Source organism: Populus alba, chromosome 8, assembly GCF_005239225.2.
Source record: "Populus alba chromosome 8, ASM523922v2, whole genome shotgun sequence".
NCBI classification, from domain to species: domain Eukaryota; kingdom Viridiplantae; phylum Streptophyta; class Magnoliopsida; order Malpighiales; family Salicaceae; genus Populus; species Populus alba.
The window spans coordinates 15037679-15109767 of record NC_133291.1 but is presented as its reverse complement, the minus strand read 5'-3'; the positions used below and the strand labels follow the sequence as shown (position 1 = coordinate 15109767).

The 72089-nt window shown below is 31.4% G+C and overlaps 3 protein-coding genes across 3 annotated transcripts; all 3 read right to left on the bottom strand.

The window, feature by feature from the left end:
• Positions 1-26044: 26044 nt before the first annotated feature.
• Positions 26045-31134, bottom strand: LOC118061118 (probable aquaporin NIP7-1). Its single transcript, XM_035074518.1, has 6 exons — positions 30916-31134; positions 27812-28051; positions 27118-27342; positions 26827-27021; positions 26373-26434; positions 26045-26267 (listed from the first exon to the last, which is right to left on the bottom strand). Exons 1-6 carry the CDS (start codon positions 31132-31134, stop codon positions 26045-26047), a joined length of 1164 nt encoding a protein of 387 aa, XP_034930409.1.
• Positions 31135-41155: 10021 nt separating this feature from the next.
• Positions 41156-42703, bottom strand: LOC118061050 (probable aspartic proteinase GIP2). The gene is given in 2 exon segments (XM_073410886.1): positions 41156-41502; positions 41504-42703. Coding segments are annotated over 2 exon segments (1320 nt in total). The 5' UTR covers positions 42602-42703; the 3' UTR covers positions 41156-41280.
• A 25210-nt stretch (positions 42704-67913) lies between these two features.
• LOC118061051 (probable aspartic proteinase GIP2) lies at positions 67914-69823 on the bottom strand. The gene has a single exon (XM_035074413.2). It carries the CDS (start codon positions 69351-69353, stop codon positions 68037-68039), a length of 1317 nt encoding a protein of 438 aa, XP_034930304.1. The 5' UTR covers positions 69354-69823; the 3' UTR covers positions 67914-68036.
• Between the last annotated feature and the right edge of the window lie 2266 nt (positions 69824-72089).

Sequence of the window (72089 nt, the reverse complement as noted above, 5' to 3'; positions counted from 1 at the left end):
GGTATTACCTACACCTGGGCTATGAAAGGAACTTGATTTGTTGTTAACATCAGTTAACATCATGAATTCCTGACAATATTTAAAAGTTTGGTGTTATGTAAATAAGATAATTAATATGATCATGTTAATAATTTATAATGAGATATTAATGAGAAATCATCCGATTGGAACCTCCTCCGTGTGTGGTTTCCAAATTAAGTAATAAGAGTTTATACTATACTTATTTGAAATACCATTGGTGGATCCTCTAACCTTGACATTTTTTTTTATCATTGTTTAATCCTTACATTAATCTTCCATCTCAAAGTTCTCATTAATTTCTTCCTCCTCTTCTTTTTACTACTACTACTACTACTACTACTACTACTACTACTACTACTACTACTACTACTAGTATTATTATTATTTACATTCTGTTTATATTATATAATATATCTCTTTGATCTTTTCATAAACTCAGTATATAGGTTAGAAACCTGTGACCCGATCTTTTAGATCATTCTCAGGTATAACAACACCACGTACTGAGTATTATTATTATTATTTATTATTATTATTGTTATTATTGTTTTTGTTGTTGTTCTATTGTTATTTATAATTTATACAATTAACCTCTCTGTGGTTCGACCCTGTTCTTGCCGGGTTATTTATTACTTCGACACTTCTACACTTGGGAGAAGACATCAATCTTTTGGTCGTGTTAAGTTTTTGGCGCCGTTGCTGGGGAGGTAAATTCTTGTACAAATTATAGTATTTATTTTGTTTTTGCTTTTCACTTTTCTTGTATCTAACTTTGTTTCTTTTGTTTTGTTTCCTTTTGTTTTGTTTTTTTCTTCCTTTTATTCTCTTTCTACACGTGCATGAGTGTTTGGTCACGTACATTAAGTGATAGAGTTTGTAGGGTATCCTCATTATTTTCAGAAAATATGGCCGAAGAAGATAACCAGTCACTTCATAATGAGAATAATGAGAATAATAAGAATAACCGTTTTAGGACACTTAGAGACCACATGAATCCCATAAGAACAAGTGCACCCTCATGCATAGTTTTCCCTCCTGATCATCTCATTTTAATTTTAAGCCAGACATTATTCAACTTTTACCATCTTTTCATGGCTTAGACTTAGAAAATCCATACTTGCATTTAAGGGAATTTGAGGAGGTCTGTAATACCTATAATGACTCAAATTGTAGCATGAGCACCATTAGATTAAAGCTTTTTCCTTTTTCATTAAAAGATAAAGCTAAAACATGACTATAAAATTTGAGACCAGGATCTATTCGTGTTTGGGATGAAATGCAATAACAATTTTTAAAGAAGTTTTTCTCGTCTCACAGATCAAACTCTTTCAAAAGACAAATCATCACTTTCACTCAAAAGCCAGGAGAAACATTTTACCAATGTTGGGATAGGTATCGAGACTTGCTTAATACTTGCCCACATCATGATTTTGAAACATGGAGATTGGTTTCATATTTTTATGAAGGGTTAACACCTAGAGATAGGCAAATGGTTGAATTGATGTGCAATGAAACTTTTGAAGATAATAACCCTAATGAAGCAATGGAGTACCTAGACTTGCTAGCTAAAAATGTATAAAATTGGGACACTACAGGCACTTATGAGGCACCAATTAAAACCCAACCTCATACATCTAGTGGAGGTATATATAACCTTAGGGAAGATCATGACCTCCGAGCCAAGTTTGCATCTTTAGCTAGAAAAGTCGAGGCACTAGAATTGAAAAAGAGTGGTCAATTAAAATCTGTTCAAGACATTGTGTGTCAAATCTGTGAAACAAATGAACATGCAACCAATGATTGTCCAACTTTGCCTTCTTTCAAGGAATGCCTCCATGAACAAGCCCATGCTTTAAACAGTTTCCAAAGGCCCAATCATAACCCATACTCGCAAACATACAATCCTGGTTGGAGAAATCACCTAAATTTTAGTTGGAATAGTGATAACAATAATGCACAAACTTCACAGCCACCGTTTTAAGCACACCATAATTTCCAAAATTCTTATGGATATGCACCTCCTTATGCTCCACCTCCTAGAAGAAATCTTGAGGAAACATTGTATGCATTCATTGAAAAGCAAGAGGCAATCAATACTCAACTGGCTCAAGGCATGACCGATTTTAAAGATACTCTTGCAAAGTTAACATCTGCTCTTAGTTTTCAAGAGAAAGGTAAGTTTCCATCTCAACCACAACAAAATCCAAAGGGGCAATACAATGCAAATACAAGTAGTTCCGGAAGCCAACACATAAATCAAGTCAAATCAGTCATCACTCTTCGCAGTGGTAAGGTTATTGAAAAACCCACTCTTGAACCTTATGAAAAAGATGATGAGTCAATCTCTGAGGGTAAGGAAGGGGTTAAATTTGAACATTGTGAAGAAAAGACTGATTCTCCGCCAGCACTTTCATTTTCTCATGCCATGACCAAACAAAAGAAAGTCAATCACAATTCTGAAATCCTTGAAATTTTGAAACAAGTAAGGATCAATATACCTTTGTTGGATGCTATTAAACATGTACCTTCCTATGCTAAATTTTTGAAAGATCTATGCACTGTGAAGAGAAAACTGAATGTGAAAAAGAAAGCCTTTTTAGCCGAACAAGTAAGTGTTATTCTTCAGAACAATAATGCTTTGAAATATAAAGACCTTGGTTGTCCTACCATTTCTTGCTTTATTGGAGAACATAAAATTAAAAGAGCCTTACTTGATCTTGGAGCTAGTGTGAATTTACTTACATATTCAGTTTTTCAGAGTCTCAATCTAGGTGATTTAAAACCAACTTCTGTAACTCTTTTACTTGCTGATAGATCTGTAAAAGTGCCTAGAGGAATAATTGAAGATGTGTTAGTACAAGTTGATAAATTTATTTATCTTGTGGATTTTATTGTCTTGGACACGCAACCTGTTGAAGCATGTAATTCATTTCCTGTTATTTTAGGACGTCCGTTTCTTGCAACTTCTAATGCATTGATTAAGTGTAGGAATGGATTCATGAAGTTATCTTTTGGAAATATGACATTGGAGATGAATATTTTCAACATTTGCAAGCAGCTTGGAGATGATAATGATTTACAAGAAGTAGATCATATTGAAGAATTAGTTCATGATTAACTTGAATCTACTTTGAGTAAAATTGAGTTGGATGAATCTGAAGATTTGCAAATGATTTATTCTCAGGAAGAAATCATGGATGAAAAAGGCACCAAAAATATTGATGTCGATCTTTTGTCAAGAGTGACAACAAATTTGACATCTGACATCCCACTAATCGATGATTACTCTCCAGATGAATCCTTACTTTCTCTTAGTTCAATGCCTTGGTTTGCTAAAAATATCAACTTTCTTACTTTAGGAGACTTGCCAGCTCACTAGAGTAATGAAGACAAAGGAAAGTTTTTGAAGGAAGTGAAGAATTTTTATTGGGATGACCCTAACTTATTCAAATATTGTCCTTATCAAAAATTTCAAAGATGCATTCCTGACAATGAGGTAAGTAGTGTCATTAAACTTTGTCATTTTGAAGCATGTGAGAGTCAATTCTCATTAAGAAAGACGACTGAAAAAATCTTACAAAATGGATTTTATTGGCCCACTATGTTCAGGGACACGCATGCATTCTGCAAAACTTGTGAATATTGTCAAAAAGTTGATTCTGATCAAAAAGTTTTGCTTTATAATTCTCGACTCCATTTATTTCCTGAAAAAATAAGATCAAGATGGAGCGATCCATTTATTTTGAAACATGTGTATCCTTATAGGACCCTTGATATTGAGAATCCAAAGAATGACAATGTTTTGAAGGTAAATGGACATCGTTTGAAAGCTTACTTTGATGAGTTTCCTGGTGAAAATGAATCCATTGGTTTGAATGATCTTTTAGATAAAGGTTGATTATTTTGTTTTTCTCACATTTTTTTTTGTGTTCCTTTTTGGTGTGACTTTTGTTTTACTAGTTTCTCTCACCCCGGTCAAATGGCGGGTAACAGTACTCCGTGACTCTTAAGTCGGTTCTTTCAGTTTCCCATGATAACTGATATCTGTGTGTATAATTGTGCTATTTTCTGCTCTTTCTTCTTTCTTTGAATCTCTAATCCAACTCTCATTTGAAAATGAACACCACTCTTGAAAAATTGAAAAAGTATTTTCTCGTTTTACCTCAGAATGCGATAACAAAAATTTACTGTGCTAGATGTGCAAGATTGAGGTTGTTAATGAACCATGGAATTCTTAAAGATATTCGTTGGCTGATTGAAGCAAAGGTCCGGTTATCAGGTGAGTCCTCCAATTCTTTTATTTCACACATGCTGGAACAGGTAAAAGCACTTTTGCAAAGAAACATCGTGCAAAACGACTGAAAGTCTATCACAGATGTGCTAGATGGACTTGTAATGCGACATGTCGTTCTTTAGGAATGGTATCTGTAAACCGTGAAGATAAAATACAATTCATTAATGATGGCTTGAGTAAGGGGTCTTTAGCTAATCTTCTATTGAATCTTGAGACGCACCCTAGTGGAGATGTGCATCGTGCAATTTATGATTTATGGCCACAATTCTATAAAGAACATGCTCGACTTAGTCTTGAGAATCTGACTAAAAAAGACCATGTTTGCCAGTTTTTAAGAAAACTGGATGGGAAGCCTATCCCCGACCCATAGAAGGTGTTTAAGCTGTTCTTGGACATAAAACAAAGGAAAGATGTGAGCCATATCACAACTACCTGTACATACACTTGCTTTTTCAAAATAAATAAATAAATAAAAAAAGAGAGAGAGAGTGTGAGACTACAGCTGGCCTACATATAGGTGGTATGATTGCATTTTCAATTTCTCATCTATAAATTCTTTTCTTCCTTCCCTTCATTTCTACTCAACCCATACATTCATCAAATACAGACGTGTGTAGAAATGGCAGGTTCTTCAAGTAATCACATAAACAATATATGTGTTTTCGGTGGATCCAGTCCTGGGAAAGAAAGAGTTTTTAGAATCAGCAAATCATCTTGGTCAGGTACTAGCTGAGCGAAAGATTCATTTAGTGTATGGAGGAGGCAGCCTTGGGTTAATGGGGGGAGTGTCAATAGTTGCATCTTTAGAAGGTAGTCAAGTTTTGGGAGTTGTCCCCAAAGCTTTAGCACAAGGGGACATCATTGGAAAAATAATTGGGGAGGAATTACAGGTGCCCACAATATCTGATCGATTGAATGCAATGTTTAACCATGCTGATGCCTTCATTGCCTTACCAGGTGGTCTGGGCACATTGGAAGAGATATTTCATATTTTCTCTTGGGCCCAACTGCACATTCACCATAAACCTATAGGTTTGTTAAATGTTAATGGTTTTTATGATAAGTTGTTGTCTTTTCTTGATCATGTTGTGGAACAAGAATTTCTAACATCTTCAGCACGACAAATTATAATCTTTGCTGCTACTGCTGAACAATTGATTGACCAATTACAATCTTTCATCCCTGTAATTAATCCCTCCATGAGTCGCATAAATTGGTCAACTAAGAAAAGCCGTAAAAAGCTTAGATTGGATTTGAGCCTTCGTTTGTAAAAACTTTGTGTTTTTTGGTTTTATTATTATATTTTGTTGTTTTTTATATTTGTTTAAGTGTGTTTTAGGTTTGTCAGTGTTCATTATTTCAGGTGATGTCTTCTATACTCTATCTTTCTACCTTAAGACATTGAGGACAATGTCTCATTTTCTTGAGGGGAAAGGGTAGTAGTTGATATTTTTTTTTAAAAAAACCTGTGTTTTCTATTTCATAAACTATTTGCAAAATTGTTGTTACTAGGATGGCAGAGTAAAAGGAGTTCTTTTATTAAAATGACTCTTGAGACGCATCTTAGTAAATATTCTTAACAGGGTCTATCAGAATACTTCTTGAAATATTCAGGTTTACAAACTCTCATATTGGTAGCACTTGATTCTGCTCATATGCTCATTGAACAAGTATTTTTAAATCTTCATTTTCACACACACTTTAACATATGATTGTGGGTTGCACATTGGATTATTACATTATTTATATTCTTTTGTTAAAGGTAACAACTAAGGGAAAGAGATAATACATAATTTGTAAAAAAAAAAAAACAATGATAATAAAAAGGTAGACAAGTTTGGTTTCGTAGCCTCCTTAACCTAAGCAATTAAGCCCGAAGGGGTGTTTTAACACTTAATACCCTAAAGTCAACTGACTTGGGAGCTATTGACCCAACGCTTGTTACATGGGTTGAGGAGAAAAACTTAAGGGAATCAAACATTGCACTATCTACGTATCAGTAACTGCAATCCGAGTTGCTAAGCTCGTAGGGGTGTCTCAACACCTAATGCCCTAAGACCAACTGGTTTGGGAGTCATTAGCCTAAAACTCATTACATGGGTTAAAGATACATTGTATTTCAAGTTGTATGTGTATATAAATAAATAAATAAATAAAGAAAAAGAAAAAAAATAATAATCCCAACCTAAGGAAGTTAGCCTTAAACATTAGAACAAAAATTTATTTTTCTTCAAAGTAAAGCCCCATAACTATATGTTGATATTTTGAACATAAAAAAAGGTTTAGTAATATCTTGTTTAAGAGGTATTGAGTAGATATATGAATTTAATGAGAGTTTGTTTATCTAGATAGATTAAAGTAAGTTGAATAATGAATGCCTTGTTTTGTTGAACTTGCAAATTGTTTTTCTATTTTAACGCTTTGATTACTAGGGACTAGTAATAAGCTGGTTGGGGGGGTGTGATTAGTAGTTTAAAGTGCATATTTATCAAGGTTTTATATCATCATTTTACACTTAAAGTATCAATAACTCCTTAATTAAAGCATGTTTTATAATACCAAGTCTAATACTATAAAATGACTTAATATATGGTAAATGTTCATCTTAAATGCAGGCCTATCATATAAATCAAAGGATTGATTGATGAGTTGAAGTATGGAAATTGAAAGGACAAAGAGAGGGTGAAGCTTAGAAAAGAGATGTTGGTGCAGTCCAAATTGGAACATTGTTCGGTAATTGGGTCATATCTCGAGTTCTAGATGTCAAAATGATCTCAAATTCTTACAAAACTTCAGTAAGACATAGACCTACAACTTTCATGTTTTCATCAAGATCTACTAAGGTTGTTTACAAGTCCAAATTATAGCAACAACGGAGAAGTCCGAATCTGTCCTGCAGCTCGAACACTGTTAAGTGTTTGGCCCATATCTGGAGTTCTAGAAGTCCAAATGACCTCTATTTTTTTTCCTGGAAAGCTGAGTCAATTTCCTATAATTTTCATGTTTTCCAGAGGACCCAGTTCGGATGGTAGCATTTTTGTTTTATTCAGACAAGAAGATAAGGATTTTCACCAAGTCAAAAGTTGGCCACCCACTCAACAATTAGTCATCAAATCAATAATTCTGAATTTTGGCCTATAAAAGGAGGCATTTGCCATGTATTTGAGGGCTTTTTTGTTCAGATAAAGTTCATGCTCTTTATTTCTCTCTTTATATTTTTTTTGTAATTCTTAAGTTTTTCTTTCATTAATATCTTGTTTATGCTTTTCATTTCCTTTCCTTTTCTTAGTTAACTTGTATTTTATTTATGTTCTTGTTTTGTTTATTTATGTTTCTCTTCTTCATTATGTTTAGCTAAGTTTATTATGTCAAGGTGAAAAGGTAACACTAATGGTGTAAGAATAAGTATGATGTAAACTCAACATGGACCTTAATGTTTAATATTAACATGTCTTATCTTTTTATCTTACTAATTCTCAATACCTTGCTTGTTAAATGGTTAATCTAGATTTGTGTTGTATAACACTTGGTACAACAAATGCTTGGCACTCTCATAGCCCAACCGTATGGTATTACCTACACCTGGGCTATGAAAGGAACTTGATTTGTTGTTAACATCAGTTAACATCATGAATTCCTGACAATATTTAAAAGTTTGGTGTTATGTAAATAAGATAATTAATATGATCATGTTAATAATTTATAATGAGCTATTAATGAGAAATCATCCGATTGGAACCTCCTTTGTGTGTGGTTTCCAATTGAATAATAAGAGTTTATATTATACTTGTTTGAAATACTATTAGTAGATCCTCTAACCTTGACATTTGTTTCTATCATTGTTTAATCCTTACATTAATCTTTCATCTCAAAGTTCTTAAAGAGGTTTTCAAAAGAGTTTTGAAATTTTTGAAGTAATCAAAGAATTCAATGATGGGTTTAAAATCCTATATTGGTAAGACTGTGAATAATATGCTGGCGGGGTTAATGACCTATGGACTCACCGGTAAGAAATTCTGTCAGTGATGTTAAAACCTATAAATATCAAGACAATCCCTAGCTTTTTCCCATTTCCCTTTCAATCTCATCTTCATTGAAAAGAATACATGGTAAGTGTTCATTTGGCTTATGGGTGATGATTTGGTTCATTGTAACTAGATGTTTATATTTTTTTTTTCTAATTTTGACGAGCGTATCGTATATGAAAGAAGCTATTGAAATATGTTTTAAATGGATAGATGCATTAAGAAAAAATAATCATAAATTGTAGATTGAGTATTTAATTTAATATTATTAATTACTAGTTGTATTGTTTAGATTTTGAAGAAAAGCTTAGGGTCAAAACAGAGCAGTTATGCATCTTCAAGCAGTAGTGTTCATGAGCCTGCAATGAATTTATGTGTTATTCATGAAGAGGCACTTAATGCACATTCTAACAATGTAAACTCACCAACTATGGGTTGCAAATCTAGCATCCCGTCTACCAAAGATTCTTATTCTGGCAAGTTAATAACAAAATGGAAACAAGATTTAATCATGCAAGAAAATTTGTTATATTTAAATATAATATTAAATCAATGTTTACATGTTTATGTAGTCAACCATTAATTAATAGTTTTCCAATCTCACAAATATGAAAATTGTACTAATTATAACATTAGCGATGAAATCATTGATGGAAGTACCCTTGCTTTAATGGAGCCAACTTAAAGAGCATCTTGAATGGATGCTCGTGGTTGAGGCTTGGTGAGGGGAATTTAAGGTTAATACATATATGATCAATACGTATAAACTAATAAAAGATGTCCTTTTGATTTTAAAACTAATTTAGTTTTACAAAAATGATTTCAAGGAAAAAAAAAATGGTTTGATGAGGCATACTTTAGGGTGGCAAGAAAAATATGGAAAAATTAGTGTGAATTATATATTTTTTGTTAAATTGCAACATTTGTTTTCATTATGTTATTTTTCTTAACAAATTTTTGAACTAGGTTTTGTGATTTATGGTATGACGCACATACTTATACTAGGAGATATACTGAGTGAATTGACTTTAAGAAGTGAAAGAATTGTAGACCTCTTTACATCATTGGAAGCATATGGGAAAGAGATCTAGAGTTCTTCACATCGGAGGGTTTTAGAAGGTGTTCACGGAGTCGGTCCTCAAAAAACAAAAAACAAGAAGACTCATGGTTTCATTAGCAAGCTGATTAGTACTTAAAAGTGCATTTTTATCAAGGTTTTATATCATTATTTTGCACTTAAAGTATTAATAACTTCTTAACTAAAGCATGTTTTATAATAATATATCTAATAATATAAGATACCTGTAATTTATGTAAATGTTCATCTTAAATGCGGGCCTATCACATAAATGAAAGGATTGATTGATGAGTTTAAATACTGGAATTGAAAGGATAAAGAGAGGGCCAAACTTAGAAAACAAATGTTGGTGTAGTCCAAACTTGAACACTGTTCGATAATTGAATCATAACTGGAGCTGTAGATCTCGGATTTAGGTCTGCATTATATGGATGGAAAGGTAAGACATAGGTCTATAACTTTCATGGGATTCCAAGATTTAAAAAGGCCGTTTTCAAGTTCAAATTATAGCAACAACAGAGAAATCCAAATCTGTCCTACAGCCTAGACACTGTTCAGTGTTCAACCAATATCTCAAGTTTTAGAAGTCCAAATGACCTCATTTTTTTTTTTTATGAAAAGATAAGACAATTTTCTAGAACTTTCATGAGTATAAATGGTTCCAATTCTGATTTTAGCAATGACATTTTGTTCAGACAAGAAGATAAGGATTTTCACCAAGTTAAGAGTTGGCCATCCACTCAACAATTAATCATCAAATCAATAGTTCTAAATTTTGGCCTATAAAAGGAGGCATTTGCCATGCATTTAGGCATCTCAGTTGTTTAGATCAAGATCATTCTCTTTATTTCTTTCTTTATATTTTTGTAATGTTATGTTTTATTTCATGTTATATTTTCCTTAATCTCTTGTTTATGTTTTTCATTTCCTTTACTATACTTATGTTCTTATGTTGTTTATTTATGTTTATTTTCTTCATTATGTTTAGCTAAGTTTATTATGTCAAGGTGAAAAGGTTTCACTAATGGTGTTAAAATATGTATTATATAAACTCAACATGGACTTCAATGTTTATATTCAAGAAAGTTTGTTAGTAACATGTCTTATATTTTTATCTTATTAATTGTTAATAGCTTGCTTGTTAAATGGTTAATCTAGATTTGTGGTTTATAACACTTGGTACAACAAATGCTTGGCACTTTCATAGCCAACCGTATAGTATTATAACCTACACCTGTACTATGAAATGAACTTGATTTGTTGTTAACATAAGTTAGCATCGTGAATTCCTGATAATATTTAAAAGTTTGGTGTTTCTTAAATAAGATAATTAATATGATCATGTTAAAAATTTATAATGAACTATTAAGGATAAATCATCCGATTGGAATCTCCTTTGTGTGTGGTTTCCAGTTGATTAACAAAAAAAAGTTTATACTATATTTATTTCTAATACTATTAGTGGATCCTCTAACCTTGACAATTATTTTATCCTTGTTTAATCTTCACATTAATCTTACATCTCAAACTCCTTTTTACCTCATCATCATCATCATCATCATCATCATCATCATTATTTATAATTTGTATAGTTAACCTCCCTGTGGTTAGACCCCGATTTTGCCAGGTTATGTATTACTTCGACACTTCTGCACTTGGGATAAGACATCAATCTTTTGGTTGTGTCACAAGCATACCGACAAGTCACTTTCTTTTACTAACTATGCAAAACGCCCAATAAGAGAGCTTGTTTTATTTTTAAGTATATTTTTTTAAATGGTAATGATTATTTATGATAACATTTAACTAATTATTTATTTTACAAGCTATATAGCTTGAGAATAAGACGACTTTGATGGAGTTATACATGGAAAAACATATATTAAAAGAGAATACGCAGAAAGGGGTGCAACACTTCATGGACAACTGAGCTGAGACATTTATTATAAGTAAACTTTTAAACCTTTTCTACATTATTTGGACTAATGTTTTTGTATCCAAATCTTTGACTTGTTTATTTTGTTGAGTAGTGACAATATAACATTGCCATACATGCCAAACACTAGAAGGACCCTTCAACCTTTTTGGAATACAATGTAGAGTTATGGTTGGAGGCTGGAGCAACCAATGGACATGATAGGAATCAAGTTTATGATATCTGTATGATTACGGCCCAAGATGTGAGGTCTAATTGTAATGTCTTGAGCATAGGAACCCCACAATTTGGTGCGAATAAGCGATTACCAGTCATTAAAGAGTTGGTTAAGCAACAAATTGATGCCCTGATGGATGAAATGGAAGCAAAATATGAAGAGAAAAAAAAAAAAAAAACAGCAATGGAAGGAGATGATTGCATACATGTTCTATCATTATCCTCCCTCTTACGGACCTCTAAGAGATTTTCCTCCCCACCACCTACCTCTATTTGCACCCTCTTTTTAATATTTATAAACACCTGTAATTGATTTTTATAGTTGAATTAATAACATTAAATATGTTCTTCAATTTAAATATTTTTTGTTTAATGGTGTTTAATGTCATGTTATTTTGATGGCATTAAAAAACAATTATTATACCACTAACAGAATCAATGAAGGATAGAAAAATTCTGTTGTATATTTCGTTGGTACAAAATACCAATTTTCCTTAAAGATATAAAAAGAGTTACTAACTGTTTTGATATATATTAGTGGAATCACCAACATAGCATGGTTATTGGTGATTTTGTTAGGTATCCATTAGAAAAACACGATATATTATCGACGATTTATCTATCAATGATATGCCAATAATATTTACAGACCAATAGACCAATATAAATCGATCATCGCATATTTTTATCTCCGATAATAATATTTTATTGGCCTATCCATTGAAATTATTGAATTAGCAACATATATAAAATCACCAACGAAACATTAACCAACTATATGGTTCCTTTGGTAAATCCATCAATGATATTTTTACCGATGGAAACATAACTTTGACACTGACGAAATATTTTGTCAGTGTAATTCAATTTCTAGTGGGTGTACCAATATAAAGAAAACCCAAACTAGAAATCATAGCAAATTAGGGACACTATAATCAATCTAACATAAACAAATGTTTTAAAAATAAAATAAGATAAATGTTCATTGGTTATCGTTTGGTTACTTTCTGGGACAAAAGGGACGAAGATAGTGGATACAAAAATTTATTTGATTAAAGAGACAGACATAAAAATAAATTTGTCTTTAGAATAATTTTGGAGTTAGTTTTTGTACTTTCAAAATAGAAGGTACTTAGGGGATATGTTTACATAGACAATATTTATTATTTTTTATTTCTAAAATGTCATTGTACAAATTCTTAATTCCAAAATTATTTAGCTAAGATATGTAAGGATAAAAATAATTATTATCATAGTTTTAAAACTAACTCAGGAGTTGACCCGAGTCAAAGCTTAGGTCATTGGTCGAGGTCCAGGTCACGGATCAAGTTGACCCGAGTCACTATAAGAATAAAAGTAGTTATTATCATTATTTTAAAACCCAATTCAAGAGTTAACCCGAGGCAAGGCCTAGATTAGGAATAGTTGCAGAGGATCAAAATATACAAGGTTCAAAAAATTCACAGTCCAATATTGACTGGTGAAGGCCTATTGAATTGGTAAATCAAATTTGGAAGAAAATTCAAAATTAGATGTTAATGAACTCAATTGGATATTTTTAAGGTTTAAATTGAATTTATTAAGGGCTTAATTTTAAAAAATTAATTTGGGTTAAATCAAATTAGAGTTTAATTTGGGTTTTAGTTGGAAGAAATTAAAGTCTAGGGTTAAATCACAATTTTTAAAAGTTGATTTGGTCAAATCAGGGGCTTAATTTTATAAATATTGAAGTTTGATGTGAAATTAGAGATTTGATTGAAGAAATTCAAAACCATGACCGATTTATAAAAGGCACGTGGCTTTAAGGACTAAAATCAGAAAAATCATTAGCCAAATTGAAGAAAAATAAAAGATAAATGGTCAATCAAGAGTCAAAATACACAAATCAGGAACCAATTACTAAAATAAAAAAGGCACTAAATTTTGGGACTGGTAATTGAATTTGGCAAGGATAAAATTTTGTAAATTTTGAAGTTAGAGGGTAATTAAGGATATAATTGAGAACATTTGAGAGTTTAGGGACTAAATTAAAATTTTACCAAATCCTAAATTAAAAACCATAATCTCTTAGTGGTTAACCTAGACGACACGTTATTTGGTTCATGTTCAAAACATATCGTTTGCAATATAAGGCATACGAGATGTCATTTGCCTACTATTCATCTTCTTTTTCTGGATAGTTATGGGCTGATCAAGTTGGCATCTTCGAAGAGCTTCAAAATGAGCAAGGTTAAATCCAAGCAAAAAGTGTGCACCTCCTCGAACAATTTCAGGTAATCTATGGTGATGTTTACATCAAAGTTGCTCTAGTGATGCTTTAGAAGTGTTAGTCAGCCTTGTTTGTGACATCTATTTTACAAAACTATTGATTTTTTTCATGTGTTCACACTTCAAACCTTCTTAGTGGGTTCTTATCAAAGGCTGAACATGTTCCTCTCAAGATCAAAAGGCCAGAAATAACTTCTTGGTCTTTAAGTTTAGTAGAACCATCAAAATCTCTAAAACTAAGTTTGTTACAAAACCGTAATTGCAAAACCAACAAGTACATAGTTTCCAATAGTTAATATCACTCTAAAACCTTCCCATTTAGATCAAAAGGTCAAGAATTTATCAATCATGATCAATCTTTATTCGAATCCATTAAAAAAAACCTAGTAAAAGCTTATAAATACCCACTGAAATCAAGGGGGACAAAGAGAGAGGAGGAAGAAGGGGCAGAAAAATCTTGATAAAAAAGCTAAGTGTGATGGTTCAAAAGCCGAACACAAAGATTTCTTAAGCTTTGACTATGGTAAAGCTAAACTTTGCAAAAGAAAAGCATAAAAGGGCATTGGTTGTTGGTGAAACTTTGAAGGTATAAACTTCCTCTAACCTAGGAGTTAATGTCCATGAGACATACCCCTAACTCTCCCTTACGTGTTTTAATGATGTTTTGAATTTGTTTTTGTTTTATATTGTGTTGAGCTTAGATTTTGATTAATGCATAAAAATATCATTTTTCTTTGCTTAGTCCTACTTTGAGTTGATTTTTAATGTTTATTGGATATTTAAAAAATGTTTGGATAATTGTTTTTGATGAAATGAAATTGTTTTAGAATCTTCCAAAAATGGTAGTAACCTTTGGTGTTTGTTTTGATGCATGTTCTTAATTTCTAGGTTTGTGTGAGTCCTATTGAATATTAAAATGTTAGTTTTGAACCTTAAATTGTTGAATATTCTTGTTGTTTTTAGTTTGATAGTGTAAACCCCAAAATAAATAAATAAATAAATAAACGTGAAGAAATTCATGCATATGGTTAAATAAAAAAATAGGAATTCAGAAATTTTTGAATATGAATTTCCGGGTGAAATAATTCGAGATATTATAATGAACTCAGTACTGTTGAGGGTTGGATTTAATTGATGAGAAAAAAAATAATGATACACTTAAGGGGAAAAGGGGGCCTAAATGCAAATAAAGAAAAATATAGAGTATAAACACTCTCCTCACCAAAACAAAAATGGTAGGAACCATAAGGAGAGAGAATAGGGAGTTTTATACCCATTGATTACTACTTAAAAGTGCATATTTATCACGGTTTTATATCATCATTTTGCACTTAAAGTATCAATAACTCCTTAACTAAAGCATGTTTTATAATAACAAGTCTAATACTATAAAATGCCTTAATATGTGGTAAATATTCATCTTAAATGGAGGCCTATCATATAAATCAAAGGATTGATTGATGAGTTCAAGTATGGAAATTGAAAGGACAAAAAGAGGATGAAGCTTAGAAAAAAGATATTGGTGCAGTCCAAACTGGAACACTGTTCGGTAATTGGGTCATATCTCGAGTTCTAGATGTCCAAATGACTTCAAAGTTTTACACAGACTTGTTAAGACATAGGCCTACAACTTGCATGTTTTCATCAAGATCTAAGAAGGTCGTTTGCAAGTCCAAATTATAGCAACAACGGAGAAGTCCGAATCTGTCCTGCAACCCAAATACTGTTTAGTGTTTGGCCCATATCTAGAGTTCTAAAAGTCCAAATCACCTCCATTTTTTTTTATGGAAAGCTGAGTCAATTTCCTACAACTTTCATGTTTTCAAGTGGACCCAGTTTTGATGCTAGCATTTTCGTTTTAATATCTTGTTTATACTTTTTATTTCCTTTCCTTTTCTTAGTTAACTTGTATTTTATTTATGTTCTTGTTTTGTTTGTCTTTGTTTCTCTTCTTCATTATGTTTAGCTAACTTTATTATGTGAAGGTGAAAAGGTTACACTAATGGTGTAAGAATAAGTATGGTGTAAACTCAACATGGACCTTAATGTTTAATATTAACATGTCTTATCTTTTTATCTTACTAATTCTCAATACCTTGCTTGTTAAATGGTTAATCTAGATTTGTGTTGTATAACACTTGGTACAACAAATGCTTAGCACTCTCATAGCCCAACTGTATGGTATTACCTACACCTGGGCTATGAAATGAACTTGATTTGTTGTTAACATCAGTTAACATCATGAATTCCTGACAATATTTAAAAGTTTGGTGTTATGTAAATAAGATAATTAATATGATCATGTTAATAATTTATAATGAGCTATTAATGAGAAATCATCCGATTGGAACCTCCTTCGTGTGTGGTTTTCAAATTGAATAATAAGAGTTTATACTATACTTGTTTAAAATACCATTGGTGGATCCTCTAACCTTGACATTTGTTTTTATCATTGTTTAATCCTTACATTAATCTTCCATCTCAAAGTTCTCATTAATTTCTTCCTCCTCTTCTTTTTATTATTACTATTACTATTACTATTACTATTACTATTACTATTACTATTACTATTACTATTATTATTATTATTATTATTATTATTATTATTATTATTATTTATTATTATTATTATTATTATTTATTACATTCTTGTTATATTTTATGTACGTTAAGTATGCTATGTGTTTGATCAAGGATCCTGATATTGTTGGTCTTGCTTTGTTTATTCACATTAGAAATCTGTCTATATTATATAATATATCTCTTTGATCTTTTCATAAACTCAGTATATAGGCTGGAAACTTGTGACCCGATCTTTTAGATCATTCTCAGGTATAACAACGCCACGTACTGAGTATTATTATTATTATTATTATTATTGTTGTTGTTGTTGTTGTTGTTGTTATTTTTTTATTATTGTTGTTGTTATTGTTGTCTTGTTATTTATAATTTATACAATTAACCTCTCTGTGGTTCGACCCCGATCTTGCCGGGTTATTTATTACTTCGACACTCTTGCACTTGGGAGAAGACATTAATCTTTTAGTCGTGTCAGACATCAATCTTTTGGTCGTGTCACCCATTCTTGAGAAATCAAGAGAGAAACAATAACATTTCAAGAACCCATCCAGGATTTAGAGCTTATAGATGGGATAAACACTTGAGAGCAGAGGATTACAAAAAAATTGAACAAGAAGAAAAGAAAGGAGGGAGTTGAAAATCTTCAACTAGTTGAAGATCAAGATCTTAATTTGTACCAGGTAAGGTATTCTAAACATGATATATATATATATATATATATATATATATATATATATATATCATTTTTAAATTCGATAAAGAATTGATGCTTTGATATTGAATTATAGGTTAGGGTTCTTAGACATAAATTGGGGAAAAATATTTATTGTTGAGATTAAGTTAATTTATGTGAGTGGTATGTAGTTTATGAAAGTATTGTGTGAAGAAGAGGGGGAGACAACTCTGGACAGAATTGTCTCCTGACTTTCGGTGAGATTTTGAATAGAGGGATGAGGGAATTAGGATTGGATTCCTCATAAAAATTGTAGATTTGAATGTTAGATAACCAAGAAAACTGGTCTTGCTCAATTTGGAGATGTAGAACTCTAGTTATGGGTTACCAACAGAAACTAAGTCATGACTGATTATGTAGGGTAGCAAGACTGATTAGTTGATGAGCAATTTTGACCATTTTAGAGGCATAACTGGGTTCTCTTTCCTCAGAGAACTGGTAGCCTCGTGTCTTAGCTTTCTAACGAGATAAATCTCACTTAAAATGGAGTTTTAGAACCTTAGATATAGTTAAAAACTTGATGAGTGTTCGGACAGTAACAATTCAAAGTCAGACAGTGACAGTTCAAAGTTAGACAGTGACAATTGGAAATTGGACAGTGACAGTTCAAAGTCAGACAATGACAGTTGGAAATTGGACAGTGACAGTTCAAAAGTAGATAGTAACAATTGAAAATTGGACAATAACAATAGACTTTCACGTGAATACTATAAATAAGAATATAAAAGAATTGAGTCATACGAACGCTTACACATTGAGATACTAACTCTGAAAATATATATGAGATATGTATGTATGTTATTATGAGGAAATGAACATGCATAGAAAGTAACATATGAGTAATGGATGAATATGAATTCTCTATAATATCGGCTTGAAGGAATCATAACCAAAAAAACTTCCTTGTGATTCAAGAGGAGTAACCAGGATTGGATCTTCTATTAGGGAGGTCGCGAGACAGGCGAAGCAGGTGCGTGATTTTCCTCCTATTTGCATTTATATAATTTAAAATTTGTCTAGTGTATGCAATTATAGTAAATGTCGTGTTCAATGTAAATAAAATCTAGCGTAAATACAAGATTAGCTTCGGCTAATGGCATTCGTGATAGGATTATCGGGATGTGAATTATAAGATTAGCTTCGGCTAATGGCATCCGTGATAGAATTACTGGGATGTGAATTACAAGATTAGCTTCGGCTAATGACATCCGTGATAAGATTGCCGGGATGTGAATTACAAGATTAGCTTTGGCTAATGGCATCCGTAATGCAAGGTCACCCAGTGTATGCAAGTAAATAAGATTATTCAACTGAGAATATACAAATGAATGTTAATTGGGTTTAAAGGATTTACAAATAAAATATAAGTTCCTTGTTAGAATTCTCATGGATTCGATAGAAAGTTAATACTTCGTTCGTATTCGTTACATGAGCATATATATATTCTTTATCAACATAATGGTATGTTTATTTATGTAACAGGTCCATCAAACATTCAGGAAGATCATTAGTTTAGGAATCTATTTTATAAAGCTTATGTAAATATTTAACTTAAACAAAAGGGAATTAACGTTTTATGTAGTATACTTTTATGTAAACCTTGATGTATTTATAAAAGTTCAGCTTAGCATTTAGTATTTTAGTTATCATGTAATTAACCCTTTTGAAACATTTAGGGACACTTATTATGTTGTAAATACTTTCTTTGCATGTTAGTATTCCTTTTCTTTTAAATTTTATGATATGATGTTTGGACTATGTTCGTATTGATCTTACTCGTAAGATATATATATTGTGTGGAATTATGAGGTTCGATATAAGGTCCGAAATTATGGGACCTTGTGATGGTGGGTTGATTGAGTAAACTGAAAGTAGTCGATAACTTGGGATGTCCTAAATACAAACGAAACTCTGCAGATTTTTTGAAAAAAAAAAAAATTATTTACCCTCAAATAAAGAGGATATGTTGGAACTTTTTACATTGATCGAGTCATACAGTTAGACTGTTATATATAGTTTTGGAAAATGGAACCTCATGCATGATTTTGATGATTTGATGTTGTTTGTTATTTTTTTTTATTCAACCTTGCTTGGTATTAATAATGTGGTTTGTTAGGATAAAAAATAGAGGGTTTAAAGGTGAAAAAATGAATATTCTAGGTTTTCTAAACAGGGTTCTTTAGAAAAACATTACCTTGGCAATTATTGATTTGGACCATTTATAGTCCAATTTCTTGCACTTGAAGCTTTACGTGACATGACAAATCAATAATTTAGGGTTAGTTTGCATTAAGAACTAATTTTGTTTTTAAGTTTTAATCATAGAAATTTGTTTTTGCACCAAACTCTATTTTGATCAAATTATGATTATTGGTCTATAATCATTGATGTTTGATTATTATTCAGTTATTGATTTCCAACATGCCTATGTCTTTGGTTTGTTCATATTTGGTCTGAATCTTGATTCATGTTGTTGGGTATGTTTTTCATGTTCTTGAGTTTTTCTAGGTTTCAATCTGTTTTGGACAAAAAATTTAATGTTTTTGTGTTTTTGCAAGTTTGATATGTTTTGAATTTTGATTTTGATTTTGGTTTTTTGGGTCAAACTAGTGTTTTTTGTTCGGTTTATGGTTAAATCAAAGATTTTGGGTCAAATTTGAGTCATTTGGCTAAGGCTTTGTTTAGTTTTCAACTTTTTTTAATAAATGATTTTTTGGCTTAAGAGTATGTTTGGAAAACATGCCCTTGAACTTATTTTGATTGTTTTATTTAAAGATAAAATGGGTTTTCTTCCAAACAAAACCTTAATTTTTTTTTTTTGTTAAAAAAATAAATAAGATATTTTATTGCATATGGTCAAAAATCCTAAAAAAACAAATATTGGACCATGTCTTAAAATTTAGAGAAAATCTCAAAAACTAAAAAATAAAATTGCATGTTCAAAAATATAAAAAGTATTGCATGAATTTTACAATCATTTTGTAAAATTTGAAAGGATTTTGGCCTATATTTCAAAAATATTAGAAATTTGTTTTTTTGCAAGAAAAATATATTATTCACTTTTAATATAAAAAAATAAAAAATTATATTGGGGTTAATATTCAAAATATTATTAGGAGTAATATAACCGATTCACTTCTAATATAAGGATAAAAACTACAAGGAGTTTTGTTTAAAATATTATTTGAAATGACACAATAACTAAAAATTTCAATTTTATTTGAAAGAAACCTCAATGATAATTGAGAATATGTCAATATGTTTTCGATGATACAAGAGTCCTGGACATTCGAAATAAAAAAAATCACCAAATATCTTTGGATTTCTAGCTATGGTTCATTTGTAGTGTATAAGCTGCGAATAAACCTGTTTTCTTTAAGTTTGGACCTTTTAGACCAAGTTTTTGATCTAGAAAACTAAGGTTTATTCATCGTAGCAATCTCATCATAGTGGACTGATAGAATTTAGAAACACCATCAAACCATAGCAACCATACAAAAAACAATACAGCTTGTCTTATATAAGGCATATTAGGAGGATTAATATCTTCCTTTTACGTAAATAGTCTATTGCCTAGAATCTTTAAAGGTTAATTAGGATTTCTAGTAATCATAATATTAGGTAGCGATTCATTGTTTAACCAAATACCTTTCAACCTGTTAAAGGGTCACCACGACATCACTATCTTATGAAAAGTACAATAATTATCATAGTTTTAATACTTTACTCGAGGGTCGACTTAAGATAAGGCCCAAGTCACGTGTTTGGATGGTCAACTTGGGTTGATCCGAGTTAAAATAAGAATAAAAATAGTTGTTATTATAGTTTTAAAACTCAATGCGGAGATCAACTCGCAAGACCCAAGTCATGGATCAAGATGGTCAACCCAATTTTATTTTTGATATTAGTATATTAAAATTATTAAAAAATACTAAAGAAAAATATTTTTAATGATAAGTAAATATATTTTTAAAAAAGCATCTAAAAAAAAAAGTTGTGATACTCTTAAATAAGTAACACTCGACTTATTGGGAGATTGATTTTAATATTCATGTTATCTTGGAGTATATATTTTTCTATATTTTAAATATTCCATTTCTTTTCTTTTTTTTGATATTTTGTGAGTGATACACTTTTATTGAAAAAAAATGAGAGGACACTCAGACATGGGTTCTAGGTTTTATTTGGTCATGAAAAAAAATAAAAATAAAGATCAAATGTAACCCTTGTCCTTGGAACTCCCATACAAAATTGGTATATAAGGGCCAACTCTTTCAATTTAACTTTTACTCGTGCCTTATTAAAAAAATATGGTAATAAAATGAAAGTATGAGAGAGAGTCATAACGACCACTCTTATATAAAATAAATAAACAATATAAAATTAACAAATAAAATTGAGAATGAATCTCTTCTATTACAAGAATTAAGTGTTTGAATTAAATTCTAAACTCAACTATAAATTTAATATAAAACATACCATTTGAATTGTTGATTGTTGGGAGGTTTATGTAATTTTTTTTTTTTTGATTTACGTTAGTGTCCGGGCCAGCTTGTGCGCGCCACGACTAATCCCACGGCTCACTGAACATCCTGCAAACCCAGTGAGCATGTAAGGCACCGCGGGGTGACAGACGTGCACGGTGAGGTTTGAATCCAGAATGCAGAGGAAGGGAACAAGTCCTTTCAACCGCTAGGCCAAGATCTCTTGTGCAATTTTTATTTTGATATGCTTTGGTTGTCGGCTTGCATGTCCATGTGAAAGTACTGACAAATGATTTTTCTATAATTATTAAGAAATAAAAAATATCTTAGAAAAAACTGAAAATTTTAAATTTCTACTATAATTATTAAGAAATAAAAAAAACCTTAGAAAAAAAAATTAAATTTTGAAAAGTTTTATTTCATAATTTGCATTAAGAAATGCTTAGGTAAGAAGATTTTAGAAATCCTCAGTTATTATTTTTTTAATATAAAAACTAAAATTTTTTTAATTTTTTTTTTCTATGAAGCCTCTCCCTACTGTTTTCCTTTCTATCATTATTGTAAATACACAACATTAATTCATCGCTTTCACTTTTAAAGATACCCATATCTGTATAAATATACAACGAGTCTATTTTACGATAAAACCGATGCTTATGTAGAAAAAGACGCTAGGGCAGTGGTGCTTCTTCTTTTATAGAGAGTAACCCAGCGGGATAAATTTTAGCCGTTTAAAGTGGAATTATGGTCGATTTTTAAATTTTTTTTTATTAAAAAATATATTAAAATAATATTTTATTTTTAAAAAATTATTTTTTATACTAGAATTTTAAAATAATTTAAAAACATCAAAAACATATAAATTTAAAAAAAAATTAAATTTTTTAAAAAATATTTTTTAAATAAAAAAACAAACATGACGAAAGAAGTTGGATGGATTGTCTCTAGGCGCTTGGAGATTAACGCCTGTCCTTTCTATATACTTAGCAACACTTCACTGTTACTGTCGAACGTAAGATGACAAGATTATTATTAAGGTTATATATATATATATATATATAACACTCAAATGACATGATGTACGTACTATAATTATATGAACTTGAAGGTGACGATCGATGATGAAGATGGTTTCCTCTCTTTTGTATTTGGGGTGGGGTGCAGGCTGATCAAATTTTGTATTGTTTCATTACATATATAGCTAGCTAGGGCACGGAGGACTGGTAAATGCTTAAAGCATCCCATTTTGCTGGAACGACTATTGACCCAACGATATGTCCGCCAATCAAGTTTGTTTTCTATTGGATGAAATGTCTTGTTCATGTATTTTTCCTTCTGGAAGCATCGCCCGCTGTTTAGGTTAAGCACTGGCCATTTTGCAGAATTGGAATGGTAGGATTTCTATGGTTGATGGGACCTTATGAAGTATATACACTATAATATTAATAGTTTTACCGACGGTTAAGAAATTACGAGTCACCCGCTAGTTCTTTACTGTAGTGTTGAAGAGCCCGTATACCTGATTTTTATCAAGTCCAACATACGATCCTACCTCCATCTATAAATTTGGATCGAAATTTGGATGGGTCAAAAGATTGTCCTCATATCTCTCTTTCAATCGGCTATTATAGGTCTTTTAAAAATGAAAAAAAGAAATCATCATATTCAATTCAAGAAAAATAATAACTTACGAAATAAAATGGTTAAACAAACATATCACGAAATGTTGAGCGTGGTTACAACGAATTGTTGCACCCCTTTTAGTAGTCTTCACTCCTCACGTGCGTCTCTAGAAACAGCTCCATTAGACTCGGCTCACGCCCAAGAGACGTGGCCTATAAAAAAAAAATAATTAAGTAACAACAAATTAATTAATGATATATTTCATTTAAATTAATCTTACAATCTGTTTTGCATGTGTAGCAAACGGAACAGAGTTGACAGTGTGCGTGGTCATTGAATCATGAATTTTTCGGTTCCAGTTGTCGGCACTGAACTGTAGCCGATTCTATCGGTAGTTCTAACGGTGAATTGGTTCCCATTTTTGTATGGAGATCCCGTTTTAAATCCCTCAGTCAATTCGTTGGTAAAATCACTCCTAAAAACTTTCATGTCATCAAATTGTTTTTTTTTTTTTTTTTAATTCTATATATTTTGTTTGTAATTCAGTTGATATATATATCTATATTAATAAAATTAAAAAAAAATATGAGAGATGTTAATATATAAGATAGATCCGCAACCTCTTAGTTTAGATTTCTAGATTAAAATAGTATTCAATTCTATGTGTAAACCCTTACACGTGCAGGACGTCCAGATCAACGAGGGCAAGTGTTGTATGATTTGTTTCAGATTTCAATGTTGTCACCGAATAATTGGGTAAGTGTGTGCTCTCATGGTTTTTTTATTTTTTAAACGTACATGGTTGATTAATAAAACTCATGTGTTGAGTAAACCAATGTTGTTGAATCTATTTTTTTAGGTTTTTTTTTGAAGTTCTAAATTATTTTTTTGAATATTTTTATTTTATTTTGATGTCTTGATTTTAAAAAATATATTATTCTGATATATTTTTAAATAAAAAGTATTTTTTTTTATTATAATCTCAAACAAACTATAAAAGACTTATATGTGCCTAGATATTTGTTGAGTTTTACATGTGATAAGAAATTCCGCATTGACCAGGAATAACAAGTTTGAGGTATTATAATAATTATGTGATCCTCGTTTTGTCGCAGGTTAAATATTTTTATTTTCTATAAAAAATTATACAATCAAGTTTTTCAACGCACTTCTGTAGTTTAAAAAATCAAGTTCAAATAAAAAAAATATACATATAGGTAATCAAATAAATCAAGAACTATGTGTGCGAACAAATAAATAAAAAGTAATTACCGTTACTTAATAATAAAACTTGAAAAATAGAGAGACAAGTATAAATCAAGATATTCAATTTTGAAAGACGAGACATTTACCTGATTGTGTTTGCTAAATTTATTTATTAAAATATTTTTGTATTTAAGTAAATGATAATAGAAATAGAGACATAAATTAAATTGATCGAATAAAATAAAAGGAGAAAACAAACATCATGCAAGGCTATATATATTAGAAATATTATCTGATTTTTTTTTAATTTTTATGCATAACTAAAATAAATAATCGTTATTTAAAAGAAACTTTACATATAAAATGAAAGAGAGAAGGAGTACTAATTTAAATATAAATTAAAACATTTTAGATAAAAAAATCATAAAAAAAGAAGCAAAGGCAAGACGTTATTAGACTTGATCTATTTTGTTAGGGCCCTCAAGATTGGGCGCTTAATTATTTTTTTTTTTGTTTGTAACTAGGGTAGTCTGCCCTAATTGTTTTTTGAAAAACATTTCAGACAACACAACATCTGATTTGCCCAAATTTCAGCCACTATAGTGGTTGGAAAATTAGAGCTTAAGTCTTTTCATTCAAAACCCATTTTTCAATCCATTTTTGACCCAAAACATTGTAGGAATCGTGATAAATCTATCTATGACCTCAAAAAGCCTGAAACACCGCCCTAAAAGCCAAAATCAACCCAAGCTCATGTCTATTTTTTTGACGAACATTAAAGGTTAAAAAATAACATATAAAATGAACCCCCTAATCAAATGGAACTATTTAACAAAAATATCATTTGTTTTAATGGTCTAATTCGGTGTTAACAACACTTTTCTTTTTTTATTGCAAGAATCCTCTTAACCAGGACTCAAAAACAATAAAAATAAACTTTGTACCAAAATTGAATTAGAAAAATATTGAGATACTGAAATTGTATACTTTGCGCGATTTTTTAAATTCAAGGATCAAAGTGCATCTTTTGCGAAACTTATAGCATACCATCCATGTTTGATGCCTGTTTGTTTGTTTTTTTTTTCTTCAGTTTCTCTTCTTTCAATACCATCTTTTCATAAGAAATCAAATTTAATTGGTCTTCAATGAGACTAAATCACTGAAAAACAAATTTGAGGACCAAATTGAAAAAAACATAAAATTATGCACAACCCATCCATAGTAATGTATAAGAGGATGAACAATGAAGCCTTGCATAATACAAAAAAAAAAACCCATTTATTTTAAAATAATAATTAATAAAAAAAAACTCACAATCCATTAATTTAAACTTTTAGGTTATTAAGCCTCCTTGCCCAGGTGACTGGCTCTATAACATTGATTTCCCGAACAAAAACCTAAAAAATTGCTAATTTCGAAACAACAATAAGTTCTGTATTAATCACCGACAACCTCCTAGTGATTTTTATTTTGTTGCTGCAATTTACACGGTGCCACATTCATTATAGTGTGGTGGACAAGTATATATTTCGAAAACAAATTCTAAATAATAGGAAAAGAAAGAAGAAAACCACGATGGATTAGCTCTCGGTGAAGGCTATGGAGTGAACAAGTAGATCATCGTCAGGAGAGGAACTGGCACTGCATGCCTGGGGTCGAATCCGTAAGAGATGAAACATGAGAGCACCAGCTACAGCTCCAATGGTTGGAGCAGTGATGTATACCCATATATCCTTGAAGTCCCAGGAAACAATTGCAGGGCCCAATGACCTTGCAGGATTCAATGATCCTCCTGACACAGGCCTGAAGAAGAAGAAGAAGAAGAAGAACTAACAAGATCAAAAAACCAAGAGAAAATTACAAGGAACGATACTTTAAGAGTGTTTTCCAGCCGTTCATTGTTCATACCCTGTAATAAGCACTGCAAGTCCAATGGCAATGCCGTAAAGAAAACCAGACAAAGGGCCTATCTGCAAAAAAGTTTTCCAACTACAGTCATGAACAGGTTTTGTAGCGGTTGACAGAGTCCTGCAATTCCGTTTGAGGAATAAGCATTTTTTTATCTCTCAAAAACAATTTTTAGCAATTTTATAAAGTTCTGCTATTATATTCTTATAAAACGTAATGGCATTTTTTTACTGAAAAATATAATTTTATTAAATTGGATGGAAAAACATATCTTCATGTACTATATAAAGATATAATAAATAAATAAATAAAAACATATTGGAGATTTCTCCCATAGAGATTGAGAAATTCACCGAAAAAAAGCAGTGACTGCAAATATAAAAAACAATATGCATGTTTGTGGTAAGAACAACACAATTAATTTAGAAACAAAAACATGGGGGATTTGCCTTACGGATCGGGATTGGCTTGTTAACGAGGTTGCAAGGAACATGAGCATGAAAGTGGCCATAAATTCCACCCAGAAGGCAGAACTGCAGCCTATAGCTGGTCGGGTGGTCATAAGTTCTGTTTTTACGCCGTATACTGAGCTTCCAACATATGTTGCCGATACTGAACCTACTGTTTGAGCCAATATGTAAAATGGAACCTGGAAGAAACCAATATTGGTATCATGTATATGTAAATTGGTGTGTAAAAATATGAAGAAATTGTATCAGTAAATAGAATTTGGATGCTTTTTTACCTTGGACCATGGAAAATGGCCAAAAGTTGCGAAGGCAATGGTAACAGCAGGATTAACGTGAGCACCAGAGATTGATCCTATGGAGAAAATCACGACGATGATTGTTAATCCTGCTACGGATGCATATTCCATCAGACCCGCTTCTCCTCTCAATATCTGCGTGCATGCTACAATCCCACATATACAGAACAGTAAAAGAAAGGTTCCTACCATCTCTGCTAAAACCTGCAGATCATAATGGAGCTTACACGTTTTAGATAAAATGGACTTAAGATTTGTAGTTGAAAAATATTGTTTTTAACAACATTTTGGGTACTTGAAATTGGACTTGCGATTTATACCAGCATAATTTACTGTTTCAGGCAGTTACATGAAAATGTTGCTGACAGAAAAATGTGAGGATCAATATGTTGAAATCTGGTGTGTTCTTTGTAACCTCTATCCAAAATTTATATCAAACAGGGAAGGATAGAAAGGATATGTCTCATTTGTCCTAATTGTTTTCATCTTTTCTATCCTCAGACAGCAACCGAACGATACCTTAGTTTCTCTGCTAAGACAGTATGTCTTATAGTCTACAACGAGATTGTAAATGATTTTGGAATTTAATTTGCAGGAATCAATGGAATTATGCAAGATGCAAGAAGTGTAGCTAGCTAGACTCATGCATATTAAGGAGAGTTGGATTGCTTACCATGCGTGCAGGATTTAGATCCATGCCCTGCAGAGAGCTGCAAAAACTATATTTTTTAATAAAGATATGCCTTTTCAGTGACATTGAATTCGAACCCATCTCTTGATCATCAGTAGATGAGCTACTAGATGATGCAGGTGGTAGCACGGCAATCTTTGGAACATGAGCAGATGTTATTTCCTCAAGTAAGTGTTTCATTTTCATGAGAACAGATCTCATACGAGGGACCAGGACTGCAATCTACAACATAGGAGTCCAGGGAGACAGACTCTTTATGGGTATTGCATGAAGCCAAGGAAACGCAAAGAGCATGGTGTTTAGAGGAGTGGAGATGTTTCTTGCATTGATCAATAATCATTTATTAAGGGAAGCTTTAAACATGGCAGGTTTTTTTCGCTGTAGTTCTTGCTTATAGGTTGATTGACGTTTGCGAGAATTGATTGAAATGAGGAAGTCAACACAATTCATGTGGTTCTCCAAATGGGCGGGGGAAAGAGTTGTACAGTTTGTGCTTCTTAACTGTTTCCAGTTTAAAAGGTTATCCACAATTTACTTACAATCTTCAATTTCGGTTCACCTTGTTTTAGTAGCACCTTCCTTTTTTTTTTTTTTTTTTTTTTTCGATTTTGATAATTATCTACAAAAATAATTTATTCTCTTTCGACCCTTTACTTGGAAGTAATGTCAATTGGGTTTCTGTTTATATATATATATATATATATATACCTATATTTAGCTAGATATCTGAATTCTTATGATGATTTTATAAAATTCAATTTGCTATTGAACAAAGTAATTGAAACTTGCATAAGGTTCATGTCATTCACAATGATAGATTAATTAGGTTAGTTTTAAATAATATCATTTTAATTTAAAAAATAATAATTGAAACACGATATCATTTTTAACTTTTTACAAAATTAAATTAGATTTTGACCGAGTAACCAGATTTTTAGTTGATTTTAGGATTAAATTAAATTTAATCAAGTTAATTTTAATTTAATTTATAACTCGTTTCAAATTTAAAAATAGTGAATCACCATTTCATGCTTTTCTTCCTAATTTTAAGATTGCAGAATTCTAAAAGTAGGCCAACGAATTTGTGAGTATATAAAAAATATCCTAACCACCAACCCATCCATTGCAAAACACAAGTAAATAAGACTTGAAATAACCATTCTTTAGAAAATAAATAAATAAATAAATAAATAATGGGCCACCCATTTCATGCCATAAAAAGTTGAAGTTGTGGAGGAAAGGGAAGTCCGTAGTTGCTTCCATTACTTCTTAGATTTGGGGCTCTTGAGGCTGGTGTTCCTTTGTCTCGACGACCTGTCCATGTCTAGAAAATAAGCAGGCTCTTGAGCCTTTACACCAAGAACAAATGGTTATATAGACCAGAGCTCGGTAGTGTCTAGAGTGGCAATATGGGTCATGGACATTTGAAAATCCTCCTGTATTTGTGCATCTGTCGTCCAATTACAACTTGCTGCATAGCTCTTAAGGATATGAAGGGAGGTAAATGCAAAATTCAGTGTTATGTACAAATTTTTTAATCAAGGCTCTTTTTATTTTTTTTTTCTCTACTTAAGTGTATATACTTTCATTTCTTTCAATAAAAGACTTCGATTTTTTTTTTCATTCTGTTGATGACAATGTACATTAAATAAATCCATTATCCATAAATTAGAAGAAAAGAGAAAAATCAAAATCAATGTTTAAAATAAAACAAGAAAAAACTAAAGAATGAAATATAATTGGTTCTTATGGAGAAAATCTTTACACCTCCTTTTCTTACTACAAGTTATTTAAAAAACTTAAAACATAGTAATCAAAATAGAACATTACTATATTTAACAGTTTTTCTAATGAAATATTTACCGATATTTACTCTAATATTCCATTGGAGCATATTTTACTGATGGATTCAAGGATGAAAAACGATCGTCAAAAAACTCCTTGTCAGTAATTTCTAGTCTGTTGAAAGTCCGTAGTTAAAAAATACCTGATAGTTTTAAAGACGGACAATACATGCCAAAAAAAAATTTCCCTGTTGGAATATACCAATGAAATTCCATCGATGATTGGTAGTAGCATTTAAAGTAATTTTATTCCAATTCTCTGTAAAATACCGACGGATTAATTTTGTTGATGATGTAACAGTTGAAGTGGCACATGGAATAATTTTTTTCCAACTCTCTAGAATATACCAACGGATTGAGTCTGTTGATAACCCCATCCGTAATAATTAAAAAATATATATTTTTAAAAAATCTATTGAACATAAAAAGAAAAAAATTAAAATTGTATAAAATCCAAGTATGTAAAAATAAATTATCTTCATATAAAAGCCAAATATTTATTACACATTTATATGTTCAAATACAATGAAACTAAAACAAAGGTGGTGCTGGAGGAGGAGAAGGAGGAGGAGGAGGCTGGTCGTTCCAAGGACCACAGGACCAATAAGAGGGTGCACATGTACCACCCATCTCAGATCTAATATCTATCACCATTCGGCCGAGTTCTTCATAATCCGCAGAAAGTTGTTCATATTTTTCAATTAGATGGGTCATATGCTCTTGCACTTGTTGTTGTAACAAGGTTGTGAACTCTAGAGACTGAGTGCTCGGTATCGATTACGTGCTCCCAACAATTGAGACACTATAGGCCGTCCGCAAATTCTCGACCGTAGTGTTGGAGAGTCCTTACACTCAATTTTTATTGAGTCCACTAGATGATCATGCCTCCATCCACAAATTCGGATCGAAATTCGGGTGAGTCGAAGGATATCTCTCCTTCAACTAGCTGTTATATGTCTACTGAAAATAAAAAAAATAAAATCATCAAATTCAAGAAAATAATAACTTACAAAAGAAAATAGTTGAACGAACATACTACAAAGTATTAAGCGCAGTTGTCGACAAATTGTTGCACCTCTTTTTAGTGGTCTTCATTACACACGTGCATCTCCATAAAAAGCTTCATTGGGCTTAGCTCACGTCCAAGAGCTATAGCATGTAAGAAAAAAATATTGTCAATTAAATATATTTATAAATAACAACAAATTAATTAAGGATAGATGTAATTAAAATTAATTTTACCATTCGCTTCGCATGAGAAACGAACAAAATAGAGTCGCCGGTGTACGTGGTAACCGAACCGTGAATTTGTCTGCTCCGGCTCCCTGTACCGGACTGTGAATGTTGTGTGAAACACTCGAATGTCATATGCTGAATATATTCTACCCATATATTCTTTGGGATATATGGCGGCCTGAAATCCTTCCAAACCACCACGTTATTCCAGCCTAGTAGAGCCATTTTCTCTAGCATATTTTTTAATTTTGTTTTGCACCTCATATAAAAAATAACACAACCTACATGATACAAAAGTATTCTAGATGAGTTAATGACAAATTAAATTTCAATATTTAAAATTAAAAAACATATTATCCGTATTGTTTTCGATGTTACCTAGGAGTAACATGATTTTCCCAAACCCTCATTGCAACATTATCATTTACTCTATCCCACTCAAATTTAGCCTTGCATTAAAAATTTATAAAAAATAATTCAATAATTTCAATAAAGTAAAGGAATTAACATAAAAAATAGTAAAAAATTTAAGTTAACACTAATTTGAAATCTTGTAAATCATGTATTAACATGTGGTTTCCAATCAGGATGTTTGGAAATGTGGTTCCATTAATGATTTAAATGCCTTTGTTATTACTTGGGCAACCTTAATGTTTGTGAACCTGAAAATTTATAAATTTAATAAAATATTATTTGTTCATAAATTGTTAAATATAAACCAACTCAAAGCAAAACAAACTTACATTGAAAGGTCGTCCTTCCAATGTACCTTATATTTGCGGGTGAATGGATTCCGCTATGAAGGGACACCGCCTCTACATTGCGAAGCCGCACTCCAATAGGCAGCATTGTGAGTCAACGTGCATCCTTCAAGTGCCTCTTCCTAGTCGGCATCAAATGACACATTATTGTTATCATTGCTGCTAGAAGAACTAGCTGCAATCATATGCTTACGATGTGTAATTGATTTTCCTCGATGCATCTACACAAATTTGATGAATATTTGGATAAACAATTTTGATTTTTTAAAAAAACATTTAGGAACACCTGCCCTATACTAGAAACTACTCAAAATTTTCAATCTTGCAAATAGACAACATATATGCTATGAACCAGTTGATTTTATTTTATTTCTACCAACAATTTTGAATAATTCAATTTTATCTCATTTTCAACATGACAATATTTTTAATCCTAAATTGACAAGAATTTTTTGCAATTAAATTTAATCCTATATATTCAATTTACATTGAACAACAAATTTGACTATAATAATTAAAATTCAACAAAACAATAAAACATTATTGCAATATTGACAAAAACATAGATGAAAACAAATAATTCAAAAATAAATATAGGCCTTAGGAATGAAAAATTCATACCTTAATGGTATGCTTAACTTCAAATTTTATTTATGTGTGATAAAAACAAAAAAAAAATAAACTAAATAAAAGAAGAAAAAATAAGACGAAAATATGTAAAAAGATTCACCATATATACCTGTTGATTGTGTTGGAGAATTGAGGAGAGGATTAAGAGATTGAGAGTGATTTTAAGCTTTGAGAGAAAAAAAAATGAAGTTCTGATGCGCTCGTTGGGTTTTTATATTACATTTTCGCGAGAAAATTATCGATGAAATATTAAATATTATTATTTTTAATTAATTTGTCGGTGATTTCCTCGATAAAGTCTTGAAATTTTAATTTCGCGATGAAATTTTAAAAAGCCCTCCAGATTTTTTCCATTCTGTTTGTGATTCCATCGATAAAAATAGTGAATAGTAAATAGTCAGAGATGCATTAATTACTAGCACGTTGGAAATCACAAGTTGTCAGTGATTTCATCTAGAACCTGTCATTTAGTTAGTAAACTTTAATTGTCATCACCGACATGTGAAAGGAATAATTCCTTTCGCCTCTAGAATACACCGATAAATATGAACCGTCGATATTTCCATCGGTGTCATGAACAATGCTAGGGGAGGGGAATAGTTCCATTCACCTCTGGAATACACTGACAGACACGAACCGCCGGTAGTTCCATCGGTGTAATGTATATAGTCTGTCAATATTTCCATCGGCATGAAACAACGTCTAACACTAAATTGTATATGTATTTCTTATCTATCCATCTTACAGATACTCAAATTGAATGTTGCACACAAAACACAATAACACAAGTTCACAAAACAATAATAAAATAAATACTTCTTTGTAGAGAATTTTGTCAATAAATATTATATTATAGTTTATGACATTATAGTTTCGTGTTTTGATAATTAGTCAAAATTATATTCTTCTTCTTCTTCAATTGACTATCATTGACTTCTTCTTCATTGTTAGCTCCATCACGATCTTCTACATTGATTTCATTGCTATCATCATGTTCATTAACTTGTGCTTGTCCGCTGGAGCTCAAAACAACGTTCAACTTCTCAGTATCAACATCAACAAAAATATTATCAAAGACACAAAAATTTGAATTTTCTTCTAAGTTAATTGATGAAGCAACTTGATATGGATCAACCAACTCACTAACTTGAAAGACATCATCTTTTATATTTGATTCATTGTTGTCATCCTGAACAACCTTAACACGACCCTGGGTTTGGTTTTCATTACAGATAACCAATCAACTCTTGAACAATCCTTTTTAAAAGAAGAGGTTTATGTGTAATAAACTTGTTGGTATTACTTGGCAAAAACAAAGACATCATTAATGTTGTGGAGTCTAGCTTTTAAATTAATTTCGACCAAACCATGATGAAGATCTACTTTAATTCATCTGTCAGTGGTGTTATACCAATAAAATTTGAATAAAAATACTCTATTATGATCACTATGATATTACAATTCAATTATCTTTTCTAATTTCTCATAGTAGTTAACTTCAAACTCACTAGAATTCGATCCCTTAACACAAACCTCACTATTACATGTCTTTCTACCCTGCCCATATTTTTTAGTATGAAACATGTATCCACTGAAAAAATACCCGTTGTAACACTTCACTTTTCTTTTAGGACCCAGATTTAGTAAAGACAATGTAGCACTAACATTCCCTCCTAATTTATAAACATGGTACATGAATTACAATAATGAACATTGAATGAGAAATGTGTAATAAAATTAAGTATCCCGATAGATAATGATAATTAAATAGTACTTACATGTTTTCTGAACTACGTGGTAAATTGTTCATCTTGTAATCAAAATATTTAAGATTCGGTTAGTTGTGAGTTTTTAGACAGTAAATATTAACGATGTTGCCTACGAGGTATTCAATAATTTATGAGTTTGTGATATTACAAGAGATAAATAGTCCATTAATAACAAATTTTAAGTAGTATACTTATTGAATAAAAGGTCTCAATTCATTGCAGTTAAATAAGCAATAATTATATGCTTGTCTAAATTTTATTTAAGATAAATATCTTCTTCTAACAATAATTTTTTGTGTGGCTCATTTAGGATTGGAGAATTTTAATAAGTTCTCACTCGAAGGAACTTCACCACCATCGTCATGCCTTGTGATGCAACCATATTATTTAATAGTTTTACCCATATTTACCTAATATTTTGCCTATTTGTTTTTTATATAAAATATCTTGATATTCTTTGTTTTATGTATTGAAGGTACTTTTGGATGTAAGATTAAAAAAGAAAATTGGAGATAATTAACAAATTTGATCTCTGATCGTTGTTTGGTGAAGAGCTTGATCTTTAGAAGTAAAAAAGAAGAGATTTTAGTGGAATTATAAAGATAACATCCATACCTTTCTATATATATATGGAAAAAAAAAAAAGAAAAGAAAGAGCATGAAAATGACATCCCTCAAAGACAAATCTTGCATTATGCCAGTGTTGACCTTCCATCATTCCGACTTGAATATCTTAAGCTAGAGAAGTCCATTTGATGCAAACTAAATTTTTTTGGATTCTTGACTTAAAGACCTATTAGCCTACCAAAGTTCAGTAGAAAAATAGCTCATGTGAGAGAGATATGATTTTTCTAAAATGACATATGAATTATATCAGCAGACAAGTTTTATGAAGAAATAAGTCCAAATTACTTCATAAAGCTTCCAAACTGATATGCAAGTCTTTATTTTGGCAATTTAACTCTTCTAGGTCCAAAGTCAAAGCTTAAGGATTTTATGCAAGGCTATTTCTTCTTTTGTTTGAAAAATAATTATTAAACTATTGAAATGTAAATTGTCTATTTAGGTAAGAAGTATTTTGTAGGAAAGAGGGATTGGTGTTTTCTATCAAATGAAAAGAAATAGAGAATGGAAGAGGGGGCAACTATAAGAGAAGAAAAAAACCCTTTCCTCCAATAACTCGAAATCATGCATTCTTCTTTCCTTTTGATTAGGTGTTCAATAGATATGCAAGGCTAAGCACTTTTTCTTGGTTGCCAGGATACATAAAACTTCAAATTTCTTACATTTGCTTTTCAGTTTACATGATGAATATGTTTGTTTTCCTATACTTATTACCTATCATTGTTTATTTTAATTGCTAAAGCAGACTCTAAGTTATTATTGTGAGCAATCTATTACTAAGTTTGATGTTAAAACCGTTGTTGAGGTATATAAACTTATGAAGCAACTAAGTTTAATAATTATGGTGGATCTATGTTATTAACTTAGGGAGAACATTCGAAAAAATCAAACATGAATTGCGGATAGTTATGTTGTCTAGATTAATTAATTTATCTAGTTCTTAAGGTTTTCATTGAATTCAATTACTAGTGCGGATACTGTGATTATTTGTTGATTAGGGTTAGTTATACAGCGGATATGTTAACTAATCAATGTTAAGAAAATATAAAGATTCAGAATATAAATTGATGTTTTGTTTTAATGATTGGTTCAGATTTTCGTAGATGGATGTTTAATTGAAATCAAGGTTTGTTCTCTTGATAGTTTTCTGATTTATTTAATTTAGATTGATTGTTTTATTCTCCTATAGCCTACATAATTTCAAAATCCCCCTATTGCATATCGTATAGCTTAAAAATCTAAAGTAAACCTTCCTTGTGTGATCAACCCCTTGCTTGCTATATATTATCTTGTTTATTTAAGTTAGGGTAATTAATTTGTGTGATTGCGACATTACAACACCTTGAAACACAATTAATTCTTGTTCTTTAATAAGGCTTAAAATTGTATGAGATAAATGTTGAGATCTCCTCAACAATATAGGCCGCACATATTGAAGCCTCAACATGCGCCTTATTTTTAATATTTTTTCTTAAGTTTGAACAAGTATATACATGAAATTAAATGAATGTGTTTAATTTTAAAAAATGAAAATACATTTTTAATTACATTGCATGTGTAATCTTTAACCTATCGAATGGATTCATCCATCTATATTGGACTGAGCCTCCAACTTTTGCCTCATATGGTAAATCTATAGGTAGATGCTCCATCAAGGTAAAAAATAATGGAGGAAATATCATCTCAAGTTTGCATATTGTCTGGACAATATTTGTTTCAAGCCTCTCAATGTGCCGTGTCTACAACTTATTAAAGCATGTATCTCTAAAGAAATGACTAATCTTTGACACGATCAAAAGATTGATGTCTTATCCCAAGTGTAGGAGTGTCAAAGTAATAAATAACCCAGCAAGACCGAGGTTGAACCACATGGAGGTGAACTATATAAATTACAAATAATATATATATTTAATAAAATAAAGATTTTATAAGAATTTTATGGGATATTAATGTAAGGATTAAACAATGATAAAACAATTGTCAAGGTTAGAAGATCCACTAATGGCATTAGAAACAAGTATAATATAAACTTTTTTTATTAATCAACTGGAAACCACACACAAAGGAGGTTCCAATCAGATGATTTATCCTTAATAGTTCATTATAAATTGTTAACATGATCATATTAATTATGTTATTTAAGTAACACCAAACTTTTAAATATTGTTAGGAATTCATGATGCTAACTTATATTAACAACAAATCAAGTTCCTTTCATAGCACATGTGTAGGTTATATCATACGGTAAGTTATGAAAGTGCCAAGCATTTGTTGTACCAAGTGTTATACAACACAAATCTAGATTAACCATTTAACAAGCAAGGTATTAAGAATTAGTAAGATAAAAAGATAAGCCATGTTAATAACAAACTTTCTTGGATATAAACATTGAAGTCCATGTTGAATTTATATTATACATATTCTAACACCATTAGTGAAACCTTTTCACCTTGACATAATAAACTTAGCTAAACATAATGAAGAATAGAAATATAGATAAACAACATAAGAACATAAGTAGTAAAGGAAATGAAAAGCACAAATAAGAGATTAAGGAAAATATAACATGAAATAAAACTTAAACATTACAAAAATATAAAGAAAATAATAAAGAGCATGATCTTGATTTGAACAACCAAGATGCCTAAATGCATGACAAATGCCTCCTTTTATAGGCCAAAATTTGAAACTATTGATTTGATGACTAATTGTTAAGTGGGTGGCCACATCTTGACTTGGTGACAATCCTTATCTTCTTGTCTGAACAAAACGTCATTGATAACATTCGAATTTGAACCATTTGTACCATGAAAGTTCTAGAAAATTGTCTCATCTTTCTAGGAAAAACAATTAAGGTCATTTGGACTTCTAGAACTCGAGATAGGTGTTGAACACTAAACAGTGTCTAGGTTGCAGGACAGATTCGAACTTCTCCATTGTTGTTATAATTTGGACTTGAAAACAACCTTTTTAAATCCTGGACTCCATATGAAAGTTTTAGGCCTATGTCTTATATTTCCAACTATATAAAGCAAATCTAAATCCGAGATCTATAGCTCCAGATATGACCTAAGTACCAAACAATGTTCCAGTTTGGACTGAACCAGTATCTCTTTTCTAAGTTTGGCCCTCTCTTTATCCTTTCAATTTCAGTACTTAAACTCATCAATCAATCCTTTCATTTATGTGATAGACCTGCATTTAAGATGAACATTTACCATAAATTAAATATATCTTATATTATTAGATATGTTATTATAAAACATGCTTTAGTTAAGGAGTTATTGATACTTCAAGTGCAAAATAATGATATAAAACCTTGATAAAAATTCACTTTTAAGTACTAATCAATCTTTGTGAGTGAATCTAATATTCCCTTTGGCAATAAATCACGATAAGCTAATGAAATGAGTGTTTGCATAAAAACATGGCAATCATGGCTCTTCATTCCATACAATCTACAATCCTCCAAATTAACCAACCTTGATATGTTTGAGGCATGTCCATCGGGAAAACGTAAACTCTTAAGCCATTAGTAGACTAGTAGTTGTGCATTTTTGTCTAAGGCGAAGCTTGTTTTGGGATTTGTGACCTATGACCCAGCATAAACCAACTTTATATTTTTACAGTGAAAAAACAACATTATATTCATTATAGCCTTGATATTGTCCTTTGTCTTTCCCTTCACGTCCATAACTGTGTTGAAAATGTTCTCAAACATGTTCTTTTCTATGTGTATGATGTCAAGGTTATGGCAGAGGAGATTGGTCTTCCAAAAAAAAATCTCCCAAAAAATACTTTGCTTTACCTAATTATAGGTTAAACTAAAACCAAGAAACTTTTGCTTACCAAATTGGAAACCAAAAATAATATCACTATACTGTAACACCACGTCATACAATTCTTCACCAGAAAGACATGGTGATGCAATATCCTTTTAAACTCTACCACCAAAAAAAATCCCTTTTGTTCTTTTTGTACCTATGATCCGTTGGGAAGAAACGTCGGTGGTAGTAAAAAAAAAAAGATGTTTTACAATGTAGGGACGCACACTATTAAAATATTTCCATGCTTCACCGTCGAAAGGATGCACCATCACTCCATCCACCGTATCATGTGATTGGTGCTATGTCATGTGCTCAACATTCTTTAGTGACATGAATAACTTCTGCAGTCTAGGTATGATTGAAAAATATCTAAGTTTTTTATGTGCGATAATAGTCTTTTCCTTATCAATTCTGAGTTTATAACAGAAATGCCCACATGTCATGCACTCGGTTAGCTTAACATTTTCAAGATAGTACAACATGCTGAAGTTTGGACACATGTCAATTTTATGTTATTCTAGACCAAGGGTTTTTATCATGGACTTAGCAGCATAGAAGTTCTCTTTCAGTCTATTCTCTTCAGGTAAAATGCTTCTCGTTGATTCAACAATTCTGTCATAACCAGCCTCACTCGACCCATAATCTGACTTGATGGTAAACACCTGTGTAATGGCTGATAATTTACTGTGATTTGTGCAGTCATCCCATAATGGTTTGTTAGAATCTTTCAAAAGATAAGAAAACTTGGTCGCGTCTGCATTAGTTTTTTCATTTATGATTGGACATTGACCGGCATGACCCTAATTCATTCTCATCGCATTCATAACCATAGTCCTATAAGAATTACTGTTGTTATGTACAACTTTATGGACGTTACTAGCACTAAAAGTTGACCCAACTATCTTTTCTACCATGGTCTCGTAAGGAACAAATGGTATTTCATGTGCATACAAACACAGGTATTCCTTTATGAACCCTTTGTACAAAAGATACATCATTACAACATCTGGATCGACAAACTTTTTATTTTTATACCTTTTGCATGGACATCTAATACCGTTTCCACTAATATTTCTCTCGGATTATATGTTGTGTAATTAATAAAACCCTGAACCCCATTACAATAATTCATCATCCACAATTCTTGAGGTAAACCTTGATACATCCATGAATGATCATCCAAAACTTCTATCAAACCTATATTAAATAATGATGACAACATGTATTAATTAATTACGCTAAGTAAATAAAATTGCAAAAATATTGGTTTACCTCAAGATTATTCAACATGCTTTAATACTTCTCTTAATTCATTATCAATTATCTACGTAGATACAAATTTATACATATTTATGAAATTACAACTCAACAATAAAATTGACAAAATATAAAACATACTCGTTAAACAAGCTATTATTTATTTCATAACAACACACCTAAGTCGGTAATTCGACATAAGTTTCAATAATTTATAAATAAATACCATTTTACAGAATCTAAATCAATCCATAACATGTACAAATTTGTAAATACATATAACAAGTTTATTTGAGAAAAAACAATAAAACAAGTAAAAACTCAAACAAAATACATATACTACAAAAATATACAATAAAAAAATTAACATTTTAAAATTGTATTCAAATTTAAAAAAGGATAGATGCATTACTTAAGATGAAAAATCCACAATAAAATTTCAATATGAACACGAATGTTGTCAAACAGAGTGTTATTGTGACTGGAAAAGCTGTGAAAAAATGAGTTATATTGAGATGAGGGGGGGTAGTTTGTTTTGTTGCATAGGTTTTTTTAAGGTAGAAGGAGAACTATGGGAGAGGGGGAGGGGGGTCGAGTATCAGGTCATATATTAAAATTACCGATGGAATTATTTTGTCTATTAATTTATCGGTAATTCTGTCAGTCTAATTGACATGTCACTATACAGGTTGTTTGTTTGAATCCAACTGTAATTCTATCGGTAACAGCATCTGTAAAAACTTACACGTAGGTTAGCACATGAAAAAATACCAACAACATATTTTTGTCGGTATTTACTAACAAAATTAGTGATGGAAAAAATTTGGTTGGTAAAGATTACTGTAAAATATTGATAGAAAAAATTGATTAATATTTTTATTTGTATTCATCAATTTTTTAGTAATGAAAAATCCATCTCAATTGATAGAGTAAAATCTTTTTAAAGACACGAGTAATTTTTTCTTTCTTTCATTAGAGTTAATTAGATCGCCTTGGTCCACACTCTCTATTAAGTAGTTTCCTTTTCCATTTAGATAAATTATATTCAATTAATAGAAATTGAAAATATGAATGTTTAATTGATAAAAGAAAAGCTTTTTTAATGCATCGGTGAAAATACAGAATGCATATAATGAGTTTAGCCCTGCATATTACCAAAAGTATTTAAATCCAAGTATAATAAAACTGGTGACCCAGTCATCATAAAATAAAATTTCTCCTGAGAGCTATCTGATTTGACTAAAAATAATTGGATAGGATTGGACCTGGATTCTCAATTCATTTGAATTTGTATTGCTCAATTTTTTTTAAAATTTGTATTCGCACTTTAAATTTTTTTTTTCTAGATGATAATCAAATATTACTTGAAAGGTTGGCGTTGGATGTCAAGTAAATTTTTTATTTATTTAGATTCAAATATCAGATAAAAAAAAAAAACAGCTACATGCGCAAACGATCAACACACTACATGATGTATTTCTCACGAAAGGAAACAATCTTTTTTTAAACATTATTAGATGTAAAGTTGAAGTTGGCACATGTTGTTTGTCTAAACAACAGTGAAGAGCTGAAACCAAGCCTTGAAGTGGCAAGATCAAACTGCAGAAGATTGTTCTCCAATTGGTAACCTCCGATGACGATTGAAGTCCTAGGGTTTAGACCTCCATCCACGAACCCAAGACACATGACATCACTTTTAACTTGAACCATTGAGTTTGCACCAAAAAATCCTCCAGAAAACTTTACTGCTTTGCAGGACAAGATCAATTTGTGGCACGGGTGGTCCAACCCTTGTGCTACCAATGTTGGTTGAGTTAAAACATGCCCCAAATGGTGCCACGGATGCTACTCTAGGAACAAGGGCTAGCTCTTTCACAAAAGTGGCAATGACAGCTTTGTAGATTGTTGTTTCCATCACTGTATATGGATTCACAGTGCTAATCTTTGTTCCGCCAGTGCCTTGGATCCTATCAATGGATAGCAATGATGTGTTCAATGGAACAGCTTTTCCATTAATCTTGATAGACTTGACTCCGATGAAGTAATCAGAGGAAGGCTCTCCTTCGAAGTAACCAGACGCTGTACTTACAGGGTTGAGAATTAATGGGGTGTACATGAGAAACTTGGAGGCATCAATACCTGGAAGAAGAACATATGGCCCATCACCAAAAAATACAACACCTTTAGCATTTGAAGCCGAAGAGGTCAGGCAAATGGCAAACTTTCTGTTAAAGCTAAAAGCAGCAGAGAACTGAGAAGGAAGTGAAATCTTAGTCCTTCCAAAGCCAGCCATGCCCTTGACACCACTAGCAAGACCTTCTAGGAAACGTGTTCCACTACAAGCGAAGATCAATTTATTCACAGAAACAACTCTGCCAGGATTCGATCCATCAGTAGATTGAATCGAAACAACATCCTGACCAACCTCACCACTAGTGGCAGTACGTGTTACCGTGTTGTCAGGGAGGACAGCACATGTGTTGTTGTTGCATCCTGGCCTGGGGCTAGAATAGCATTCAGTGACGCAGCTCTTTGACCTAGCAAGGGCACATTGGGCAGATCTGCAGCGTACAGGTTTATAAGAAGACGATACATAGCCTTCTTCACAGTCAACCCATTGAAACTGGCCACCAAGATCAAGGGTTAACTTTACAGGGACTAAAGGGGTTCTTTGGTTCATCAGGGTAACGTATTGGAGACTTGATGCGTCTTTTGATACGGGAAGGACTAATGCTTTGGGCCTGAATGATGTTTTTGACAAGGAAGGGATGATGAAGAAGGGAAAAAGGGAGCAGAAAAGAAGAAAATTATGGGTGAGAGCCATTGTGCTTGCTGCTGTCTTTGGTGCTGGGATTCAATGCCAATTTATACAGCAGGAGGAAAGGTCACTTTGGAGTGTGTGTCTGTATCGGGGTAGCCTCCAGGAAGGGAAGGTCAGCACTAGCTTCACAGTTATCAAAAGGCGAGGCGAGGTGTCCAATATTGACTATGACTTTCTGACCTGGATATGGATTCTCAATTCATTTGATTTCGTATTTCTCGCAATTTTCTTTATTATATATCCTATGCCACCCCATAACGTTTTGCTTGCCGGGAATAGACTCCAACTCTAAAAGCAAGATGCGTTACTGCTTTTTTTTTTTTTTAATTATTTTTTATATGAAAAATATATTATATTGAAGTTTTTGAGGTGTTTTTAGATGATTTTAATATGTTTATGTAAGAAATAAAAATAAATCTAACAAAAATATTATTTTAATGTATTTTTTAATTATAAAGTACAATGCACCATAATACCAAATAATATATTTGTTTTTGCGTTTAACTTGCTTTTTAAAGTGTTTTTTATTTGAAAAAAATATTAAATTTATTTTTAAGATATTTTTCAATGATTTCAATGTGATGATGCTAAAAATTAAAAAAAAAACTTAAAAAATAATTTTAATATATTTTCAATTGAAAAATATTTTTGTATAATTACGCACCGCATTACTAAATGTACACTAAAATTAAGGGTAAATTTCATGTTTGATGAAACTATTAATAAGAACATCTAGAAAAAAAAAATATTGACTGGTAGGGGAAGAACATAAAAAATATCTAGAAAATTACCAAAAACTGATTAAGGAGGAACAAAATATCCAAAGTTGAAAATTTGATAATTCAATTTTGACTGATGAAGACCCTATTAATGATTAGTACTTAAAAATACATTTTTATCAAGGTTTTATATCATCATATTGCATTTAAAATATCATTAAATTCCCTAACTTAAGTATGTTTTATAATAACAAGTCTGATAACATAAAATATCTTTAATTTATGGTAAATGCTCATTTTGAATGCAGCCATATCTCACAATTTAAAGAATTAATTGATGTGTTTAACTATTGAAAGTGAAAAGACAAAAAGAGGGTTAAGCTTAAAAAAAAAGATGCTGGTTCAATTCAAACTAGAACATCATTCGGTTATAGTTATTGGATCATAACTGGAGCTGTAGAACTTGGATTTAGGTCTGGTTTATATGTATGGAAAGCTAAGACATATGCTTAAGACTTCATGAGGAATCCAAATTTAAAAGTGTCATTTTCGAGTTCAAATGGTAGCAACAACGGAGAAGTCGAAATATGTCATACAGCCTAGACATTGTTCATTGTTCAGCCCATATCTCGAGTTCTAAAAATCCAAATGCACCGATTCTTATTTTGTTAGAAAGCTAAGACAATTTTCCAAAACTTTCATAAAGACTATCTATTAAAATTCTGATGTTAGTAATGACGTTTTGTTTAGAGAAGAAGATAAAGATTATCACCAAGTCAAGATGTGGCCATCCACTCAACAATTAGACATCAAATCAATAGTTCTGAATTTTGGCTTATAAAAGGAGGCATTTGCCATGCACTTAAGCATCTTGATTTTCAGATTAAGATCATTTCCTTGCTTTCTTTCTTTGTAGTATTAATGTTCTAGTTTTATTTCATGTTATAGTTTCATTAATTTATTGTTTATGCCTTTTATTTCCTTTACTATACTTATATATTTATGTTTCTCTTCTTCATAATGTTTAGCTAAGTTTAATATGTCAAGGTGAAAAGGTTTCACTAAAGGTGTTAGGATATGTATAGTATAAACTCAATATGGATCGACTTCCACGCTTATATCCAAGAAAGTTTGCTATTAACATGTCTTAGTCAAAGGCATTGCTCTTCACTTCCTTTCGAGTAGGGTATTATTTTTATCTTATTAATTCTTAATACCTTACTTGTTAAATGGTTAATCTAGATTTGTGTTATATATTACTTGGTACAATAAATGCTTGATCTTTCATTGCCAACTATATGGTATAAACGACACCTGTGCTATGAAAGGAACTTGATTTGTTGTTAATAAAAGTTAGCATCATGAATTCCTGACAATATTTAAAAGTATTGTGTTTACTTAAATAAGATAACTAATATGATTATGTTAATAATTTATAATGAGCTATTAATGACAAATCATCCGATTGGAACCTTTTTTGTATGTGGTTTCCAGTTGAGTAATAAAAAGAGTTTATATTATACTTATTTGAAATACCATTAGTGGATCCTCTAACCTTAACATTTGTTTTTATCATTGTTTAATTCTCACATTAATCTCACATTTAAAAATTCTCTTTAACTCATTATTATTATTATTATTTATAATTTATATAATTAACCTACTTGTGGTTCGACTCCATTCTTCCGGGTTATTTATTACTTTGACACTCTTGCACTTGGGATAAAACATCAATCTTTTGGTTGTGTCAATTAACAAACAAAATCCAATTTGGGAAGAAAAATTCAGAATTAGATGTTTAATAACTCAATTAGGATTTTTCAGGGTTTAATTGAATTTATTGAGAGTTTAATGACAATGAAAATTGGTTTTTGAGTTTAATTTAGGCTTTTTAACTCAAGAATTAATAACGAAATCAAAATATCTAAGTAGAATAAGGGATGAAAGAACACATATGTAGACCTTTTACAAAGAAATATGAATGAATATAAATGATTTTGAGTGTATAAATATAAGGGAGGACCGATTATGTTGAAAGGAAAGCATGGAATGTGAAATGAAATGATGAACTGCATGGATTATGAACTTGTTAAACTCCTAAAAACATACTTGAGCTAAAACATAATTCATGTTGATGTCTTGACTTTTCATATATGATTGATGAACTTATATGGAATGTGAAATGAAATGATGAAATGCATGAATTGTGATCTTATTAAACTCTTAGGAACATACTTAAGCTGAAATAGAATTCATGTTGATGTTAAGGCTTTGATTTTGTTATGTGATTGATGAATTTGCATGGTTATGAACCAAATGAATGAAGGTATGGTTGTAGCATGTTGTTGTAAATATACTTGTGATAAAAATAATGAATCTCATGTGTAAATTAGGGGGGAATGGATAACAATGTTCTCCAAAAGAAATAAGGGGAAACCATGAAAGACACCTTGCATGATGAACACCTTTAAAGAAATAAGACATAAGATGGAAATGAAACCCTTGTGTATTTTGAATTGACTATTAATTGTGATGAATTTGGCATGATGGAATTGAAAACATAGAAAGTATGATTATGGCAACATTAGGTTTCAGTCTTGAAGTGATGGTTAAGAGAACCTTTGTAAAATATACATGTTGAAACTTGGTTGCGTATTGCTTGACAATCTTGTGATAAATTAGATGTGATTTGGTAACGGGGTATGTCCAACTAGGTTAGAGTATGTTAGAAAGGAGGAAAGTTTAGTATAGACCTTATGCTTAGCCTAGGGAGAAAGTAAAATCAGAAATGACTTAACCATCACTAACGATTTCTAAATTGGCAATGACATAGTTTTTATTGATGATTTCTGAGTCGATAATGACTCAATTTTCATTGATGATTTTTGAGTCAATAGTGATTGTGTTCGCTGATGAATCTATATGTTAGCTGTGAAAGTAGTTTTCGTTGATAATTTCTAGGTTGGTAGCGACTAAGTTTTCATTGATGATTTATGAGCCAACAATGATTGTGTCCATTGACAATTTCATGCATCAGTTATGAAAGTCGTTTCCGCTGACGATTCCCATGTCACCACCAACATATTTTTCACTAACGATTTCTATGACAACAGTGACTCAACTTTATTGATGAATTTCATGTCAAAACTGATTTAATTCTTGTGATGTTTTTGTCATCAACTTGACCCAACTCACCTTGAAACTTAAGAATTAAACATTAAGACGTTCATGAGTGACTTAAAATTAAGAGAAATGTCTTGATATAATAACTTTCATTATATAATTATAAGATGTGTGAAACACTTAAATGTGAACATGTGTGTTCTTGAGATGTATGGTGATGGGTTATGTGATTACCGAATGCAAATATATTGATTAGTGATTGTTTGATGTGTCTGACGATATGACTGGGATCGAACCTTCGACCGAACAAGGACTTTCCACAGGAGGAACAGGTAAGTGGTTTCCTCCCTTTTCTAGCATAATATAAATTCTCCAAAATGAATTCAGTATGAAAGATCTATTACTATCTTATGGTAAAAAATGGATCGTACATAGAATATCTTGTGGTACCTAGATGGATGACCAGGTTTGGGTATTGTGATTAACTATGTCTAAAGACATCCTAGATGGATGATCGAGTGTGGATATTATAATTAGCCTCAGTTAATGGCATCTAAGATGGATGATCGAATTGGAACAATGTGGATAAATGTGTTAAGTACTTTTCATAAGAGATAATTGGAATGAAGTGAAATAAATAACTTTGACATATGAATTACCTTTGGCCCCTACAACTACTATAGTAAGGCTGGGACAAGTGGGTAAGGACAATGTAATTGGCAAAATAATGAAAGTTACACTATGCATATAAGGGATAAAGAAAGGATTATACTTATTTAGATCAATAACAAAAAGCAGCAATAATATTCCTTTAGTTGTTTATTGTCATGTTTAAATTGGTTATAATTCTTATATTCATTTTGTATTGTAACATGGATATCACATAACCAAGGTATGTAGGAATCCTGTCTCACAAATCCACATATTTTGTCATGAATTATGTATTTGTAAGCTAAGATTTTGTGTATTTTATACAAACAAGTATACTAATTCTGAAATTACCGTTCGACACTTTTGTAAAGACTTATAATGATAACTATATTAGAACATGAATGTAAATTTATGAATATATAAAGATAATGTTGTGTGTTTGTGTATTGAGTTCTTTGTATGATGATGTTGGTTTATGAAGTCGTATGGGTATTATACTATACTAATGAATAAAATCTACTTGATAGTTCTGGAATGCTATTGTGTTCAACATCATTGACATAATGACTAAATTTTTTTTACCATTAATTCTGATCATGATAAGATAGAAAATCTCGGGCTATTATAGTTTACATCCCATTTTCTTCAATAAACTCAATAACATTTTGTCCCTGATAAGCCATCACTGCTTTGATAGATTTTGGGCTGATCGAGTTGACACATTCAAACAAATAAATGTGAAGCTATATGCCTTTAAATTTAGTAAGGATGAATCCAAATGGAAAGTGTGCACCCTCTTCTATTAATATCAGGAGCTCTTCAACAACAATGACATCGGATTTACTCTAACGAAGCTTTAAAAGTGGGCAACTCAATCAACCATGACTGTGATACCTATTATGCAAAAACCACTTATTTTTTTGTGTGTTCAATTTTAAAACTTCTCAATGGGTTCTTATTAAGAGCTTAAAACCTTTCTCTCAAGATCAGAAGCTATAAATAGTTAATTTCCCTCCAAGTCTAGCAAAACCACCAAGAATCCCAAAAACCAAAACCATCATTGCAAAACTAGCAAAAAAACAGAGCTTTTAGCTATTGAAATTTGTCCAAAACCCTCCCATTTCAATAAGAGAACCAAGCATTGATCAATCATTGATTGAATCCATCAGAAAACCTAGCAAAGCCCTATAAATACCTTGGAAAATCATAACCAAAAGAGGAGAAAGAGAATGAAGAGGGAAGAAAATAAGAAAGAAAAAACTAAGAAAAAACCCTAATTTTGAAGGTTCATAAGCCTATCACAAAGGTTTCTTTAGCTTTAGAAGGTTTAAAATTTATAGAGGTAAAGTTTTGCAAAAGAAAGCAAAAAAAGGTAACAACCATTGTTTAAATCTTTGAAGGTATAAAACCTTCATCTAACCAAACAGGTGATGTCTATGAGGAATACCTCTACCTTTTTCTTACATGTTGTAATGATATTTTAGACTTGTTTTGGTGTTTTATGGTGTTGAGCTTGGATGTTGTTCAATGCATGAAAATATATTTTTTTTTTTTTGCTTAATGCTGCTTTGAGTTAGTTGTTAATGTTTTATGGATGTTTACAAAATGTTTGAATGTTGTTTTTGCTGAGATGAAATGGTTTTTGTAATATGACCAATATGGTAATAGGGATGTTGATGTTTTTTCTATACTGTTAATTCATATTATAGGTTTCTGAGTTTTGATTAAGTTCTTTTAAGTGTTAAGATATCAATTTTGAACTCTAAAATTATCAAATATGCATGTTGTTAGTTTTGGCAATTTTTAAAATTGAAACTTCATGTATGCTATTGATGATTTAATATTATTTGTTAGTTATTTGGATTCAATTATACTTAGTATGGTAATATGGTTTGTGAGGATCAAAAGCAGTGTGTTTAGAGACCCAAATGGCCAGTTTTGGGTTTGACAATGTGTTGGGTATTTTTGGGTTTGTATTCTTAAATTCTTCCCAAGAACATTGTCCTAGATCCATGATTTTGACCAGTTTCAGTCCATTTGTTTGCAATAAACACTTTAGGGGACTTGATTAGTCAATAATCTATGGTTATTTTGTGTCAATAATTGATAATTATAGGTTTTGATTCCAGAGTTTATTTTTTCACACTAAACACATTTTGACTAATTTGTGGGGATCCATTGATAATCGAAGTGGAAGAATGCTTGATTGCTGGTGCTCCTTGCATGATTTACAACCTCTATATGCCTTTGATTTAATGAAATCTATTCCTAATTCGAATTCATGTTGTTGGAATTGGTTTGAATGTTCTTTGGTGCTCTTTATTTTTTCTAGGTTTGGATTCGTTTTGATAAAGAGTTTTTGTGGTTTTTTCAAGTTTGATTCATTTTGGATTCTGGTGTAAGTCTTGGTTTGATTTTCGAGTCAAACCAATGGACTTTGATTTATGGTCGAACCAAAGGTTTCGGGTCAAATGGTAAGGCCATGTTTGGTTTATCACTGTTTTGATAAAAGAAATTTTGGCTTAAGGGCATGTTTGACAAACACATCCTTAGACCTATTTTGATATTCTTATTTCAAAGGAAAATGAGTTTTTTTCAAAACAAAACTGTAAAAAAAATAAAAATAAAAATAAATATTTTTTTTCCTTGCATATGATGAAAAATCCTAGAAATTATTTAAGCATTATTTTAAAATTTAAAATATTTTGGCATGTTCTAAAATATATTGCATGGATTTGATAACAAGTTTGTGTATTCCAAGGATTTTGGCATGTATTTCAAAAATATTAAAATCTATTTTTGACAAGAGAATATATTATTCACTTTTAATATAAAGATGAAAAACTTACAAAAGGGTTAATATCCAAAATATTATTAGGGATAATTATTTATTATTACTCACATTTAATATAAGGATAAAAAACATGTATGAGGTTAATATCTAAAATATTATTGATAGTAATATAACTCATTCACTCATAATATAAGAATAAAAAAATTACAAGAAATTTTATTTGAAATATTATTTGAAATGATGCAATAGTTAAAAATTCAAAGTTTATCTCAAGAAAGCTTTGATGATAATTAAATACCTTTCACCATTCCAGATCAAGTTCTTAACCTAGAAAACCAGAGTTTGTTTATAATAGCAAAGTCATCAGAGTAAGCTGATAGAAATAGAAACATTATTAGATCATAGCAAACAAAGAAAAATAATGCAACATATCTTAGATAAAGTGTAATAAGGATGTTAATACCTTCTCTTTATGCAACCAATCCCTTGCTTAGAATCTTTAAAAGACCGGTTAGGGTTTCTAGTAGCTATAATATTAAGTGACGACTCTTTTATCCAACTAAAAACCATCCAGAACACGTTTAGAAAGAGTCACCACAACGTTGAGCTCTTGTGAGGAGAATACGACAATGGGAGTGATAAGTCATTGAAATGATGTTGTTCTCAAGATAATTTTGATCAAAATTAATAATTTTTATTGAGATACAAACTAATATCAAATTGAGATACAAAACAATTAATTGGGACGGTAAGATTTAAATTGGTTAATTTTTATGTAGTATTATAATGTCATTCATCAATCTAATATGATTTTTTTTTCGGGTCACTGCATTATTATATTAGTTCAAACATCATCGGATCAACCTTATCAATTTCAAAACACAATTATTTTAATTTTTTTTCTCTTTTTATTTTTTTGAGAAATAACAATTACGAACCCAATCATAACTCATGTTTAATGGAATGGCTACAAGAAATATTCACTCATCTAGTCTCTAGCATATTCACATGTTTTCAATTAAATCCATCAAACTAAAATCGTTGCCTGCCTTTTACTAAAATGTCAAGAGCCTCCAAAATAATTACTACATTTTCTAGTTTATAAATTTTCCATTTAAAATACTCTAATAATTTTTCATTGGAATAAAAGATTGATTTTACTAAAATGTCAACACATGTAAGCACTATCACAAACTCATTCTAACGTATGCATGTCATTACGAGATTCTCGTTCATTTGCCGTGTATTGATGTACATTTAATTACATATATTTACAAGGTTTATCAAATGGGAAGGAGTGCGCACAAGTCATTGTCTTCACTAAGCCTCGGCCCTGAAAGAAAAGTTAGGTGCTACAACGGGTATTTTGTCAATGGATATGTTTTCCATACTGAAGAATACGGGCAAGGAAGAAAGACATACAACTGCGGTGTTTGTGTTAAGGGATCCACAAGTAGCCAGTTAGAAGTTGACTACTATGGTAGATTAGAAGAGGGCGTCGAACTGCAATATCATAGCGAGCAGAATAAAGTGTTTTTATTCAAATGCTATTGGTATGACACGACGGACAGAGGAATCAGAGTTGATCCGCACCATGGTCTGGTCGAAATCAACTCAAAAGCTAGACTCCGCAACATAAACGATGTCTTTGTTTTCGCAAAGCAATGTCAACAAGTTTATTACACATACACCCCTTCATTTAGAAAGGATCGTTCAAGAGTTGATTGGTTTTTCGTTTTAAAAACGAAACCACGGGGTCGTGTCGAGGTTGTTCAGGATGAGAACGAAGACACAAGTGTGCGAGATGAAGTCTTTCAAGTTTGTGAGTTGGTTGAACCATATCGAGTTGCTCCTTCGATTGAATTGGAAGAAAATTCAAATTTTCGAGTTCTCGATGATAGTCTTGTTGATATTGACGGAGAGGAGTTGAATGTTGTTCTCAGCTCTAGCGGAGAAGCAAATGTCGATAAAGAAGATGATATCCATATTGAAGATTGCGATGAAGATGATGACAATTCAATTGATGAGGAAGAAGAAGAAAATTCCGACTAATTATGAAAATGAAGTCCTATGTAAAAACATTTGTCTCATGTAATTTAGATTATAGATGATGTATTTTGTAAAACAAAATATTTACTGTTTAAGCAATGTGGTTATTGTGTTTATGTGATGGACAGTTTATCAGTTAAGTTTCTACAGGAAGGTAAACAGGCAATACAAAGACAACCTTTCCTGCATCATGCAATCTTACCGACGTCCATACCGACGGATAGTGATCCGTCGGTATCTCATAGAGAGTTCGAAATTAATTACGCGAAATGCCACCAACATCGACGACATTACCGACGGCTTCACCGACACATACACTAACGGATTATATTCCGTCGGTATCTCACAGAGAGTTCGAAAATATTTACAACAAAATGCCACAATCAGCGACGGGTATACCAACGGATTTTAGTCCGGTGGTATCTCACAGAGAGTTCGAAAATATTTACAACAATATGCCACAATCAGCGACGGGAATACTGACGAATTATAGTCCGTCAGTATCTCACAGAGAGTTCGAAAATATTTACAACAAAATGCCACAATGACCGACGGATTCCCGACAGATTTGTCGACGCTAATACCGACGGAATAGGTCCGTCGGTAATTTGTCGGTCACACATATTACCGATAGAAATACCGACGGACCGCGCGATTTCCAAACTGTGTGAATTAATGCGCCTCTGAACTTGTCATATTACCGACGAAATCACCGACGGACTGCGAAAAATATAGAGGGCTTTTAAAAATTCGGGGTGAAATTCAAAAAATACCAATGGATTTTTGACCTGTTACCGATGGAATTTTTTACCTTTTACCGACAGATATTAATTCTGTCGGTAAAACTGCCCTATAAGTTCCAGCCCTCGCCGCTTCGCCTCATTTTTTCTTCTTCTCCCCGCCGCTTCGCTTCTCCGTTTTTCACCTCAGATTTTTCATTTTTTCCCCCTCAATCCTTAAACACTTTCACCTTTAATATCTAGCAAGATTTGGTGTTGTAAATCTTCATCATATTAAAAGGTATGTGTTTTTTTTCTAATTTATTTTATTTTATTTATTTTATTTTTAGTTGTTTTTATTTTTGTTGTTTTGGTGTTTTTTGTTGCAATGTAGATAAAGTTTTTGAATTTGACACATTATTAAGGTATGTATATTTTGTTCCTTTTCTTGATGTAGGTTTTTTTTTTGAATTTTTGGAATATTTTTTGTTGTTGTGTTGTTAGAATTGTTATTAGTTAATTTAACTTAGAATTAGTTAAAGTTGAATATTTGAATTTTTTTGAATTTTTTGAATTTGTTGAATATTTGTTAATTTAATTGTTAGTCTATATTTTTTTTTAATTTATTGAATATAATTTATTGTTGTATTGCCTATATAATTATTGATTAATTTATTGAATTAATATTGTTAATGTTGAATTTACCTTAGAATTAATAATTGCGTTTGTTGGAATAATTATCGATTTCCAATTTAATTTATTTACTTTTAATTTATTTTTAGTTGTTTTTATTTTTGTTATTTTGTTGTTTTGGTGTTTTTTTTTGGTAATGTAGATAAAGTTTTGAATTTGTCACATTATTAAGGTATGTATATTTTCGTTCCTTTTATTGATGTAGGTTTTTTTTTTTTTGAATTTTTTGAATATTTTTTATTGTTTTGTTGTCATAATTATAATGATTAATTTGTTGAATTATAATTGTTAATGTTGAATTATAATGATTAATTTGTTGAAGTATAATTTGTTGAATTTATTTTTTGTCATATTTTTTATTGTTTTGAATATAATTATTGATTAATTTGTTGAATTATAATTGTTAATGTTGAATTGTAGTGATTAATTTGTTGAATTTATTGAATTTATTTTTTGTCATATTTTTTATTGTTTTGAATTTAATTATTGATTAATTTGTGAATTGTAATTGTTAACGTTGAATTTATCTTAGGATTAATAGTTGACTATGTTGGAATAATTAGTATAGATTGGTTCAATTTGTTGTGGCTATTGTTAATATTTGCAGGTTTGTGGATTTGGGTAGTATCCAGTATAGGGGAGGTGCTGCTGATTTTTTTTTAACTTTTGAATTTTATTATACAGTTATTAATATAAAATTGTTTAGATGCGCAAAATGAAAACCAGAGCTGGTCGTTTACGTCCAGTCGAATCAAGTTCGTCTAGCAGCGATGATGATGTTTCCTTAGGTGCCTCTCAAGAAGAGGCACCTACACCACCTGCGCCGTCAATCGATGTTGCCTCTTCCAGCGATGTTTCACATCGCAGAAGCGGCGTGCCTTCGAAGCGGAATCAATTTACCCGCCAGTACGAGGCACAGTGGAAGGACGATCTTTCAATGTAAGTTTGTTAAGGTTTTAGTTTTTTATATATAAAAAAAAACAAATTTAAAACATAATTTATGAAGTAATCACAAATTAATTTCATTTTTTTTCAGGTTCACAAACATTGAGGCCGCCCGAGTAATATCATCGGCGTTTAAAGCGTCGATGGAGATTCCATTGTTTCAATGGAGTCAGGTATCTAGACATCCTGAATGGATGCCTCAAATCAATGCATGGTTTCATAGATTTGAGGTTCGTGTTAATATATAATTTTCAACTTATTTCTAATAAATTCTAGTTATAATTGTAAATAAATTATTAACATTTTAAAAAATTATTTTTTTATATACAACATCGATTCTATTGGGACGATGAACATGACATTGTTGTGAGGAGGGAGTGGGAAAATCACGCGGCAATTAGGTAACATCGAAAACAATACGACTTTTTTTTACATAATTATTTATGTTTCGAAATGTAATTTTTTCGTGCGTGAATTAGGTTGCGTGATTTTTGGTATGACACCCAGAAAAAAGCAAAAAAAACAGCGAGGGATAAGGGGTTCCAAGGCTGGAATGATGTTGCGGTTTGGAGGGATTTCAAACCAATATACATCCCGGAAGATATATGGTCGCACTATCTTCAGCATGTGACGTCTGAGCGGTTCACTCGACGCTCACAGTCCGGTGCTGGCAACCGGAATCGGCCAATTCATGGCTCGGTGACAATGCACACCGGCGGCTCCGTTCTGTTTTCTGCACATGTGAAACAGATGGTAAGATTAATTTAAATGAAATATATCGTTCAATTAATTTGTTGTTAATACATTTTTTTTATTATAGGCTACGTCTCTTGGACGTGAGCCGAGCCCTATGGAGCTATTTGTGGAGAAGCACGTGCGAAGTCATGACCGCCAAAAGGGGACGCAACAGCTCGTTGACAACCGTGCTCAACATTTTGTGGTATGTTTGTTCAACCATTTTATTTTGTAAGTTATTATTATGTTTATTGAATTGAATATGATGATTTTTTTTTTCAGGAGACCTATAATAATCGGTTGAGGGAGAGATACGGGGACGATCCATCGACCCATCCAGAATTCGATCCGGATTTGTGGATGGAGGCTGGATCGTCAGGTGGACCCGATAAAAATCGGGTTTACGGGCTCTCCAACACTACCGCGGCCAATTTGCGGTCGACCGGTACTGCTTCAACCGCTGGGAGCTCCCAATCTGTATCGAGCTCCCAATCTAAAGAGTTTGTGGCCTTGCAGCAAAGGTGCGACCACCTATCAGAGACATACACACAACTCAAAGAAGAGCAAAGATTGGCGAACGAACAACATAGAGCAGAGTCTGAACAACAAAGAGCGGCCTATGAAGAGCTTCGGCAAATGGTCATGAACATGACACAAGGACATGTGCGCCTAATCCTTTTTGGCCGCCTAACCCCCATCCTCCTCCTCCTCCTCCTTCTCCACCTTTATATTAATTTTTAATAAACATTATTTACATTTAAAATTTTGTTTAATGTTTTTTTGAAACACATTCATTTTGTAATGAATATTATTTCACTTTGAGTTTTTGTTGCTTAATATAAATTTTATTTGCATAATTGGTTTGTATTACCATTAATTTATATTATTTTTTCAAAATAATTAAAAAAAACAATTACACAGGGATTTACCGATGGAAAAACTCCGTCGGCATTGGACACTGTCTGCCACCGTCACCGACCATCACCGACGGAACAAATCCGTCGATATACATTTACCGACGTATTTACTGACGGCAATATTCGGTCGGTATAAAATATCACCAACACTTTTGCCGACGGAGTTAGTCCGTCGGTATTTTTATAACACCGACGAAAAATATTCCGTCGGTATATTCCAAGCGGGAAACTTTTTTTTTTTGGCGCGCACAGTCCGTCGGTAAAACCGTCAGTAAAAGTTTTTTTTTGTATTTCCGACCGATATAGCGACGGAATGTGGAATCACCGACAAAAGGTATTCCGACAGGAGTATTCCGTGGGTAATATAGTCGGTAAATACTTTACCGACGAAAGTTCTATCACACACCGACGGAATATTTCCGTCGGTAAAACTGTGAAATCTTGTAGTGTATTTGATATGCTACCAATATCATGAATTAAATATTTATTTTAAATTTGTACAAATTTAAATTTCATAATTCATAGCATACTTTCTAATCCAACTTATTTATTTTGATCAACTAATTGGAGAAATAATAGCTTTTTTTCATAATTAAACTTAGATCCCATAATAAAGCTCAATATACACAATTTTTATTATTTTATTTTTTTAAAAAATAGATGGTTAATAAATTATATGTTAACCATGTATGTATTTTATAAAATCAATTATAATGGAAGTCAATACATGTACATATTAATTTAAGATTTTCAAACTTCTTTTACTAACCGTTTTCGACCTTAAACAAAGAGGCAATTATTCAGAAACAAGGGACGCAGGCTGGGAAAAGATTTTCCTTGAATTTGATCAATTCAACTATCTTCCAATTTAATTTAAAATCCGATCAAAATACTTGATGAAAGCAGGTTCGTGCCACCCATACCCTAGCTAGCAAGGATACTGCCATTTGTTTTCCAGCCCAGTGATCATAAAATAAAATTTCTCTTGATTTGACTCCAAATAATTGGATAGGATTGGACCTGGATTCTCCTCCCCTTTGCAGTGCTTTACCACATCCGGAAGTTATGCGATAGGAAAACTAGATAATTTAGTTTAGCCATTTAATAGCTAGCTAGCCCTTAATTTCTTACCTCATCACATTGATTTAGTCAGTTCCATGGCATATATTTGTATATTATAGCTCTGACTGTTTTCAATTTCCCACGTAGTGAGACTTATGATCTGGTTTTGTGATCAAACCGTTGGCTCTCTCCACTTCAATTTTTATATATGATAGGTATGCTCTTTGCGTGCTATTGCCTGAATGATGTTTTTGACAAGGGAGGGATGATGATGACGAAGAAGAAGAAGAAGAAGAAGAAGTGTCTGTGGAAGGTCAGCACTACCTCGACGGTTCTCAAATGGCGAGGTGTTCAATGCTCAATTCATCAAGGAAGGTCAGACTAAAACTATCATATATAAAAATTTGTTTTTGTTTTGCTCGAGATTTTTTTTATTATATCCTATGCCACTCCATAAAACTTTTTGCGTGTAAGGATTACACTCCAAACTCCAAGGCAAGATGGGTTACCTCTTCACTAAAACTAAAGGCCAGGGCCAGTTTTTAGGGTTTAAAAATGTTTTTTTAAAATAATATTTTTTTATTTTTTAAAAATTTATTTTTGATATAGCACATCAAAATAATTTAAAAACATAAAAAAAAAATATTAATTTAAAATAAAAATAAAATAAAATAAAAATTAATATTTTCTTAAAATATTTTTCAAACACAAAACAAATAAGGTAACATACATATAACTCAAAGTAGTTATGGATCTTAAAGCTCATTTAAGTACGATTATAATAGATTGAAACTGTATGACCATGAGCTAGGCTTGGAGGTGCACCTTCTAGTCCAATTGTGTTCGAGTAACATGAGTATATAATGTTTGGTTTATAATAATGTAAAATTATATGTTTATTATAAATTTATAATTATAAACTTTTTGTATGCGTACTTAAGCATATATCAAAATAATATTTAAAATAAAAGGATATAAAACACTTGCTTGTTGGAGCTCTTAGAATTTGATCAAATTGAAAATTTTTATTTTGTTAATGATCAATTATTTGTTATTAAAGTTATATGAGCCCTTATTTGGTGCAAAAAAACTTTTTTCAATAAGTTTCTCAAGATTCCAACAACAAAATCTTGTTTAGGTATACTCCTAAATAAGGTATAATGAACTCAAATCAATTATACTTAATATCTCTTTACAAGACCAAATCTAAGCTATAGAGTAGAAGAACAAGTCTAAGAAAAACCAATAACAAAAGAAGAAAAAAAATCAAGAAATTTCATATGACTTTTTACCAATTCAAGACACCTATTTATAATCCTTAAGAACTAAAATATTAGTTTCTTATATTTTATGAATCTTTATAATTTATGAACTACTCATAATAACATTCATTCTTATCATATAATTAATGTATTGTTTCACGTACCAAAATATTTGAGATACTAAAAGAAATTACTAATCAAATAGGAATTTAATAGCAAATAATTTTTTATTAATTAAAATCAAGCCCAAACTCATGAGCCCACAAATTTATTATCCAATCCACAAAGCTATTTTGAGTTTGAAATTTTTGTTAACCAAAGATTTTTTTAAAACAACTTATCATTCACCTTTAATTTATTTTTAAAACATATTAATATTTCATGTTAAAGTACTTGTGTTGAATTCCAAAATTCAACATGGTTTTAACCCCAAATATGTATGGAACTCATATTTAACTTAGCCTTAAAAAACTAATTAAATGTTTATAAACAAATTCCAACACTAATACCATTAAGGACATACAACATTAACGTGGGCTCAAAGGCTTCTTAATGACCAATATGCCCTAAGGCATGTCGTTCATGGTTTGGGTCCGAGGGTATTTTGATGACCTAATATGTCGATGCTAGTATCTTAAGACTAGATCCTAGATCTTATAAATTTTGGACAACATTTGCACATTTGGATACATAAGCTCTAGTCGAACTTGATGTACACTCATGAATAGGCATGCCTCACAAATACATGTTACCTAAAAGATTAATTCAATGTCATCAATTGTACATTACACACACAACTAAGAATCAATGATCTATTATACTATTAGGCCTCTATCCTTAAAGTGATTCAAAATTAAAGGTAACAAGCACATTAACCACTTAACCCCTGTATGAACAAACATACATGAGTTTAAGACTATATAAACATCTTTAAACTTCAAGATAAGTTATTATTCTCCTTTTTATCTAAAACTTTATCTCCTTTTTTTCTAGTTCAACCCAAAACTTTGTTCTGTAATTAAACACACATTCACAATGTCCTTTCTCTTTCACCTGAATTAATTTAGAAAATAGAGGGTTCTCAAATCTATAAGGGAACTTGTTTTGCAAATCTTGTTGTTACTCAAGCCCAACTTCATTGGAAAACCATTATTCTTAGAGATTTCATCACACGTTAATTAATCGATATTAATTTCTATTTTTGAATAATTTTAAGGGTGCACAACCTATGTCAATCTAATACATTAAGAAAAGCTAATAGATTCTTATATATCTTGGTACTAAAATTTAAATTCAAACACACACATATTTTTTTAATGTAAGGCATTAATATTGTATAATATAAAAGTGATAAACTCAAATTTAATGAAACTAAGAAATCTTTGTTAGATTCCTAAGGACATGCTGAAGCTAAAGCAGAATCTGAATTAATATTTATGTTTTAATTCTCACAAATGATTGATGTATTTGTATGATATATGAAATGAAGTAATGAAAATGCTTGGATTGTGATCTTGTTGGAATCCTAGGAACATTTTTGTGCTGGAACCGAAACTATATGGATGTTCATCCTTTGATTTTTGGTATGAGATTAATGAATTACATGAATATGGTTCAAATAAATGAAAATATGGTTGTGGCATGATTGTTGTGGTTATACTTGTGAAAATGAGATAGAATGAGAGCATGTAAATGATTGTATTGTTGTTAAACCTTAGGAGTATGTTAAACCTAAAATGAAAATCATCTCATGGTAATGCAGTGATTTTTTGTGTGTAATGGATGAATTTGTATAATTAGAAATAATAATTAAAAAAACCTAGAACAAATATGCATGTTGGGATTTGGTTGTGCATTGTTGATGCCTTGTGATAGAAATTGGAATATGATTGTTATCGGTATGTATCCAAGTCTCGGCTAGGAAGTGTTACAAAGGAGAAAAGCATAGTGTTTATCTTACGTGTAGTCCAGGGAGAAAGCAAAGCCAGATTTGTTTGAATTTTCGCTGATGATTTCTGAATCAATAGTAACTTAAATTACGTTGATGATTTCAGCATCAACCATTAAAATAGGTTGTGTTGATGATTTCTAGGTCGGTAGCAACTCATTCTTCGTCAATGATTTCCGAGTTAGCAGTAGCTTATGTACGCTGATGACTTCAGTGCCAGTCATAAAACCAAATCCTGTTGACAAGTCTAGGTTGGCAGCGACTCAATTTTCATCAACAATAGATAAGTACGCTAACAATTTCATGCATAAGCCATAGGACTGTATTTCATTAACGAGTTTTGATTTGACAATGACCCAATTTCACTATCAAATTTTATGTCACCAGCAAATAAGTTTTTGCTATTGAATCTTGTGTCACCAGTGAATCAGTTTCACTGCCAAACTCTATGTCACTAGCGATTCAATTTCGCTGTCAAATCCTGTGTCACCAGCAAATCAGTTTTGCTGTCGATTTTCTATGACAAATTTCCATGTCATAAGTGACTTAAATACCTATAACGATTTCATTATATCATTGTGTAATATAGGAAACACTTGAATATGAATATGTGCATTCTTAAAATATATATGGTGACGAGTTATGTGATTACCGAATGCAAATGTGTTGATTTGTGATCATTGATATGTTAGATGGTACGGTCATGATTGAACCTTCGACTGAACGAGGACACCCTACGGGAGGAACAAGTAGGTAACTTCTACCCCCTTCTAGCATATTGTTAATTTCCTGAAATGAATTCATTACGAAAGATCAGTTATCGTACTATAATGAATACCAAACCGTTATGGAATGTTTGAACAGGCATTAAGAATGATCTATTATTGTGTTATAGTGAATATTAAACTATCATGGAATGTTAGTATGAGTATTATGAAGGATATTGTTGTTACTCATTTTTGGGCTTCACGTACTAGAGATGGTGTGTATCCCTCTTGAACCAAATATAGGAGTTTAGTTCATGGTTGTTTGAAAATTAACAAAAAAAAAAAAAGAAATAAATGTTTTTCAAACCCTGTTTTAGTTGTCTTTTGCTCTCTTTATCATCTCTCTTTGTTGCCGAAATTGTTAAGATTCTTAGGCTAATTAGGAGTCTTCATAATGCTAAATTTGTTCATTCTTTATCTAGTCTTTAAGGTTACATAAATCCCTCAAAATTTGTATTGAAAACTTATTCTACTGCTGTCACAATTATGTACTAAATCAACTCTATTTCAACTTTAACTTTGATTCTAACTTGGTTTCGTACAATATCTGACCATCCTAGCTATATTTTGTCATTTATGACATGTTAAAGAATTGATCTGCACCTTTATTGGGTTCTAAGGCTCATTGTGCTTATGTTAGACTCTTAGTTGTATTGGGATGCTCCGTATTGTCAATTCTGAATCGGATCAAGAAACCCATTTTGACCAACCAGATGGCGTCCGGATTATATCCTTTAAAACAATTTTATCTGATTTGAATCCTTCATGAAAGTTGTAATCTTGTATATGTAGATGAATCTGTTTTTTTAAATCGCCTGATTTTGATATCAAAAGCTTTCCCATTTGATTAGCTAGTGTGAAAGCAGAGAATCTTGTTGCGAAAAGGATTTTGGTCTGAGTTTGTAGAGACACAATTGAAAGATGCTTAAAGTTTGAAGACTAATTGCAGGTCAATTTGAAGGACTTTTTTGGACCAAGGATTGATTTGAAAAAGTTTTGAATTAGGGATTTAATTGAAGACGATACTGGAGGAAAGTTGGCTGGTTTAAAGAAATGGAAAAATACAGGGGCAGGATAAAAAAAAAAATGATAGAAATTTTACCACGATACATTTTTGCTCTTGACTTTACCTTTCTTTTCAAACAACAAATGACATTGTCTCTCTCTTTTACATTAAGTCTCTTATTCAGCTAGACGATGTTGTATGAAAACTGCCCATATCCTGGAAATATAATTAGCATGGTACTGTTCATTTGCTTTTTGAGAACAACACCTCCCCGTCTACAATTCTTTCCTTTTTTTGCAACTGTTCCTGCTAGTCAGTTGTTTTCTTCTCATCCTTGCGTCCTGTGGCTGGTTTGGCATACAAGAATATCACCCTTTTTCACACCAAGTGTTCAACTACAATTCAATTTAGCTCTAGTCCAAGGGAAATGGTTTTGCGCCTCTTCTGTGCCAGCTTTGAAATGATATAAAGAGAGGAACCACACCATCATCTAATGGTTGAGATTTTATCCCTAACACAAATGGTCGAGATGAGAGTGTTAATGTGAAGAATAATTACTGGAATCATAGAATAGGAATCACAGAATATCTTAATTTCCTAATTTGCTTTATTTGATTGTAAATCATTTGAGATTATATCCTAGATTAGTGTAATGAGTCTTTTCCTAAATAGAGCTACATATAGGCTATATATAAGCCTTCTTTGCTTACTTGTGAGGGAGAAAAAAAGAAAAGAAGGAGAGGAGAGGGAGAAGAAACAAAAGGGAGAGGAAGAAAAATAGGAGAGTGAAACAGAGGCCAACCAAAAAAAAAAGAGAGAAAAAAAGAGAAGAAGAGGGAGAAGAAACAAAAACAGAAAGTGAGAAAATAAGAGAAAACAACGAGAAAAATCCTCTCTTGCTAAAAAGGAGTTTACAAAACTCTTAAAGCTTTGAAAAGCTCTTAATGACAAAAAGAGGAAGGTTTTCTTCTAGTCATCAAAGGTAAGAAAAGTAGAGGCAACCCATCAGTATGTACTTCATTTCTGCAAGCAAGATCTGTAGGTATAAGCCACAACTACTTCTTCCCTATTATATTCAAACTAGGTATCTATAAGTTTCTATTCCAAATCTATTTACTCCTTTGCTTTGAATATTCGGGTTTTTTATGAACAAATGTTATAAGCTAGCCCACTAATCTTTCATTGCTTTTAGTTTAGCTTATTGTTTATGTTAAAGGCGTGTTTGCTTGCTTCATTCCCCTACCGCGAGAAGCCATGAGCTTCAAAGACCCTCAACATTTTTTTCTCTATTCGGGTGCCTTTTAGTCCGTGACATACATGATATAAAGGTGCTCCCAATCATTTTATTTTTTTTGCATGAAACGGGTAGAGCAGGTCCCAAGATTAGAAAAAAGATGGGATCGCGAGGCATTGACACTATCCTAGGATTTTAAGTTCAAAATTTTGGTTTCAGAATTTTAGCTCCCTTGTGCATACGGACTTCTTTCCCAGTTATAGAATTTTGAGTCAAAGTAAGTGAGTCGAATCTGACCTGAGTTGGGTTGGCTTTGCAAGTTTTTTTTATGAGTTGTTTTAAGCTTAGTGTAAATCTTAGAATATACACGACAGCTTGTTAACTTTAATTGTGATGTTTGCGTTTAATTGTGATGCTTGTGTTTTGACCAAATATAAAAATATTTTTTGTGTATTGCATATGACCAATACCTTAAAAAAAAAAAAAATTTGAACATTCCCTTTTTTTGAAAAAAATAAATATTTGAAATTTTAAAAATATGTTTTAGCATTGATTTCTTAAACACAAATTATTTTCTTACATTTTGGATTTTACAACATGTTTTTAAATTCCAAAGGGTGTTGGCTAATATTCCAAATATATAAAAATCTTATTTTGGGGAATTCTTTTTTATTAACTATTAATATTTGGATACAGAAATCCCGAAGGGGTTAATATTCTAAATATTATTAGGAATAATTTATTATTATTCAATATTAATATTTGGATAAAGAAACTCCAAATGGTTAATATTCAAAATAATTTTTTCTAGGAATAATAAGTCATTATTATTTAGAACAATTTAATTACACATCCTTGAAAGAAGCCTTAATTATAATTTAGGATATTTTAATTTTTGATTCCATAGATTACAAGGCATGAAAATATGAAATATTAAGGCAAAAATGAACTTTTTAAAGCGCTCTAAATTTCCTTATATTTCTAATATAGTTTTTTTTCTTCTCTTTCTCCTTGCGATTACAAGTCAAGAACACTTGAAATACCAGGAGAAAAGTGAGTTTTTAAGCATACTGAATTTCCTTGAATTTCTATCTTAGTTGTCTCATGATCCATGAGTTGCAAGTTTAGTTTGAATCAACCCTAGATTCCAAGAGATCTGTATTGGTTCTCCTTGGTACTTTGTAAACATATCTACGGTATGATCCACATTTGGCCAATGATTCTTTCTTTTTAGACTTTGAGCCCAAGTTTGTTCATCGTAGCAAACATATCCTAGGAAAATTAATGAGATTAGAGAACACCAACATCATAACAATTATAAAGCAAAACAAACACCAAGCAACTTATCTTAGGTAGAGCGTACTAGGGGTGCTAAAACCTTCCCTTTACGCAACCAGTCCCTTACCTTAGAATCTCTAAAAGACTGGTTAGATTTTCTAGTGACCATAATACTAGGTGACAACTCCCATTTTCATAAAACAAAGACCCCGACATGATTCCCCACTCTGGGAAGGGTCGTCGCAACGTCATGCTCTCAAGAGGGTACGACATATATAATATTAAGTTATGGTAAATACTAAATTATTATGGAATGTTTGAATGAGAATTACAAAGGGCCTGTTATTGTATAATAATGAGTGCAAACCCTTATGGAATGTTTGTATGAGTATCACGGAGGATATAATATTATGTTGTGGTGAATACTACACTGTTATGGAATGTTTGAATGGGTATTACAAAGGGTCTAGTATTGCATAATAATGAATGCTAACCATTATGGAATGTTTGAACGAGCATTACGAAGGTTTCAATATTATGATATAATGATTGTTAAACTGTCATGTAATGTTTGTATGAGTATTATAAAGGACCTATCATTAAGATATAGGGAATGCTAAATTGTTATGAATTGTTCGAATGATTATTATGATTAGCTTTGGCTAATGACATCCTGAAAGGATGACCGGGTTATAATAATGATTAGCTTTGGCTAATGGCATCCTAGAAGGATGACCAGATTATGTTGATGATTAGCCTCCGTTAAAGGTATCCTAGATGAATGACTAAGTGTGTACATTATAATTAGCTTCGGTTAATGGCATCTGAGATGGATGACTGAGTTGGAAATCATGTTTAACTACAGCTAATGACATTCGAGATGGATGACCAAGTGTGTATATTGTTATTAGCTATGACTAATGGCATTCGAAGTGGATGACTGGATGTGTATATTATGATTAGTTATGGCTAATGACATCCGAAGTGGATGATCGAATGTGTATATTGTGATTAACTATGGCTAATGGCATCCGAAATGAATGATCAGATGTCTATTGTGGTTAGCTACGACGAATGACATTCAAGATGTATGACTAGATGGTCATATTGGGATTATCCATGGTTAACGACATCCGAATAGATGACTGAGTTAGAATAAGATTAATAAACATGTTAGCGGTTTTGCAAAGGATGACCAGGATAAAATGCAGTAAAATAATTGTGGCAAATGAATTAACTTTGGTCCCTACCACACCTATGAGAAGGTTGGGATGTAAGTGTAAGGATATTATAATTAAAGAAATATTAAGATTGTTTTATATATGTAAGGAGTAATGAAAGGATTATACTTACTTAAACTACAATATGCTTTTAGTTATTCTTTGGCATATTTTAGATTAATTATAATTCTTGTATCTATTTTGCTTTTGTAATAGGGACATCACATAATCAAGATGCATAGGTACCCTATTTCATAGATCCATATCTTTTGCAAAGAACTATGATTCACCCATTTCATATGCTATGTATTTGTAGAAGTGAACATTCCATTTGTATAATTGTTATTCAACATTTTTATATAAACTTAATTATGCTCATCACATTTTTAAATTGGGGATGTGAAGTATGTATTAATATGATCTAACGTGAACCTTATATATATATATATATATAATCGTGATATTGTGAGTATATATACTAATCATTTTTATGAGATGTCGATTTACATTATCTTATCTTGACTGTACTTTACTAATGAATGGAATCCACCTACCAATCTTCAGAATGATATTGTGAAAAGCATCAAGAACTTAACGGTTTATAAAAAAAATATAATTCACCATTGATTTTGGCTTTGAAAAAGCCAGGTTGTTACACGCATGTTGAGTTATGAGACCATGATAATCCTATAAAACAAATTATGAAGCTTAGTTTTTAATAAACCCAATATTGAATGAAGAAATTAAAAAACAAATCAATTAAAAAAATGAAAAAAATGACTTAAATCAATTCAGGTTAATCTTTCAAACCCGCAACTTAGGTTTTGAGACTAAAATAACCCAATAGAAAGCAAATTAAAACAAATTACGAAGCCTAATTCTCAATTAACTCAATGTTAAAAGGTGAAATTAAAAAAAAATCAATTAGAAAAATAAAAAAAAAAACTCGAGTCAATTGAATTAACTCGTCAAACTCACAATTTGAGTCATAAAACTAAGATAAACTTATAAAAAAATAAATTGAAAATAATTATGAAACCCAATATCTAATAAGTTTAATGTCGAAGGATTAATTAAAATTAAAATTAAAATTAAAATTAATATATATAAATTATAAAATAAAAAACCAAAAAAAAATATATATATTATTCTAGCAAACAATAATTTGTTAGGATGACTAAAGTATAATCTCTTTTTTACTTTATGTTTTTTTTTTAAATGAGAATAAAGCAAATAGTATACTAATATTAAAAGACGGGCGAAACCTCTTTTATAACTTGACTTGCTACTGTAGCCAAATGCATCAAAAGAAATTCCCTTTCATGTCAATAATTTGTTATCGTCTCCAAGTAAATTATTTGACTTGATAATTTTCTTTTTCTCGGCAGCATTCTTTAATAAGGAAGGTAAGATTGAGTAAATTGGTTTTGATAATTTTCTTTTATTTTTTATTTTTTTCTTAAGGTGGATTTTTTTCATTGATAATAAAAGATAGAAAGACTTGACATCTCAAATCTATGATAATAATATTGATAATTAAGAAAAGGTGTAATATTCTTCTTAAAAAAGTATAGTTTCCAATTAAAAAGAAAGTAAAGAGCATCTAGGTCAAAAAAAATTAAAAAATCAGTTTTCAATCAACACAATTATACCTTGCATGCTATTATGCAATCAGATTATTTTTTTTTGAAAAAATAGCAATAAAATATTAATGTTGTAAAGAATTGAAATCTCCTAGCTAGATTTTTTACTGCCTTGAATTTAGAATTAAATTATGCAAAAGTTTCTCTAACATAATCTAATTAATTTGAAGATTCAAAAGTATCATCTCCAACCGATAAAAAAAATTAAAAGATTAAATAAAAAAAATGATAAACCTAACAGAAAAAAAACTTTTTCATCAATTTGAATCTTTATTTAGTTCAAATTTAAAATTAAATAATGTAATAGTTATCTTGATATGATCGGTTCAAAAATAAGTTGAAAAATTATTAAAAAAATAAGAATAAAATAAAAATGCAGCCCATCAGGGGAAAAAAAGGGGGGGGGGTCTGAATTAAAAAAAAAAAAGCATCACTTTCACTTTTAACACGAAATAGAGATTCCAAGTTGGTTAGTATAGAAGCACTTTATTCTCCATAAGCAAGAGAGTATTGGTCTGTATAAGATAGAGAACATTATTTCATAAAAATCTCAACAACAAAACTTGACTTCTTTATACTCAGGCTTAATTGAGAATAGTGATATTGACTGTAACATACAAAATCCATGGATTGAAGTAATTACAAGAGGAGACACCAAAATTGAAGAGGGGAATCACAAGGAATCTTTAAGTGTAGATAGCATCATCCTAGTATGATAATCAGAGCAAGATGTATGTCTAGTCAACAATGATGAACTAAATCCTAACATGGAAGTACCTAAATTGAACTCTAAAATATTATCCTCTAATTGAAACCCTCCTATAACAATTGAGGAACTGGTCTTGGACTTGAAGCCACCATCCAAGAAACCTAGGCACATAACCTCATCAAGCACCGGCACCATCGCATTCCTACCATGCACCCTCCACTTCACCATCTCACTTTGCAAAACTAGATCAATGGCAGGAACCATTGGCCCCAACAACATGCTGCTAGGAACTTCTTTTGAGCTAAAACAGAGACCAAATGGTGCCACAGGTGCCACAACTGTCATGTTCAGGAAATAATTATTAGTAGCAGCCTCCTTGTAAGCTTCAATAAAGCTGCTATATATTGAGCTCTCCAAAGTGGTGTAGGGCGCAGTTGTGCTTATTTTTGTGCCTCCACCAATACCCTTTTGCCTTAGAGACAATCGCTTGCCATTAATTTTGATGGACTTCACGTTGATGGAATAATCTTGTGAGCTGCCACTGCCATCTGGGCTAGTCACTAGTGGTGTGTACATGAGTGACCTTGAAATTTCTTCGCCAAAAATCGAGTCGTAACCAGGCTCATGGCCGAATAAAATGAGACCATCTGTAGATGATAGGCAGGTTGCAAATTTTCTCTGGAGCCCAAATTTCGAAGCGAGCTGTGATGGAAGAGCAATTCGAGACCTACCGAGGCCAAGCATTCCCTGGGCACCCCTCGCTAGCCTATTTAAAAGAAATCTGGGTGCACAAGAGTAGAGAAAGTGATCTACTGTAGTGACTGGACCTGATTTTGACCCGTCAACTGATTGGACGGTCAAGCTGTCTTCTACAAGCTCACCTCTTGTTGCTGACCGTGTGATGCTGTTCTCTGTGGAGAGACCACAAGCGGTACATTTCCGTTTAGGCATAGCAGCAGAGGAGGCGCAACTCATGTTGTTCGGCTTTGCTGCAGGGCACTGGATTGAGCAGCTTGGAATCAGACGCCTAGATGAAGACAGGCGTCCTGAGGAACATTCAAGCCAAAGAGATGGACACCCCAGATCAAGTACAACCCTGACGGGTTCTGGTGAGGTGCCGTGATAAATTGTGGTCAAGTATTGAAAGGTTGCAGGATCTTTGGTCACAGGAAGAACAAGAGACCTAATTGGTGAATTGGGAATTTGAGCACAAGACGGGTTGACATTAAAAATGTAGATAAAAGAACAAAAGAGAAGAAGAAATTGAATACACGCCATCATCGAATGAAACTTGCAAGAAGATTAGGGTTACCTGCGACTAATGTAGTTTGTATCTCAGATGCGGTGGGTCGACGCAGCTGGGTTATCACTTATCAAGTAGTACAAACTACAAGGAATGGATAAGGTCTTGCAATAATTTTATTTTGCTGACTAGATTGGTGGTAATGTCCACTGAAGGATGGGTGTCCAGTGTTTATCTTCTTTCTATGCACACGTGTATCACGACTTCGGTTTTTTCTTTTCTTCGTAATAATAATAAAAAAACAAATCTGCATGCTCTCCTTTTTACAAATCACATAGTTTGGTGATTCAAAGCAAAATGCAAAAGTTCTTGGCAGAAACTGCCAATAATATAAATCACTTCGTTTGCTGGTCTGAAAATGAGAGAAATGGGTAAGACTTATTGTGTGTTTCTAGATAGTTTTTTTTATAAAAATAATTTTTAATTAAAAATATATATTAAAATAATGTTTTATTTTAAAAAAATATATATTAGTACATTACAATCACAATCACTGATAAACATATTAAAATGCATCAATTTGATGTTTTTTCTAACATAAATAAAACACTTTTAAATACAAAAACAAACTTTATTTTAAGACAAACAAATAAAAAAAACTTATAATACATGTTTACCTCCACAACTCCTTCGATTACATGAAGTGTTATTAAGTTCAATTTAGCAGGTTAATCAGTCAATTCAAGACTTAAACTAGACTAGTTTTCATGTTGAACAGAGTAGAAATTCATCCAATCAAACTCGATCAATTTAACAAATTATACGGTGAGTAATTAACTTATAAACATGACTTTATCAAAATAGTTGTAGACTTGCTACTAGTTTGGTAATATGGTACTTGTATTTTTATAAAAATACACTTAATCTGAATAAATTATAGTTATTAAATTTAGTTTGGCCTGCTAAATGATCTAGTGTCTCGTTAACTTAAAACATGATTCGAGCTTGTTTTTTAACCAGGCTAAGAATTAACTCAATTAAACCCAACTAAGTCAATTTCAATTATTTTAAAAAAAAAACCCATGTAATTTATCATCTATATTGTTTCATATAAAACACACCTAAAATGACATTGTTGTGAGAAATAAGAGTTGACCCATCATGGAAAAAAAAAATCTAAATTTTTATAAGATTATATACATGTTTTATGTGTGCCCCCTACAAGAAATAAAAAATTTTAAGTTTTGATCTCCCTTGAATATTTCTTAAAAAGTTATTATATAGCTCTCTCACGAGACTCACCTATCCCACCTATCCACAAGTTGGGCCACCTAATCTTCAACTCGTGTAGAGTTGAATTTAGTTTCGGAATTGGTTTGAAAAGTATAAAAAATAATATATAATTATTTTTTTAAAAAAGAAACCTATTAAAAAATATTTAAATATTTCTCCACAAAAAACGCACTTTAAAATAAACTAATTACTTTTACTGCTGGATGAATAAACAGCACACATTACAACATGGTTAAATTTATTTCATTTCAAAATTCCAAAACATGAAAAAAAAACCTGACCGAACTGTCGTTGGAATTGTGAGAAGCGTCGTCGTGAAAGGAGAGTGATTTGGATGGCTTCTTCTTTCTCCACCGGTCTGTAACTTGAGCGACTGTGTCACCAGTAAGAGCAAGGGAGCCTGCGGTCACAGCTTGCTTTAAAGGGAACCGGTAACCGCCACCGCCGGATGCTGGCTCAGAGGATCTCGATGCTTTACTCTGGTGTATCCTCATTTCCACCCCCACAAGCCTCTATTCCCACCACTCCCCGCTTCCATTAGCTAGATGAAAACCAGGGGAATGAAGGGCTCTCGGATTTTCTTTTCTTTATTTTAATTGCCCAATTTGCCCTTCGAAAAGAGTTCCGTAACCTTACAGTTATGCCCTTGCTCTTTTTCTAATTTTACAACTGAAACGTGTCTAGAGATCAAGATAGTGGGTTAATATGCTCGTAAGTCCCTCTGCTTTAGTAATTTTCTTACTGTGGTACCTCATCAATTAATTTTTATAATAAAGCCCTCCTGAGCCCCTGGGGCTTTCTATTTTATTGTATTGAAAGGCTCAATGAATTGGAATTTTTTTTATTAGGCCTGATCATTTTAGGACAAACAAATTATTATGATTAATAAGATGAGTTTCAAGAGAATGATATGAAGTTCTTATAGAGCGGAACCATGCAATACTAAGTACAAGATAGATCTTTTAAAGAGCAATGCACTTTACTATTATGTCAATTCATTTGGGCCCAACAAATTCATTTTTTTTTCTATTCAAATATAAGCCATGTCTCATATCGAAAATTCTTTATAGATGAAAAAAATACTAAATAAGCTTTTGACTACTCAAATATATCTTTCTACATTCATACGTAAACACCGATTTATCAAGAATACATAAGAAAAACATTTTAAATTATTGATTCATTGCAAAAAATGGCTTAAAACCAATAATTCATTATCCAACATATTTTTCCATTTTAATACTCGATCTAAAAGTTATCAATATTTATAAAAAATATTATTATTTAACAAAAGCCTATTGAATCAAATGACAAATGCATTGCTGAGGAAAAGATTGTTTTCTCTAGATGAATTGAAAATTGAATTCATATAATAAAAGAAAGGTTTCTCATACTTAGCCTAAAATATACATGGGCATGAAATATGGATTAAGTATAAAAGAATTGATTAAGTGGTAGAATCAAGGAAACACCTCCTTCTA

What these genes read in the sequence shown, in the direction of transcription:
- LOC118061051 (XM_035074413.2), bottom strand. Translation starts at nt 69,353, where the DNA reads ATGATGGCGTGTATTCAATTTCTTCTTCTCTTTTGTTCTTTTATCTAC.
- LOC118061118 (XM_035074518.1), bottom strand. Translation starts at nt 31,134, where the DNA reads ATGGCTCTACTAGGCTGGAATAACGTGGTGGTTTGGAAGGATTTCAGG. An exon ending in TTTCTCATGCGAAGCGAATG is followed by an intron (nt 28,052 to 30,915) that starts GTAAAATTAATT and finishes CCTATGTTGTAG; the next exon opens with ATTGCAGTCCTGGTCCCTCG. An exon ending in GCCATTTTCCATGGTCCAAG is followed by an intron (nt 27,022 to 27,117) that starts GTAAAAAAGCAT and finishes GGTTTCTTCCAG; the next exon opens with GTTCCATTTTACATATTGGC.